The sequence below is a fragment of the Mycetomoellerius zeteki genome, unplaced genomic scaffold (assembly GCF_001594055.1).
Source record: "Mycetomoellerius zeteki isolate Tzet28-1 unplaced genomic scaffold, Tzet1.0 scaffold79, whole genome shotgun sequence".
NCBI lineage: Eukaryota > Metazoa > Arthropoda > Insecta > Hymenoptera > Formicidae > Mycetomoellerius > Mycetomoellerius zeteki.
In genome coordinates this window covers 450,207-522,295 of record NW_017257819.1, presented here as the reverse complement: position 1 = coordinate 522,295, position 72,089 = coordinate 450,207, and the positions used below count along the sequence as shown (strand labels likewise).

The window sequence follows — 72,089 nt, the reverse complement described above, 5'->3', positions numbered from 1 at the left end:
GACTGCTATTTAGACGTTCAGGCCGCTACTTCATTTATGCGTTTTTGTCATACGACAAATTTTTCAAGCCTGTCGATTGGATACAAGATAGAGAGATCCGAGGATCTGTCTGTCCTGTACATATTTGTCGTATGACAGAAACGCACAAATGAAATAGCACCCTCAGGGAGCGGGTGTTGTATTGGTTGTATCTATAAATTTGTTCGCATTGCACTTAAGATAAAATAAGTATGTAGGCTGTGTCTAAAATTCACTGTTAGTGCTTAAAATCTATAGTGTACATGACATAAACTTCATATTTTTAAATTATTCGTTGTTTTTAAGACTCTTATTGACATCAAATTATTAATTTTCCTATAAGATGCTTATTAGTATCAGTATTGTAGAAATTGTAATTATATTGCCAGCGTAATGAGTGATGTGAGTGAAGCGTGTGTAATTTATGAGAGACAAAAAAGAAAAGGAGGACAGTTAAGCGATAATTAATCCACGGTGGAATTAGAATTTTCTAATTCCATCATGAATTAATCAATGAGATTTGAGTTATGGAGATACGTTCTTGTAATAAATAAATACCTAAGAAATACTCTTTTCTTGACTACAAATACTTCAGAAGTATAAAGACAGAAATTTAGTTGATGAAAATTGAAGAGATTTCGATTTCTTACGATTTCGAGAAAATTATATATCATTTTTACATTTGTTTATTACGATTTTTCACAAGAAGGAACGAAATTTAAAGACAGAATGTCAGGTGTTACGGAGTGAATTCACGATCTCTCAATTAAAAGAGATGAGTTTACCCATCTCTGGAAATGAAAATGAATTAATAATTAAATTGTTGGAGGTAGATCCTCGAGATAGTAGATTAGAAGTCGATGCTTGAAGACGTTGATCCGCAGGATAATTCAAGAGCTCAAAAGAAAAGCATCAACTAACTACAAATTAATAACCGGATTGACAGAAGGGGATTTTCAAGGAGACACACCGATTGAAAGTCACATGTGTGAAGACATTATTCTACAAGAAGACCTCAGGAGCTTTAAAAAGTAATGCAAATAAACAACTTTCGAATCGAGGTAAGCGCTTCAAATTCTATGTCGGAGATAGATTTATGCGATGTTTTTTAAAGAAAGAGATAGAATTATTAAAACGTGGAAATGAAATTATATGAGCATCTCCATCCATTGTGAGTGAACACAATGTAAAGAAGATAAATATAAAATCGATTGGAGAATTACTCAATAATTTTAATGGAATCAATTAATCATTTACTAAATGGAAAAAGCAGATACAATTATTACGAACCATTTACGAATTAGATGATAAAATGATCAAAATTTTAATAGTTTCACATTTGAAAGAAAAAGTACAAAGTTGGTTTTACATAAAATCAACGAATTTTTAAAAAGTAGTAGCGAGGAACTTTTGTGTAAACTTAAAGAAATGTTCGATTTACTATCTAATAAGCTAGAACTGAGAAAATAGTTTGAAACAAGAGCGTATGAATGAGAATTTTTCAGAATATTGCCATAATATAATTATTAAAGCAAGCGAAATAGGAATTCCTGAGGATAAAATTAGTGGATATATTATTGATGGCGTTACTGATTTTCAGTTACAAAATGCGAGAATGCAGAATTTTCCTTCAACATCAGCGTTACTGCAAGCTTTCAAAAAGATTTCATTCTGTTCGGAAGCTAAACATTTCAAGAAACAGGACGACAAGATGGGATTAGAAACAAAGACATCACGAGTAAAGGAAGAAGATCGAAATGATTATGTTCCAGGAAATATGCTCGTTATTTTAATTGCAATAAGTTTGGGCATTTAAAGATTGCAACTCCCTAAACGAGAGCGAGGATCCTGTTATGAATGTGAAGAGTTAGGACGTCAGGTGAAGTAGTGCCATAAAATAGAAGATTATAAGGATGGAAAACGAGCTTTCACTATATCGAACATGTAGTGGAAGAAGAAGATTTTAGAAGAGACGTCTCATTGAAGATAAGCGACAATAATTTATGTTATGATTTAGGACGTGACGTACTTAAATCATTTAATTTAATCTTAACTAAGGAAAAGAAAGAAGAATACGACACCATTGATATTATAAATATTGATATTTGTTTGCAGGAACAAAATATTACAGAAACTTTACAAATTAATAATGAGATTTCAAATTGTGACAAGACAAAATTGAATCAGATGTTTTATGAAAATTATTGTCTGAATGATCAGAAGTTAAGACCGAATTAGAATTAATAGTTAAAGATTCATAATCTTTTTATTTTCAACTCAGAAGAGTTCTTATGTGAAATACTGTGAAAAAGAGAAATTATAGGTTATTTTGAATAATGGAGAACAGAAAAAAATTATAAGGATTATTAGTAATTCAGAATATGCGTCCCCAATAGTTTTGATAAAAAAGAAAAATAATTAGTTATGATTGTGCGTTGATTATCGTATTTTAAATAAGAAGTTATCACGGGACAGTTACCTGATAATTGAAGATCAGTTGGCACTTTTAAATAATAATATTGCACGTGATGCGCGATCAACAAGTATACAGCTTTTCTAAACAATCTATACGCTCATTGGATATCTCCCATCATGCGGTAACTGTAGGGTCGTAAGAATAAGCCCATATCCGTATTAATCATGTCTGCGTTGTGTGGTACCAGCTTTATATCTTTTTAGAGATACTATAATCAGTACCTATCTCTAACCTTTTTAAAAAATGCCATCTGGCATTATTGTTTGGTTTTCGCGGTTACCATGTCCGGATCATAGAAGAGACACAATTCTTTCAATGTTAGTATCTTATCCAACAATAAAAATTTTTCTTAGATATATGCTTTCCAAGCTTAGCTCCAGGTAGAATGTTTTTTTTCGTTTGGTGGGTTAATTATAAGATCTCATATAAGAAAAACGACTGATTTCCTCTTTGAAAAATTTGTTCTTTAAAGCATCACATTCAACTGCTAGATAAATCTTTTTTGTAAAAGTTTATATTATATAAAGTTTATAATAATAAATAAAAAAGATTAAGAATAAGATACAATAAAATACAAGAATTTAAATAAGAAATAAACATTTTAAATAATATAAGAATATAAATATTTAAAAAATTTTATTTTATAACTATTTTTATTTAAAAAAACCGTTTAAAAAATGCCCATTTTCTATTTCAAATGGGTGTCTAAAAAGCATTTTGTATTTTATATTTTCAAATAGAAAAATTACAACTATTTTGCATTTCTTACTTTAAATAGATTTGGACAGTTGTGAGTAAAGTGTGTGTAATTTATGAGATGAGAGATAAAAGAAAAGGAGGATAGTTGAGCGATAATTAATCAATAAGATTTTAATTATGGAGATAACGTTCTTGTAATAAATCTCTCTCTATCTCTCTCTCGCTCTCTAAGAAATATTCTATTTCTAACTACAATATTATATTAATATTATTGCTTGTTGCTCAATTTAATGTATGACATTTCTCTTGTTCTGTTCATGATTGTGAACAAGATTTCGATATGTAATTTGCTGAATTGGATATTAAAATTTACACCGAAATATTTAAGCACTAAAGTCTGCTTCGACCGAAAATGAAAAATTAGTCTCGGTCCACAACCTTGTTTCAAGAGGCCTTAAGTCGAAAGAGATTAAGTGACAATAATTTCTGTCTTTAAACTGTTTTTGCGTAGTCTTTAGGCTTTAACCGTTAGACTTAAGCAAAACCCAATTCTTATGACTTAAAAGCATAAGTTCTGTGACCGATATATCGTCACTTACAACTTATAGCTTACGGCTTACGGCCTCTTAAAGCAAGGACTTAGTTTAAAACAAGGTTGTGGACTAAAGGCCATGGCACACACTTTCCGTAACAGTAACCATAAGACGTACCGTAAGAATCAGCTAATCACAGGCGAGAATTCTTTTGAACTCTTAATTCTAATTGGCTGATTTTTACGGTACGTCTTATGATTACTGTTACGGAAGGTGTGTGCCGTGGCCTTTAGCCTGATTGGTCGCTTACTGCTTACGTTTTACTGCTTAAGTTTTTTTGTGTGCCATGGCCTTAAGAGAGTAAGAGAGTGACAGGTGAGTTGAAGTTTACCGAAAGATGGAACAATTCAGCCTGAATTAGATATTTATTCTCATTGATGTTCAATTTCGATTTATAATAGATTTTTAGCGCTGATAGTGAATTTTGGAATATAGCCATATTCGGGTATTGAAGAGAGAAAAAGATAAGGAGCTAAAGGTAGCTACGAAATTCTTGAAGATACGGTGTTTATTAGGAAGCACTCGAAGTCATCTGAACTTGAGTCACTTAAAAAAAATGATGATAAGAAATCGAATCATGTTAATAACTAGCTTTTTTGTAAAGCCAAATTTAATGATTTAAAGAAAAAAGAAAATAATGATAACTCAAGGACATAATGTTCAAAAAGTAAAGAACTCTGTGTGTGCGCGTGCGTGATTTAATTTAGAAAAGTTAACTAACTAGTTCATACTATTTTAACGGAAAAATTCATAATTTATTGGTTTTATTTCTAAAATTTATTTTTTTGAGACGATATCTGAGATCTCAGTATTCTTGAAATACATATAGTGCAATAATAGCTGAGGTGAACTCAAGTATTGCTTTCTTTTTGTTTTCTTAAATGCGTTTGAAAAACCATCTAATTTCGGTGTTTTGTACTTTAATATGTATTATACTTAAAACTTAGTTTTAAATAAATTTAATAATAAATAAGTTTTAAAATAAATTTTAAGTTCCATATGTATCTTTTTTTGTATCGAAATACAAATTTTGCTCTTTACTGGATTTTATTCTCTCTCTCTCTCTCTCTCTCTTTCTCTCTCTCTCTCTCTCTCTCTCTCTCTCTCTCATTATTTTTGATAGTTAAGCTACTCCCATGTAATTATATTTATACATGTGACATATTTTTTCCATTTGCTTCTGTAAATTCCTATAGAGCAAATTTATTTTATCTCAGAATACTCTGCAACTAATAAAGAATTCTCTAACGCTTTGCACTGATGAGCATTAGATACTATACATAAAGTTACAATATTGTAAAAACATAACATTTAACATTAGTTTTATCTTAATTAGTAAAATATTTGTTAATAATATTATCATATTTTTGATGATATATATAGGATATTTTATTAATCAAAATACTAAAATTATATTTTTGTACTTGAATATTTTTGTGTATAATAGCTTTTTAAAACGCATCAACGTGAAATAGCGTAACGAAATTTGGTGTAAGAGTAAAAACATCACTGTTTTATGTTGCAGATACAATTCGTATGTGTCACAGCCAGATTAAAATTAGGTCCCAGAGGGCCTAGCATGGGCCACTATGAATCCGCCCGCTGCCAGCAAATCGAGCACTCGTGGCTCTGGATACCACCAAAAGGCTTTAGCTGAGATTCGCAACTCCTTACTACCATTTGCGAATATTGGCGGGGCTGGTGAGGTAGGTTCCAGCGCCGCTAGCACTATCTCTACCGTATCCACGACCAGTGGTATTAGCTCCGCCTCAGGTCTCAGTGGGCTCTCTGGCGCCTCCGGTTCTACGGCTGACAAAGCGGATCAACGACAAGCGTTAGGACAACTATTAGCTATGGGATATTCGGAGGTAAAACGAGTGACAGCTTTGTTTTTACAGAGATCAATTGATTATCGAATATATCATTTATTTTATTTGCGTTTAGTGCATTCAGAGTTTTTGCTCTTTCTTCAACTCTGAAATAACATTCATTTCTCGTTTCAGAAAAATGCTATGAATTGCAAATTAAAACGAATGGATATATTAACAACAAAAAGATAAAGATTTAGATATCAATGACTTATCGCCGCAATTGCTCTTGTAGGAAATAGGATTGCGTGCCTTGAAATTCGCGGGATGGCGATTGGATGCAGCAATAGAGTATTTGAAGCAGGCTCAAGGAGAATCTCTAAATGGCCTTGGCAAACTCAATACCAAACTTATCAGGAAGCCGAGTCTCGAAAGGGAATTGAACCTGCAACGTGGCAGTCCTGCATTGGACAGTGGAGCAGGCAGCTCGCGATCCGACAGTCCACGTCTCACGGAACTCGGCACGCATCCACAGTTGAGTCGCCAATACTCGCCCAGTAACTTCGTGGATCGCGAACCGCCGCCGCCGCCGCCACCTCGGTGTAGTTCCACGCCACCACCACCACCGCCACCTCACGCACCGTACAATCAGTCCAATGTGCCTTCCAACATGCAGCAGATGCTCAAGCGAATGTCACCTGCGCCGGTCGTGCCGACGAGATCGACAACAACGGCATCCGGCACGGCCGGCGCCACATCAACGTCAGTAAATCCACCGCAACGCGGCACTAGTCCGGTGGCGAACGCCAACAATTCGAGCAGTCGTCAGCCGATGATTGTACAAAACGGTCCGCAGGTGCAGCAGCAACTGACACAACAAATACAAGCTCTCAGTATTTATCAGACGAGCAATAGCAATGCAAATACCCAGGTCGAACCTCCGCCGCCATATCCTATAGTTCCGTCCTCATCCTCCGGTCAGTCTGTACAGCCGCCTTCTTACAGCGTTTCTATGCAAAATCGGCAAAGCCCTACACAGTCACAGCAGGATTATCGTAAAAGTCCATCATCGGGCATCTATTCAGGTCCGACATCTACTGGTACACCCAGTCCTATCACCGTATCTACGATATCACCTAGTACTACGCAAACGTCAATGGCACGGCCGACGCCATTACAAGCATGGGGTGCGCGACAGGCGAAGACGCAGCCACCAATTATCATGCAATCGGTGAAAAGTACACAAGTGCAAAAACCAGTGCTGCAGACTGCTATCGCTCCCACGGCACCGCAGTCAATTTCCACCACTAGTAACACACCACCTCCGCCTCCCTCTTATGCGTCATCCATTCAGCAGAAGCAACAACAACCACCGCCCGCTTATCCGCCGGTGAATAACTCGTCACCCGTCGGTATACCGACGACAGAACCACCGAGTTACGCCACGACAATGCAAGCATTAGCGGCGCAGCGCGGTATGCATCATCCGTTGCCGCCACCACCTTACAGCACCCCTACTGAAGACACTGCAATTATTTCCTCCACGATGGAGAGTGGTAGCACATCGCGAACTTCTCCCGTTGCCCATCATCCGCCACTTCAGAGAAAATATTCGCCGGCTGATAACTGTCAACACACGATGGATGCGCCACCGTTACCACCGGTTGCCTCGACTTCCGTATCCGCAAGAAACAACAATAACAATCATTCGTCCTTGCTCGAGGGTACTGTTGTTGGTACCAAGAGTGGTAATGGCACCAAAGGTGACGGCAGTGGTGGTACACCCTCGTCCTATAAAATTAAGCATCAATCTCCTATACCCGAGCGCAAGACCATGAGTATAGAGAAAGAAGAGGAGCGCAGGGATTGTAAGGTGAGAAATTATTCTCCCCAGGCTTTTAAATTCTTCATGGAGCAGCACGTGGAGAACATACTCAAGTCGCACAAGCAGCGATTGTATCGGCGTATGCAATTGGAAACAGAGATGGCGAAGATAGGTCTAAGTGCAGAAGCGCAATGCATGATGAGGAAGATGTTGTCACAAAAGGAATCCAACTACATTAGACTAAAACGGGCGAAAATGGACAAATCGATGTTCACGAAGATCAAGCCGATCGGCGTTGGTGCATTCGGCGAGGTCACGCTCGTGAGAAAGCTCGACACTAATCAGTTTTATGCGATGAAAACTTTGAGAAAGGCCGACGTACTAAATCGCAATCAAGTTGCTCATGTGAAGGCCGAGCGTGATATATTGGCGGAAGCCGATAATGAGTGGGTCGTCAAGCTCTATTACTCATTTCAGGATAAGGATAATCTGTATTTTGTAATGGATTACATACCTGGCGGAGACTTGATGTCACTACTTATTAAACTTGGCATCTTCAAGGAGTCATTGGCGAGATTCTATATCGCCGAGCTCACATGCGCAGTTGAAAGTGTTCACAAGATGGGATTCATTCATAGGGACATTAAACCGGATAACATTTTAATTGATCGCGATGGACATATCAAATTGACTGACTTTGGCCTCTGCACAGGATTCCGTTGGACTCACAATTCTAAATATTACCAACAAAACGGTAAAAAATTTTCAACCATTTCTATATAATTTAGATGTTGCATTTGAAGTAGACTCAAAGCTAGGTGATATTTATTATCTAGCAAAATTTGTAATTTTATCGGTACTCACAAGTAACGTTTCTCCTTGGCCTCATTGGGCCGCCTCCGATGTGGCTCATGTAGTGTTTTTTATTTAGTATTTACAATGTAGAATTATATATACATAAAAAGGAATTTTGTGCTGAATGGATTTCAAGTTATGAATCGTTTTTTTGCCGTTCCAAGTGTGACGTTTACATTATAAAAGGGGTTAAAGTGTTTTTAAGGGTTAATAAGATTTTAGTTAGCGCTTTAAAAGTATATGTTAAGATATATAAAATAAAGTAATATGTCTTTTTGCGATTCAAGGCCATGGTAAACAAGATTCAATGGATCCAGCTGATGATTGGAACAACGAATGTCAATGCATGCAGTTAAAGCCATTAGAACGTAGAAGACACAGGGAACATCAGAGGTGCTTAGCACATTCTCTGGTTGGAACACCGAATTATATCGCGCCGGAGGTCCTACAACGTACAGGATATACACAGTTATGTGATTGGTGGAGTGTAGGAGTAATCTTATATGAAATGTTAGTTGGTTCTCCACCATTTCTTGCCAATATCTGCTGAAACTCAATTCAAGGTACATGTCACATTAGTCTATTATAATATTTAATATCTATACTAATAATAATAAAGACATTAGATGATTATTCATTTTAAACATCTTTAAAAAATTTAATATTTAAATTTTGAAATGTTTAAAACATATTAAGAAATTTTTTTTATTTTTGGAAACCTAATAAAGAAAGACATTTTTAGGAATCTCTTTTGAAAAATCTGCGGATCTTCATAGACTCTCTTTTTTTAGATTTATTATATAACATACATATTAAATTATCTTCAGTAAAAGCTTGGTTTATATATGTTCATTTTTTCATAGTTATTAACTTTAAATGAGACACTATAAAATCGCGATGTGCATGAAACTTCAATTCTGAATGATCTGAAACAAATGGGAAATGGATTTCGGTCAAATTGTTTCAAATTTTAATACTTTTAGTAGCTCATGTCAAGCTAATTAAAAGTCCTCATAGTTACAAACCTCCAGTTGCTTTAGTTTTTGCTCCAGGACCTTCGGAAGATTATAACATCTGGAGACACGATAGTATCTCGATGCTAATATTTTATACGGAAAAATAGTCCAAATAAATTTTTGTTATCAACATTAGTTATGAATACTATATAATACATCATGGATATATGCTGTATACATATATGTCACGGAAAAAATTGTCGGACATGATATCATGGAAAAAGTATAGTTTTCAGTATTTCGAAAAATATTATTACGATATAAAACAGCCTAGAAAAAAAGCTTTATCTTATTTTATAATTTTCAAGAAACATTAGGATTTCCAAAAAAGATAAGGAGACTCATGTAAATCAAGCATCTCAAAGGAATGAGATGCTCGTCACATCCACGTCGTTCGTTCCGGATAATTCTGAAAATGGGCGCAAAACTAAAATCATATCATCGAACATGTACAAGTGTAATAAAAAAGATTTATTTCGATTTTTGTACTTTTTCATATAAAATATAAAGATTTTTCGAAGGATCTAGAGCAAAAACTAAGACATTTGGAGGTTTGTGCCTATGAAGAATTTTAATCAGACATAAGCCACAAAATATTAAAATTTAAAGCAATTTGATCGAAACCCATTTTCCATAAGATTTGTGCGGGATTCTTTTAAAAAAATTTTATTTATGAAAAGAGACATAAAAATATAGGCATAATATAATATTATAGAAATTTAATTTCTTGAAATTTCAAATATTAAAATTTTTTGCTCTATTAAAAATCAATTTTTATGCGAAAAGCCGATTTTTTTACTTTAAACTGATGTCATTTTATTACTTTTTACTTTCTCTTCTTTTCTGAGGCTTATACTGTATTTTATAAGTTAGCCGAACAAAATGAATAGAATTAATTCTAACTGATATTTTTATTTGTTGCTTATTTGTTGCTAGAAGGTACTAAAGAAAAAAAAATTATTGCTCTGTAAGTTTCCTTAAGAAATGATGTTCCGCTAAAGGAAAATGAAGTTAGCGGAACGATATACAGGGTATCCCATAAAAATCATAACAACGCTTAAGATTTCTGAGATAATTTTGAGATGAAAAACCTAATGCGAAGATGAAATTGATATTTCTCATTAATTATTAATATTCATTATATTAAAAAATTATTATAGCCTCAACATTTTGGTATTAGAATTTTCGTCCTAAAATAATCTCAGGCATCCCTTAAGTATTGTTACGATCTTTACGCGACACCTTGTCGCTATATATAACTCCTTGTTCCTTTTTTGTTTGATCATATCGATATCATTTACAAACTGAACTTGTCTGGTCACGTGCGAAATCGGATTCAGTAGATTCAAAACTTATATCTTCGCATTTAGTGCCAAAACATTCGACCATTTGTCACCATTGTTTCAGGTTTTCAGATGGTTGAATATCACCGTTTTATTCTGGATCTGTATTGTCTAATTCAACGTTTTGCGCTTCGACACTCCATCTTCGTAATTGTTTATATTTAAATCAAGAATTCCATATCAGCAATCACACATTTTCATTCTTCTCTATTATATTCTATTCATTGTACTTCTAAATATCGAGCTGGTTTTTCTTATGCAAAAGTAAAATATTTTAATCTTCTACTTCTAACGATATTAATTCCACTTCTTCTATTTTCTTCTTTAGAATAGCTATATTGCTTCACACTTCTAGCTTACTGCATTTATTGAGTAATAAATACATTATTATTGTATTGGATAATAAGTACAGTTTTGTGCCGAAACGTCTGATTAATTTTTTTATATGTGAATATTTTAAATATAGGTAATGACTGTATATTAATTTTTACCAAAAATAATTCAATATGTGTATTAAACTTATAAAATTATGAAAATCTGTTGCATAGGTTTTAAAAAAAATTATCCTTTATTAGACTACTAAAGGATCTCTTAAAGGAATACTTCTTATATATTATAAAAATTTTTTTCTTTATTTCTATGCAGGTCATTAACTGGGAGACAACGCTTCATATACCGAAACAGGCAAATCTTTCACCGGAAAGTATGGATTTAATCTTGAAACTTTGTGTTGGCGCTGATCGTCGCTTAGGTAAAAACGCGAATGAGGTGAAAAATCATCCATTCTTCGCGAATATCGACTTTGAGAAGGGACTACGGCGCCAAATGGCCCCGCATATACCTCGTATAGAATATCCAACTGATACGAGCAATTTTGATCCTGTGGATCCCGATAAATTACGCAATTCTGAATCGTCAGACTCGAACAAATCGGACGAATTGCTGGATAACGGGAAGCCGTTTCACGGTTTCTTTGAATTTACATTCAGGCGTTTTTTTGACGACGGCGGTGGTCCCGCGTATCCTAGTCGTATCAGTTTGGACGACAATGACAATCAAGGTCCCGTCTATGTATGACATTAGGTTAAATTTGCGATTTACGAACACTTCGTCGTCTGCCATTTCCCTGTTTCGACACTTGTCCGTCGACGGTTTTATCATTTCATCATCAAGATTTGATTAGATTTCGTCTTACGTGATGATTCTCTCCGTCAAATATCTGTTTCTTGAACTATAAACTTATGAATCTGAATAATAACGAAATGTTCTTTTTCTTTAATGGATTATAATGGTCACAATACTAATTAAGAATCCAAAGAGGTTTTAGTGTCTTTCTATAATTTTTTAATTTTTCTTCATAAAAGATTTATTAGTGAAGTAGTTTATGATAAGCATGTTCATAAGAAATGTAACATTATTTCTTTCTTCTTTTTACTTTGTTAGATACTAGATTCTTAAAAGGATAAAGAATGACGAATCAAGTAATTTTGAATTTATTTGTTTTTGAAATTTGTTTATTTTATTAAAATAATATTTTTTTTTTCACTTAAAGTAACTGTTTCAGCAAATTAATTATTTATAAAATTGTTAAAATTTTAATTATAAGTTAATCAAAGTGCTAAATTGTGTAATTAAAAGTAATTGACTATTTAAAAGCTAAAATAATTTCAATTAAAATGACTTAACGCATGTATATATTTGTACATACCAAACTGAGATTAACGTTTTTATCTGTATTGTATTTTCAAGATTTTTATTAAAAATTACCTAAATTTTGAAAGACCGATATACGGATATATTAAAAACGAATTTCAAATTCATTGACATTTAGCTTTAAAAATATAACTGAAAAAGAAATATGTAACATATATCATGATGAAGCTCAACACATAAATAATTCGAACTATAAAGATCTGATAAGCATGTATATTCTCCATGCAGACATGTGCAGATGACAATCGTTGTAGCGACAATATACATTAGCATATGATGATGGATGTCTCTTTTGAAAATCTAATGGATTATACTACTAAAACGGCTATGAAAGAAAAGATAAAATTAAATGGTTTTAGCTACCTTAACTTTGTACGTCACTATTATTCTTTAATGTGCACGCATACATGCATGTAGCTGCAAAATGCAATTACGTCTTTTTTCTTAAATAAAACTTCGCGTTTTAAAACATTACGCGACGCAATTTCATATTTTTTTTTATAAAAAAAAGATTATATAGTGTTTTTAGAAAAAAGTATAGTTTATTATAAGTTATCTTAATTTGAAATTTATTATTTGTATATTTTAACTTTTCATGTTAACACTTTCATGTATTACTTGTTTTACTTAAGTTGTAAGAGATATCATAATGTAAGAATACAAGATGTTTCGTTCCAGAGATGCGTAATCGATGATCAATCAGAAAATGAGCTCAAAATGTTATATGCTAATATAGAATCACTATTAAAAATTTATTACCAATAAGAAATTTGCTTCAAAATTATATTATGCGTAACAAAATATCTTGTTTTCTTACCAGGAACTCAGACCGAAATTATATTATGGATACATTATGGATACATTAAAATTTCAGCTGGTTACGATTATGGTCCGAGGATACCCAACTTTTAATTTCGGTGTCGGTTTCAGTTTTTTTAGTCTTTTGGTGACCGTTATGGGTATATAATTATCGAAAACCGAAATCGAAAAGGATCGAAATCCAAACGAACCCGATAACCGTTATGGTAAAAGAAATGGAACCAAAAGTTGGAGTTAGCTTCGGACCGTTATCTGAATTTTTTCAGTCCGAGTCAATGATTCTTATATTATGAGAAATACTTGTATGGATCATATTAATAATTTCTCGTCTTTGTTTATAAATATGATAAAAGTAGAACGTGCATGAAAAATATACAAATAGTATTATACATCAATAATGTTTTATCAAGCCGTATAAAAGCATGTTTTTCACAAATATCGAGAAAGTGGATTTGTTATTTACATTTATTATGCAATCAAAATTTTGACGATGTAATAAGACTATATTATCATCTCTGGTAGAAAACAACAAATACGAAGTACGTTTTCATATGTAGGAAAATATTCCATTGTGATAGAGACAAAGTAACCTGAATTTTTAATCTCAAGGGGGGATGTGTGAATAAATCGTGGTATTGCATCGTTCTCAGAAGGACAGAAATCTCTAACGATAAAGAAACAATAAATAAGCCTAAAACTGTCTGCTAGAGTCCGACCGAAACTTTTGCCGAAATTGAACCAAAACACTCGGCTACATATTAATTTCAACCGAAACCAAAATTAAAAAATAGAAATCCTATAAAGGCCATATATATACAATAGACATGCCTATATATCATATACTTTTTCTTCATAAATGTCATAATTTATTGAAACAATAATTAAATTTCGGCCGAAATCGAAAACTGAAATTTCGGTTGTGTGTCGATTTTGACCAAAGAATATGCGTATTTCTTCATAAACATCATAATTTAATTATTGAAACAATAATTACACATATTAAAATTAATATTTATGAAGAAGAGCTATGTGATTTCAGTCAAAATTGACACGTAATGAGTGTTCGTTTTCACAATTTTGGTAAAAGTTTCAGTCGGACTCTACTTTCTGCCGATAGAAATAAAACAGTATATATTACAGATAAACAAATAGTCATTGAGCACAGTTGATATTTTACGTATGCATAATGACATAATGACACTTTTATTCTATACATATATGATGAAGCAGCCATGAAATAAGTGATGTAATGGAAGAGCAAAAGAAAACGTTAAAAATAGAGAAAATTTAAGATTGAATATTAAAAATGTGTTATAAGAATAGAAAAAATATAGACTGCACACATTTGGAGAATATAACAAAGATTACTGTGTTAGGTGGATGGTTAAATATGATATATCAAACAAAGAAATGTTGATAGACAAATGTTAATGGGGAAACAGCAGATGACAATGGTCAAACTTAAAGACTTCGTCAGCCTTGTCCATATAAAAATAATCGATCTTTATCATTTTTCTATTTGAGAGATGCACACAAAAAAAGAAATCTGTTTTTAAATGCGTGTTGTAACTTATTTTTGTGTTACTAAAAGTCATCTATCAAATTTATGGAAAAATCTATGGAGAAATTAAAATTGCAAGAAAGTTAAAGATGAAATTTCCGTCTGTTGTAATACGTACGGAAAGGTATTAAACACATAACTAATTTTTATATTTTGTAAATATTATTGACAAGCGTTTTGCCTTTGACATATTATTTATAATTATATACTGATCACTCAGACTAAAATTTAGATAATAAATTTTTTATATATTTAATTTTTAATTTCTTCAGTAGTATATTTTTTTAGTTTTTAAATAAATATTAGAGATAGGAGATGTACTTTTACATCTTCGATATATGAAGGTAAATTAATCAAATTTGGAAAAGAACTATTTATACAGAAAATGAAATATATTGTAATTAGTAACAAAATTTTAATATAAAATATAAATGAATGAAGAGGGCCATATTCAGTCAAGGGTCTTGCCTAATAATATTTTTGTGTGAAGTTTTACAAAATTCAGTAATCTTTAAATATACATTTCTAGTATCATTTTGGAACATATAAAAACGTGAAAGAATATCACACACACACACACAATAAGGAACACTATTCAACATTTACACACCAATTTTGATAAAATTTTTATTACTACAGGTACTTGCAAAATGATGATCAATAACAATATTTATTTTATTGGCAATCGTTAATGTTAAATAAGAAAAATTGGAATGTTTATGAAAAAATGATGAAAGTTGAGAAAATATGAGAAACAATAAGAATATTGGACCGTGAAAACAACCAATAGAAAATAGGAAATGAAGACCCTTAACGGTCAAAGCTAGATTTTTACTGCTTAAATAATTCTATGTAAATTTGTATATACTATATATGTACATGCATATATACTATATTTGTAGTCATTTGAACTGTGTGCCGAATTAATTTTATCGGACTTAAAAATGCAGCTAAACTATTGAAATAATATCGCAATTAAATTTTGATGCTCAATAGGCATCTGTTAAAGAGATCTTCGTATGTTGGAAATCTGTAAATAAATTTATTTATTGCGAAAAATATCTTCAAAATATGGAAAAATTATATTTTCTAACATCATTTCGCAAATGTGATTGGGATTTCCGATGTATTTTAGCCTGCTAGGCATCCGTTGTCTGGTTATCACGTCATAATTTAAAGAAATACGTTAAAAAGATAAAAACAATGATTTTTGAGAGATTTTATGATGTTATAGCATCAGCAGCAAATTTTTTTTCTCCAAATTTTATTAATACGCGAATGTTAGTAATTTTTCGTTTTCGAGATATCGCAATTTCAACAATAGCTCTTTTCCTAAGTAATATACATGGAAAAGACATTTTATTCCATCTTAACATTGCGTTATGTGGAAAATAAATACTTTTGTACTTATGTAATATAATCAGATTATAAAATAAAAAAATAATCTTGAATAATATTGCATTTTATCTATTTCAAATTCCTTTTTAATTTTGTATGATTCGATTACATTATTGTAAGTACAAAAATATTTATTTCCTACGTCCTACGTAATGCAATATTAAGATGGAATAAAACGTTTTTTTCATATAATATATATAAGAAAAGAGCTTTTTAAACTACTGTATCTTGAACACAAAAAATCGAAACGAAACAAAATGCATTTTACAAAGTTAATATTTTTGCATAACATTAACGAAATTTTAAAAACATTATTACTAATGAAACAACGCCTTAAAAATCTTCAAAATCATTCTTGTATCTTTGACCAAATTTTGACAATAGAATCGTGTTTAACAGGCAAAGACTATTTGTACTTATGTTTGCAAAATGATGTTGGATAGTAATCTTTCAATATTTTTCGTATATTATATATTATACTTTTTATATGTATGTTATATATATGTATATATTATTTTAAGCTGGAAACGCAATGGATACAGGCAATAGGCATAAAGAACAGGGAATAACAAATCGTCCAATCAGACCTCTGGGATATAATAACAAATTTATACCTCAGAGCTCTGATTGGATGGCTCGTTATTCCCTGTTGCCTGTGACTATTGCCTGTGCCCATTGCGTTTCCAACTATACTTTCATCAGTTTTCTATAAACATTCCAATTTTTCCTATTAAATATTAATAATTGCCAATAAAATGAGTATTGTTGTTTATTATTTTACAAATACTTGTAATGAAAATCGAAATTGGCGCGTACAGAAGCGTATTCTTGATAGTATTGTAAGTAATGCAGTTTTCTTATTTTAATTTATATCTAACGAGTAATTTAATTACTCGTTAATACACTTGTAATGACTAGTCACTATAATTGCTATACATTTTTACATTATTAAAAAGTTAAGAAATGAAATAAAATATTAATAAGCTTAAGTACAAAACAAGAAAGTAGACTATATAAATTTTAAAGTTACTGTCTATTAAATCAAATAAACATATAATGATTAATCAGTCATACACGAACATATTTTGTTTTCCTTCGTTAGAAAAATTTTAAATAACCGTCTGCAAAAAGTATAGGCCACTGTATCGATATAAAGACTTATACTTTTTTTTAGATGTGTATATACATTTAAAAAAAATAAATTTGAAGGAACAATCTCGAAATGCATCAGAATTCGTTAGATTATGAAATAATAAATCAATGAATAAATGATAAAAAAATAAGATACATAAATGAAAAAATAAAATGAATAAGCTAAATAATTATATTATAAATGTTATATTATCAAGAAAAATCAATATCAGAAGGTGAAATGGAAAACATATGTTAATAATTATACTGTGTTCGATCAGTTAAAGCTGCAATGTACATTCACAATGTTTACTAATGATCAGAAATATAATGGAAATTAAAATTTTATATTGTGATATATCATAATTTTTATAGATTTTAGAGATTTATCAATTCCCATTTCATACACATTTTCAAATGCATATTTGATGATTCTATATGTTAAGGCTCCTGAGTAGTGATCAAGTAAAAAGTGATAAAAGGCACGTATAGTGAAAGCTACACTTGCGCATTGAATGAAAGCACTTTATGTATCTTTTATCACTCTCTTTACGATTATTTACTGACTGTCAGGGGGGATAAGCATAGTTTTCATCCATTTTTACAAATGTTTTAAAGCAATCTCATCATTTTTTTTTATCCAAATTGTCTTTATTTATAAATGGCACGTAATAAAAATTAATGTATCATTTCTCGCTTCTGACGTCACGATTCAATATTGCTGTGGTGACCATAGATATTTAGATTGCTGATACGCGAAAAAAATGTATCAACAAATCGCCATCTTAACTGTGAGCAAGTTCCGACGCATGTGCATTGCAACAGATATAGGGTGAGTTTTTTAATTCATGGATTGATCAATCGCATAAAGAGCAAAAAAGTTAAAAAATTTTTTAATATTCTTTCGATTTTAGTATAAAATCCACTGCACCACCTCCTAATTTTGCGTCTACTTTAATCCTATAAAAGAATTTTTTATTCCGTTCAGTCAATTCGAAGATTTTTATATGACTAATGTGATGATTTGGTCACTCCAGTATCCCCTTAAGACGGTCTTGAATAAGATCTGATTATGAATACCAGTCTATGAATATCGGCCTATGGCTCTCCGGCAACCTTCATGCGGCAATCGGAACGCGAACAAACCTCTAAATATCTATGGTGATGACTACTCAGGAGCCTTAAATCACATTTTTTAAATTATATATAATAGTTTCAAACATTTTAAAAAGGCACGAAGTGATTAAAAGTACAGCGTACATATATTACAGAAATAAATCAAAAGTATACTACCTTCTCCCCCCTAAGATATATTCTTTTTAAAAAATGCGCATATTGAGTACGAATACAGTAGTGTTTTTACGAGGAAATTATGATCTTCATATCACGGAAAGATTCGCGAAAAAAAATTATGTGCGCAAACGTAAAGTCAAATTAAGTAAAACAAACATTTACAGGATGACCATTAGGATTGTGTTGAAATTAAACTCTTATATTTACTTCTCCATTTTGACAATTTTTTTCTAATTCGGATATTTGAATCATCAATTTTATTTGAACCGTTGTTCACTGCTTTAAAAACAAATTCTCTGCTTCACAAACACAAATTCACTGCTTTAAAAACACAAATTCACTGCTTTAAGCACACAAATTCTTTGCATTAACAGTGAATTTGTGTTTTTAAAGCAGTGAATTTGTATTTGTGTGAAGCAGAGAATTTGTTTTTAAAGAAGTGAATTTGTGTAATTAAAGCAGAACGTATACATAGCGTTATATCGAGGCTGTGTTCGTTTTGGTGCCCACGACGCTTTAAGCATCATTTCATCTTTGTTATTTTTAAGTTAAACAAGGACAATTGATGCTTACAAGCGCTGTGAGCGCTAAAGCGAACGTAGCCCGAGTCAGGATGACAGATATCTTAAATCTCGAACTTTAACGCTTGATATCTCGGTTCACGAGGCCGACCACCACATTTTTTTGGCCAGATTTCTTTCATTTTAAGTAAAAACGCGTCGAATGAGTCAAATTTCATCAACATCGGAGATGAGGCTCGTATTCTAAATAATTACCAAAGTTATTATACAAGATAATGTTGCGTTCAACAAAAAAGCAACTTTGGAACTTTTGTAAAATTCTTTAATATGATTGGTCTTGCCCTTAGTTCCTCACTGGATCTAAATGTATAAACCAGTTATATTCAAGAATTTTACAACAGTTGCAAAGCTGCTTTTTTTGCTGAACGCAGCTAATTATAATTTATAATAAAATTACTTCTATTCACCTATATATTAATATTTTTTAAATAATTTTTTCCAAAAATTTGTTTTTTATTTTTTAATCTCTTTTCTGTTTAATTCGTTCATGCTGACACTCAAAAACTGGCTTGTATGTACACATGGCGTCCCAAATGCCTTAACATTTCTTTTCACGCCTGTTCATTTTTTTTATATTTTTTTCTTATTTCTTTATCGATACTCGTGCAACTTCGTGTGTTAAGGCATTTATGACGCCTGTACACAATAGCTCAGATGAAATTAATAAGTCTTAAATATCCGACCCTAATTAGAAAAACAATCGTTGAAATGGAAAAGAAAAAATGTAATGCTTTAAATTAAGAAGCGCCATAACAGTCAGAACGTTAAGATGTTGAACTATTGTAAATTTATTTAAATGAATTAATTTCAGAAATGATAATTGCGTGCCGATATGGTTGTCGGACTTTCAACGCAATCAAATCTGAAAATATTAATAATCCCCCCAAATTTCCCAACTTAAAAACTGTAATAAACTTGTACTAAAAAAATGTAATGATTTACATACTTTTAATATAATCCTAATCATCACCCCGCATAGTGATAACTCACTTACGACACTAATAATTTTATAATTTTTTTGCAATTTTAATAAAATATAATATTCAATATGGATGTATAATCTGTTACAATGTTACGATTTTCATAGCAAACTGAATTGCAGATATATTTTCGTACACGCAATGATTTCACATATTCTACAAGACATGATTAGAGTATACAGTGTTTCGGGACTTTAGGAACAAACTTCAGGGAATGGTAGATCTCATTAAAAAAATCAACTTTTGTTAAGAAAACAGTGTCCACTGATGCATTTTTAAGAAATTATTTGTTCGGTCGCGTGTGACATCTCATAATAGTAGTTCACGTTTTTTTATTTTGTAGAATAAGTACGACCGTGTAAATGATATATATAAATATAATAGAGAACGTTAATAATCGGTCAAAGTTAGATCTTATGAATACAATATATTCTTAATTTTAAATTTAATTATCTCAGATGTGACTGTTCGGACATTAACCACAATCGATCTGAGACGCTAATAATATAAATATGATAAGGCGCCGAAACATTCGGACATTCGGACATATATATGAAATAATCCCCCCTAAATTAATTCGGTAAAGAACTTATTGCGAAAAATATTACCTCAGCCAGGATTCAAACCTGGGACCTCTCGACTTTCCGGGGCAAGTGTCTTAGTCAACTCGACTTTTTATTTTGTTTTTGCGAAAGAGGCAACGAAAAGAGTAGTATTGTCGATCGGTTGCGTACTTCATAGCCGATTTGAACAAGGACATACAGCTCCTTAAAAATGCGTCAGAGAACATAAGTTTCTTAACAAAAACTGTTTCTTTAGATGAGATGTACCATTCTCTAAAGTTAGTCTGTAGTCTTGAAACATCCTAAATAGCTAGGTGAAAAAAAAATGAGATTATTTTCTCTTCTTTTTTTAATGATGTATAATTATTATTTAATTTGGAATAACATATTAATATGGACGAGAGAGATGGAGAGAAACGAAACGATTTATGGGTAGGCATCATTTCGAAATATATGTATATTGGATTGTGTACAATGTATTATCATAGAGCACATTTATAGAAAACAAATATTTTACTTGCCATTTTCATTCGTTTGTATTAGTTATCTCATGTAAAAGTATCCGGTCTAATACATTGCTATAAATACTGTGATATTGAAGATAATTAGAAATATATGTGGTTTTTAAATGTATCGGTCTTATTTAACATTGTCTCATTTCAAATATTTTACGAATTATTATTATAAATAATTATTAAAAAATATATGTACATATATATATACACACACATACACTTATATATGTATATTTTTTAAAGTTATATATATATATATAATTTTATGTACAGACTTTCGAATGAATGTAATGTGTTCATCGCATATTTTAATGCATCTTTTAATCGTCTTAAACGGTTTTTAATATTATCTAATTTTAAGGCTCGGTTTCATCGAAGATTTTTAAGATTAACTTTATAATCTCGGTTCAATTTACTCTTTATCTTTTTTTAATTCTTAGAATTGTTAGGAGCTTTTCTAATTCTCTAAGAACTAGAAAAATAAATCAATTTAACCGAGATTAAAATTAGTCTCACATTGATGGAAACGGGCATAGATAGAAGAGACGAATTTATATAGCACACTGTATACATTAAATGCATTATATACATTTTGAAGATGTTAATAGTTTCGTTTAATAGTTCTGATTTATCATATCGTTTATGAACATATCATGAAAACCGTGTTAGCGGTGAACAGTTTACATTGAATCTAAAATTTTGTTGCACAATAAGATTGCCGAGACAAAATCAATCTAACAAAGTATAAAACGACACTTGACACGATTACGTTTTTGTAATCTGATACGTCGTAATTAAGTTGCCATCTCTTGTAATTAATGTCCTTATTATAAGAGCGTTAACAATAGCAAAAGAGGAACTAATGTATATATATCGCTGCACGAACGAGTTTAATCGTTAGCTATATCTATGTCGAAAGTGAGTTTGTAATCATAAACGCAGCCCTACTGAAAAAAATCACGTCACAAAGTTACATAACGAAATCATGTAATTAAAATAAGTAAATCACATAACGGATTGTTCCAAATCAGTACATGAATTCTTTAAATCACTTAATTTGAAAAAAATCTCATGATATAGAAATAATTTCATCTATCATATGACTTTATTGTCGAATTTTAAATTAAATGATAGAAATAGAAGAAAAAAACAAATCATCGTGTAATTTTTCAAATTAATTTCAAATTAAATTTTAAAAGATCACGTACTGATTTGGAACAATTCGTTACTTGATTTACATATTTTAATTACATAATTTCGTTATGTAACTTTGTGACGTGATTTTTTCCAGTAGGGAGTAACGTAAAAACGCAATAATTTTTGTCTATATTTCTCATTGCGAAAATTGTGACAGATTAATTTTACGTAGTAACGATGGCATAATTGAGTATCTATTAATTGAGTAATCTCTTCATGCGTCATTTTCAAAATGCATCTTGATTTGAACCGCAGTTTTCCAAAACGTCTTCCAACGTTGAAATTAAACTCAGATGTGTCGGAATTCTCACAATGAGTGCCTTATTAATTTGTGTCCTTAATGTATACTAAAGTACAATTGGCGTTATAGTACCCGAGAAATTTCTATGTAAAAATACATATAAATGTATATAATTATATATAAAATATGTGTTCATGTATATGTATATACAGGGTGGCCCATCCCAAATATTTTTTTCTACGCTTTAAAAAAAAAAACGTTTCAGATAAAAGTAGAACGATTTCGAGGGGGACGTATTTTGGTTATGTTGTTTTTCTTCTAGGTGGATGCGCCAAGAGATATGAGGGTCACTTCCATTTTTTTAAATGGAATTATATGATTTTTTTTACATAGTATGATTCCTTTAATTATTCTGCATATGAAAATAGGTATTAAGATAGAGATATAAAAACCAATAGTATATAAGTACACGAGATATTTTATACTTCATTCTGGCACATATTGATATAAAATATTAAATATCTCGTAAACTATTAATTTTTTGATAATCGTATTTTAATATTTTTATGAACAGAATAATGAGATGAATCAGTTGGTGTAAAGAAAATACGTAGTTGCTTTAAAAAAATATATAGGCAAAATGAATACTTTTATAAATAAGTAATGTGCTTTTTTTACTGCATCAATTGATTCGTCTCATTATTTTGTCATAAAATTAGTATTAGTATAATTATAAAAAAAATTAATAATTTACGAGATATTTATGTGCTCCGGATATAATATATGTATATGCTCTATATGTGGACATGAGCTCTGGATTTATATGAAAAAATTTTTTATATATGAACATACATATATTAATATATGTATAGTATGTATATATAATTATATATGAAATATATCCATATATGTTCATACATTCTTCTTTCTTTTGTGAGTATAAGAATACCGTTTAGTATAAGAAAAAAAAATAATGAGAAAACATAAAAAAATTATCAAAAGGATAATGTTCACATTGTTGTTTTTAGCAAAATCAAGTTTGGAAAATGTAAAAAAATTGCTCATATATAATTATATCTAATGATTTATATATAATTATATGTATATGAAAAATGTTTTCACGAATATATATATATTACATAATATACATATACAAACTATGTATACATATAAATATATATGCGTATATATATGTATGTATACATATATGTCATATAATGAAATTAAATAAATGGCGTGCACCTGTAATTGTTCTAGTATTTTAAATTGGCCAATTAGCGATGTGCGATATCCGAACTCTCCCGAGAAAAACAACATGATCAAAATATGTTCCTCTCAAAACCGTTTTACTTTTGTCCGAAACATTTTTTTGTAAAAAGCGTAGGAAAAAAGATATTTTCCCATGATATGGGACGTTAAAATGGCCCACTCTGTATATTTTTTTCTTTCTTCTGTATACTCTATATACATAGAAAAATTAAGTAGAATTGAAAAATAATTAATTAGGACACTTTTTTATAATTTTTTTTAAAATAAAAAGTGAAGTTTGAGAAAGTAAAAAATTGTCTGTATAAAAATGTATTAATCATGTACAATATTTTTATGATTAATACTTATATAATTATATATAGAATATTCATAATTCTTTTTTTGTAAAAACAATATAAAAATTATTAAATTAAAATTTAATTATTCATATTTTTCCAATATATATGGACAGATACACGAAAAAGAAAAAAAAATTATAAATATATTTTATATATAATTATATATATAATTGCGTAGATGTTTATAACGTTTTTTCCAGATGTGCAAACAACTACCAGTGTCTAATTGAATTGTAGAATATATTATTTAATAATTATTATGATAAAGTAGAAAGAGCGCGCGCAGAGAGAGAGAGAGAAAGAGAGAGAGAGAGAGAGAGAGAAAGAGAGAGAATAATGTACCATTTAAATTAATCATTTGTATGTATTATATATTTGAAAGTAAATGCTACATATTTATCGTTAGCTCTAATGATGCGTTGTCAATAAAGATAGAATATTTAATAAGTGTACTTTTCAACGTAAGAAAAACAAGAACGTATTCATTTAAGTGGTTGTTCTATATGCACACTATACTTTCATATCTATTCCTATAACATATATTAATAGCGACAGTGATAATCGCGCAACATGATTCTTGCATTGTAACTAATTAGATACTTTATGGCGACTAGTCTTGCTACAATTAAAATAATACATGTACACATACACTACATATACACATTTCTCAATGTGTATATGTATGTGTATGAGTGTCCATTACACATACTATATACATACTCGCATATACATAATACATACACGTATACTGGATATCTAATTTCAACAAATGACTCGAAACAAACATAGTAACGTTCTAATAAAAAAAGAAGTCATTATTGCAGCTATTTAATAATTATTGTATGCAATGCATGATGAGTAAGAAGTGACTCTTTATTTTTTTTTCTATTTGCAATTAAAATATGTTACATATCTGATATTCTGATTACAATTTTATCACTAAAATTACACTGAAATATGTGACTCTAACGTATGTAAAGATAATTGTAAGTAGTGACACAAAAACCTAGTAATCTTCTTTGTGTGTTATTGTAAAAAATAAATATAAAAGTTGTAAGATATTAGAGATAATCATATATATATATTTGTTATTATATATGAAATATTTCAAACATAATTATACAGATACCTGACCAGAGTATGGTATTAATAAATTATGGACTTTTTAGCACATCTTTCTTTTACGTAATTCACGTTGCGTGTAGACAATATTTAATCGATTGAAGGAAAATCATCGATTGAAATTGTAGATAATATGTTTAGATTGTCTTATAAAAATCGTATAATAATATTTACGGGGTATGCATTTCTAAGATTATTCTGAAATGAAAATTTTAGTACCAGTTATAATGTTGAAACTATAACAGTTTTTGAGTTATAAGTATTATATTTAAAATTATAACGAATCAGGTCTGCTAAAATTCGCGCGATCAGTAGGGTCATGCGCGCGATTATAACTTTTTCTAGAATGGAAATGTGAAAAATGAAAATTTTTCAAAATCATGACAAAAGAGCTGTTAAGCCTCGCTGGATGTTAATTGTTAAATATAATCTTTACTTTTTGAAATTTACAAATTAATTTAATTTAGACTAACGTCAAGTGTAAATTACAGATATAGATCTTATATACATGGATGCGCCTTTCTTGTTAGATAGAAAGAGACAAAGATGCGTTATATCTTCTATCCTTTGTTGTACCAAATATACGACACGCATGCTCAAAATAAGAGGTGGAGAAATGATTCAGTGATGCACATTTGGCCCCTGGTGTCACAGAAAATCATCTCCACTTTTACCCCATCAATTGACATCACGCGCTCGGTTAGTTTTGGCGTGGAACGAGCAAAACAGCGATAGAGGCTATCCTTTTCGTCTTCGACAATTTTCGGCGCGCCAAGAGCAAACGAGACAGCGAGTGAGCCCGTCCTTCTCGCTCGATTCTGATTGCTTGTTTTCGGTAAAACTCCCGAGGAGACCTCCCTCCGACAACCTTGATCTTGACATATTGTCAAGGTTATGACCCTGAGTGACCTCCAAGAGTTTTTAGCCGTCGCTCGTTACTCGTTAAAAAGTTATTAACAAATAAAGTTTTGCTACATAAAGCAAAAATTCTTTGCTTTAAAATAAATTTCTTACTTCAAAAACAAAAATTTTTTTTTAAAACACCTATATAATTTTTATTTTTAGGATAGCCGAAAAAATCTTGATTCATCATACTAATTACAATAGTTTATTAGAAAAAAAAACAAGAAAATGTAATTTAAGCATTCTGTAAAGTTTATAACTATAAAAGGTAATAATTTTTTTAAAGTAATGATCTATCACACAAGTAATAATTGTAATAGGGTTCGTTTCGAGTTATGTATGAAGTGCATGATGTATCATTTTATCCTTTTTTTATTATTCGGTGAATAACAAAGACAAATGATGCTTTATGCATAACTCGGAACACATCCAGTTACTAAGCAATAACATGAAAAATATAACAAGTATTATAGTTACAAATATATTATATATTTTTTTTTTCTAATGCTGATTCTACAATGAGTGGGTAGTCAGTAATCTTAAATTTTATCGGTGAAGTTGACAAATAATCAACTTGTATGACTAATGTCTGTATTAGACTACGAATTGATGATTTTAACGGTTACCCGGTTCTACTTCAACCAATCATAATGTAGCGAGTCCATCGTAATTGACTAAAATAGAAACGAGCAATCATCAATCGTAATCATCAATCCGTAGCCTGATACTCCTCTAACGCTGATTGGCCAACTTCACTGATTAAAACTAAGACTTCGATCGTTGTAGACTCAGCATAATATCTGTACTCAGGATTTGTGTGATTGTTTAAAATAGATTATATCAAGAAAGTTAAATCTAATAAAATATAATAAATTGAACTGTGTCTAATTTAGACTCGTCAACAGTTTACTGACCGAAATATAATAGATTTCAGAGTATGATGTACAGAAATGACTATGACCAGAGGTGTATCTAAGGTATGGCAGGCATGGCACGTGCCCTGGGCGTCACTTGAAGGGGGGTGTAAATCTTTGTGCAAATTTTCTCATAAAAATACATTTTCTTTTCGCCTTTTCATATTTCTTTTTTTTTTTTCTTAATATAACGATAAACTTTTGTCTGAAAAAATTAACTTTGAACAGATCATAGATCAATTTGCAACGGTGAAAGCGGGAAAGGTGCATTTATAATTTTTAGTCATAATGCAAGTAGCCACAATGTAAGTAAATGTAATGTAATGCAAATAAATGAAAAATAAACGTGCTTGACTTTTTGAGCCGATATTATGTAAAATTATCTAATGGATTTCAGATATTTGGACAGGGGCGTAATTTCAGTGTTTGCCATAGGAGCTATTTTCCATAGATACGCCTCTGACTGTGACAGAAATAAAGCAGGATGTCATTCCAATATATTTAAATAGAACATATTGCAAATTCCGTTCATTTCTTGCCGTCAATTTTCTGCTATTGAAGTCTGTCATCAGATTTGATTGATAGAACACAAATCAAATGCAGATAGATATCTATAGATCTGTCAAAATATATCCTGCTCGAATCTCATTAATTTGTCGGAAAACTGTTAATAATTAAGTTATACTGGATATAAAATATATTTTATCTTTTAAATACTATTTTGTATTATATATTAGCAAATAACAAGCATTATTTTTTAATAGATCCTTGCGACCTTGAGCTTTTTGGCTTTAGGATTTTATCAACGTCGCATCGGGCAAAATTTTTTAACTTGCATGTGCCAAGCATCAATATCTCCAGCAATGTCATGTTGTTGTGTAGGCACTTAATAAAATAATGAGACAATGGATTAAATTTCCACAACTGCATCATGATCTTCAACACGTTAAAGAGTAGTAGGTTAGTTAATATTATATATGAACATAATATTTAAAAATAAAAATAAATTGGTATCACTATTATTTCTTCAGATTTTGAATCCACTGTAGATTCCAGGTGTAATTGGTGATGTTGATGGAACTCACGTCGCTATTTGTCCTTCAGAAAAAGAACGAGAACATTTATATATTAACAGAAAGTTATACTATTCATTAAATATTTTGATAGTAAGTATAATAAATTAAGCAATAAATTATTATTATATATATATATATAGTAATAATAACTAAATTATTATTTTACTATTATACTTATGATTATCATATTAATGTGCTTAAATGTTTGTATTTTAAGGTTTCTCTATTATGGAAAAATATTAATTGTAAATAGTGGACATGGGGGAAGAACGCATGATGCACACATCTAGAACACTTCAATTGTCTCAGTATATTTGGAACAGCAATATAATAATGAACGAAGAAATTATTGGTTGTTAGGCATGTTACTCATATTGTTTATTTATTTTAAAAATATTTATTTTGTAATATATACATATACATTTTATAATTAATGAAAATATTATATAAATATATTTATATACACACATATGAAAAGCTTATCGTATGATAGGAGACTCAGCACACCTTTTATTACCTTATTTAATGACCAAAATTGTGCCAACCTAAAGGATTACTTTCTTTTCGTTACACCAATGCTCACGTAAAAGCACTCTCAAGTATAGAGCAAACTATCGGAGTTTGGAAGGGATGATGGAGATGCCTAAGGAAGGAAAGAGGATGCATTATTCATCAGAATTTTCTGGTAAGAATTATATAATTATATTTATTTGTAAATATTCGAAAATGTATGCATAATGCATGTATGATTATGTATAAATTCATATATTCAAAGATTTAAGAATAGATATAATTTTAGTACTTATTGCCAATGCTTGTTGCGTTCTTCACAATGTGGCTAAATTCTACAATGTACCTGAAGTATATTAATTATGATGACTTGGACTTAGCAAAAAACTCGTAAACTAGTAAACTTAGATAAAGAAACGGCTGCTACCTAGTGAAAATTGTAACTTTTTTTTCAAAAGTCGCATAAAATTTTAATTTATATATATTTAAAAAAATTTTTTAAGTTCATTTAGGATGATAAACTATACAAATTTTGGGGGGGGGGAGTGCTATAAAAAATTCTAAAGTTGAAAATAAGAGCCACTTTATATATAGGTATATATGTATATAAGGTAACTACACTCAAAGGATGGAAAATCGGGATGGAGATTACGAAATAAAGTACAGCAATTATTTAAGAAAGGTAATTCACATACAACTGTTTATTGAGACATGTAGAATACATCTGGTCATACACAAAAATCTTTGACACTTTAAATCAAGCTCCTAGCCCGAAAAAAGGAACCATGTTATAACATTCGTCTTTAAGTTCATTATTAATCATTATGTTTAACTACGTTTTACACTAAAATTAGGGGCAACTTGGAGAAATAAAAATTGCGGGAATTAAAAAGCGAACGATTGCTAGAGGAGGTGAATAATTACAGAATCCGATAAAAAACACAAAATACAATTAGCAATGATATGAATTTGGCAAAATTTGATAAAAAGTTTACATCTGTTTACAGCCGCGGAGCTGACATGTAGCGCAAAAAAGTAATAACATATATATATGTATATATATATATCTTTTTTTCTTTCCTTTTTGGGGATTTGGAGGCGATGTTTGCTTATTGAATCTTTCGTTTATTATACGATTTCCTTCTTTCTCGTTAATTAGTGCTAAATAACATCACGTCACAAAAATGCATATTCGTAGGAATATAATATATAATATATTTATATATATAATTAAAAAAACACGTGGTTCTTGGGCCACTTTGAACTAACGTTCGCAACATTTCGGCCCATGGATCACACAATATCCGCCTGACACGTGAGAGGTGGCTAATCACGATATAAACCCCGAATGATGTAAATGATTTTCTCAAAGAAAGGACATGATGTGCTGCGAATCCTCCCTCCGACAACCTTGATCTTGACATATTGTCAAGGTTATGACCCTGAGTGACCTCCAAGAGTTTTTAGCCGTCGCTCGTTACTCGTTAAAAAGTTATTAACAAATAAAGTTTTGCTACATAAAGCAAAAATTCTTTGCTTTAAAATAAATTTCTTACTTCAAAAACAAAAATTTTTTTTTAAAACACCTATATAATTTTTATTTTTAGGATAGCCGAAAAAATCTTGATTCATCATACTAATTACAATAGTTTATTAGAAAAAAAAACAAGAAAATGTAATTTAAGCATTCTGTAAAGTTTATAACTATAAAAGGTAATAATTTTTTTAAAGTAATGATCTATCACACAAGTAATAATTGTAATAGGGTTCGTTTCGAGTTATGTATGAAGTGCATGATGTATCATTTTATCCTTTTTTTATTATTCGGTGAATAACAAAGACAAATGATGCTTTATGCATAACTCGGAACACATCCAGTTACTAAGCAATAACATGAAAAATATAACAAGTATTATAGTTACAAATATATTATATATTTTTTTTTTCTAATGCTGATTCTACAATGAGTGGGTAGTCAGTAATCTTAAATTTTATCGGTGAAGTTGACAAATAATCAACTTGTATGACTAATGTCTGTATTAGACTACGAATTGATGATTTTAACGGTTACCCGGTTCTACTTCAACCAATCATAATGTAGCGAGTCCATCGTAATTGACTAAAATAGAAACGAGCAATCATCAATCGTAATCATCAATCCGTAGCCTGATACTCCTCTAACGCTGATTGGCCAACTTCACTGATTAAAACTAAGACTTCGATCGTTGTAGACTCAGCATAATATCTGTACTCAGGATTTGTGTGATTGTTTAAAATAGATTATATCAAGAAAGTTAAATCTAATAAAATATAATAAATTGAACTGTGTCTAATTTAGACTCGTCAACAGTTTACTGACCGAAATATAATAGATTTCAGAGTATGATGTACAGAAATGACTATGACCAGAGGTGTATCTAAGGTATGGCAGGCATGGCACGTGCCCTGGGCGTCACTTGAAGGGGGGTGTAAATCTTTGTGCAAATTTTCTCATAAAAATACATTTTCTTTTCGCCTTTTCATATTTCTTTTTTTTTTTTCTTAATATAACGATAAACTTTTGTCTGAAAAAATTAACTTTGAACAGATCATAGATCAATTTGCAACGGTGAAAGCGGGAAAGGTGCATTTATAATTTTTAGTCATAATGCAAGTAGCCACAATGTAAGTAAATGTAATGTAATGCAAATAAATGAAAAATAAACGTGCTTGACTTTTTGAGCCGATATTATGTAAAATTATCTAATGGATTTCAGATATTTGGACAGGGGCGTAATTTCAGTGTTTGCCATAGGAGCTATTTTCCATAGATACGCCTCTGACTGTGACAGAAATAAAGCAGGATGTCATTCCAATATATTTAAATAGAACATATTGCAAATTCCGTTCATTTCTTGCCGTCAATTTTCTGCTATTGAAGTCTGTCATCAGATTTGATTGATAGAACACAAATCAAATGCAGATAGATATCTATAGATCTGTCAAAATATATCCTGCTCGAATCTCATTAATTTGTCGGAAAACTGTTAATAATTAAGTTATACTGGATATAAAATATATTTTATCTTTTAAATACTATTTTGTATTATATATTAGCAAATAACAAGCATTATTTTTTAATAGATCCTTGCGACCTTGAGCTTTTTGGCTTTAGGATTTTATCAACGTCGCATCGGGCAAAATTTTTTAACTTGCATGTGCCAAGCATCAATATCTCCAGCAATGTCATGTTGTTGTGTAGGCACTTAATAAAATAATGAGACAATGGATTAAATTTCCACAACTGCATCATGATCTTCAACACGTTAAAGAGTAGTAGGTTAGTTAATATTATATATGAACATAATATTTAAAAATAAAAATAAATTGGTATCACTATTATTTCTTCAGATTTTGAATCCACTGTAGATTCCAGGTGTAATTGGTGATGTTGATGGAACTCACGTCGCTATTTGTCCTTCAGAAAAAGAACGAGAACATTTATATATTAACAGAAAGTTATACTATTCATTAAATATTTTGATAGTAAGTATAATAAATTAAGCAATAAATTATTATTATATATATATATATAGTAATAATAACTAAATTATTATTTTACTATTATACTTATGATTATCATATTAATGTGCTTAAATGTTTGTATTTTAAGGTTTCTCTATTATGGAAAAATATTAATTGTAAATAGTGGACATGGGGGAAGAACGCATGATGCACACATCTAGAACACTTCAATTGTCTCAGTATATTTGGAACAGCAATATAATAATGAACGAAGAAATTATTGGTTGTTAGGCATGTTACTCATATTGTTTATTTATTTTAAAAATATTTATTTTGTAATATATACATATACATTTTATAATTAATGAAAATATTATATAAATATATTTATATACACACATATGAAAAGCTTATCGTATGATAGGAGACTCAGCACACCTTTTATTACCTTATTTAATGACCAAAATTGTGCCAACCTAAAGGATTACTTTCTTTTCGTTACACCAATGCTCACGTAAAAGCACTCTCAAGTATAGAGCAAACTATCGGAGTTTGGAAGGGATGATGGAGATGCCTAAGGAAGGAAAGAGGATGCATTATTCATCAGAATTTTCTGGTAAGAATTATATAATTATATTTATTTGTAAATATTCGAAAATGTATGCATAATGCATGTATGATTATGTATAAATTCATATATTCAAAGATTTAAGAATAGATATAATTTTAGTACTTATTGCCAATGCTTGTTGCGTTCTTCACAATGTGGCTAAATTCTACAATGTACCTGAAGTATATTAATTATGATGACTTGGACTTAGCAAAAAACTCGTAAACTAGTAAACTTAGATAAAGAAACGGCTGCTACCTAGTGAAAATTGTAACTTTTTTTTCAAAAGTCGCATAAAATTTTAATTTATATATATTTAAAAAAATTTTTTAAGTTCATTTAGGATGATAAACTATACAAATTTTGGGGGGGGGGAGTGCTATAAAAAATTCTAAAGTTGAAAATAAGAGCCACTTTATATATAGGTATATATGTATATAAGGTAACTACACTCAAAGGATGGAAAATCGGGATGGAGATTACGAAATAAAGTACAGCAATTATTTAAGAAAGGTAATTCACATACAACTGTTTATTGAGACATGTAGAATACATCTGGTCATACACAAAAATCTTTGACACTTTAAATCAAGCTCCTAGCCCGAAAAAAGGAACCATGTTATAACATTCGTCTTTAAGTTCATTATTAATCATTATGTTTAACTACGTTTTACACTAAAATTAGGGGCAACTTGGAGAAATAAAAATTGCGGGAATTAAAAAGCGAACGATTGCTAGAGGAGGTGAATAATTACAGAATCCGATAAAAAACACAAAATACAATTAGCAATGATATGAATTTGGCAAAATTTGATAAAAAGTTTACATCTGTTTACAGCCGCGGAGCTGACATGTAGCGCAAAAAAGTAATAACATATATATATGTATATATATATATCTTTTTTTCTTTCCTTTTTGGGGATTTGGAGGCGATGTTTGCTTATTGAATCTTTCGTTTATTATACGATTTCCTTCTTTCTCGTTAATTAGTGCTAAATAACATCACGTCACAAAAATGCATATTCGTAGGAATATAATATATAATATATTTATATATATAATTAAAAAAACACGTGGTTCTTGGGCCACTTTGAACTAACGTTCGCAACATTTCGGCCCATGGATCACACAATATCCGCCTGACACGTGAGAGGTGGCTAATCACGATATAAACCCCGAATGATGTAAATGATTTTCTCAAAGAAAGGACATGATGTGCTGCGAATATTCTCATCATTATTTAATCGGGGCATTGGCCGGGCAAAAAAAAGAAAAGCGCGCAGGCGCGCGGCTACGGCATCGCCAGCCACAGTGTGTGTGTATGTGTGGTGCATTATCCTAAAATGCAACCGATAACCACCCCAGGCACCCCAGCTGCCACACCGATTATCAGAGTACAAAAGAGGAATAGGGAAATCAGGGAGAGACAGAGCGGAAACGAGATAGGAAGGATAGGAAGAGGGTAGAAAGATGAGAGTAAAAATGGGAAAGGAATACGATAGTGATACTTTTGGGGCGCCTTTTTAACCGGGGCGGAGCCGGTGGTATTATCGATAAACGCTAGTACCTAGATCAGTCTAAGAATCTCGTCACCGTGAACTGTCTCCGCTTTAGCCAAGTTATGCTTCCTTGCCCCCGCAAGCCGAACTCTCTCTTTAATCGTATCTCTGCATCTATGCATGTGTGTGTGTGTATACATGTGTAATATATATAACATATCCTCTTGCTTTTTTCATTATCTTTTTTTGCCTTTATTCCTTTATCATACTCTTATTATTTCCTTTTATTAATTACATTTTTTGCACGGAAAAAACCAGAATTTTTTCTTTTATATTGGAATATTATCATGTGTCACAAAAACCCACTCAATTATGATTAGCAATATCATCCTTATCATATTGTTAATATTAATATTATTATATCCTCGATATTATGCTTTTATAAATAGGATGTGTAGGTAAGAGTAGGTAGATAGATATAAAATATGGTAGGCGAATAATCAGGGATAGTGGAAAAGGGAGAAGGGGACACGAAAGGAATGAAAAATAGATAGATAGCGAATGCAAACCGTGATTTCGCAATTCACTCGAATTTTCCTTTCCTTTTCTTTGTTTTAGTTTTTAGAAACAATGATCGCAATTACTGGGGACAAAGACATGTGTATAAGGGGAATTTTTCCTTTCGTCTAATCGCGTGTTATTACTAGATGTGGTTAATTCATCGTTATCAGTAAAACAGTATCGATGACGAAGAAGAATTAGACTTAAGTAAAAACATGAATAAAAATTAACAAAATGCTCGTAAAACACGAGATCGGGCGAATAATCTATCGTCATTCAAACATTTCGTCCATTGGTGCGTCTATCGTTTCGCATTTTTCACATTGTGTGTGTGTGTGTGTGTGTGTGTGTGTGTGTGTGTGTGTGTGTGTGTGTGTGTGTGTGTATGTGTACGCGTGAGAAAAGAAGGAGTGCAATGTGAATCTATAAAATTATACACGGTAATATCATATTATGATAGGATGTATATGCGATCTTTTGTATATCTGGTTGGTCAATCTGTGGTATACTCGTTCAGTGTTAAACACTCAATATCTTATTACATATATCATCCGTCAATCCTATTATTGTACCAAATCCAATCCGAGAGGCTAACATATATAACCATTATTATATGTTAAGTGTCATACGTATCCATGTGCATGCGAGCGTACGTATGCGTGCATGTATACGTATATGCGCGTGTATATGTATGTAGTAATGGAATTAGTGTAGTGTGCGCGCGCATGCGTAGGTATATGAACGGGTAAGTGTGTACATGTGTGTATATGTATGTGTGTAGTTGTGTCGTCTCATTTGGTATGTTATAACAAACAGAAGTCTGATATGCTATTCCGTTATTACAATATCCGTTTTCTCTTTTTTTTTTATTTTTATACCGTATTTGTCTTCATATTCCGGGGGTGCGTGTAAAATACAAATGATTTGCATGTTTTCTTTTTTTTCTCCCCTTTTTCAAATAATCATCCAGAACAGGGGGTGTCTGGGCTCCAGGGACAGGGACCAACTACAGCCCGCACTTACAACTCTTACTAATTAACTAACAGACTAACAATAACAACAAGTCAACACTCAAAATGTGTGCTGTATGTGTTTCATGCATTTGTAAACATTACATTCTACTTCAATCTGTGACTATCATTATCAAATTCATAGTCAGTCATCTTTAAAAACTTCTCTTTCTTTCTTTCTTTTTGTAAAAGAATACAAGAAACAAATTTACTTTTTACATAAAATTTAGAAGAAACAATACACTCTTTTTTATTTCCCTTTCAAAGGGCATAGATTCACTTTAGATATTTGTTTTCAACGATCGATTTTTTTTAAATATAAAAAAGAAACACATTAACAAATAAATATATTATAATTTAGATCCGAGTTTGCTTGGATACTGTCATTGAAAAATTTACTGTACAAGTGGGTTTTCTCTCGATTGTGAGCAATACTCTTTTTTTCCATTTTCCTTTTTCTTATCCAATAGAACCCTGGCATGACTGTAACCAAAACCTAATTTAGGAGACATTCGCAGAACCGTTGCAACTCGTTTCATACTCTCTACTTTCACAAAACTTTGCCTGTGTGACTCTTAATAATAATAGTTTCACTGTACACATTTATAGACCAACAATAGAAGGTCTTGTGGCACGCTTGGCGCGCTCCACGCACAAATACACACACACAGACACATTCCGTCTAAAAACAATTTCTCTCTCTCTTCCTCTCTCTCTCTTTCTTTCTCTCTTTCTTTCTCTCTCTCACACACATTTACTAAATATCGCATTCTCGCCCTGCGCCTTCTGCTTGTCTACACGACCACTACATTTTCTATCTCTTCAAAGTTGAACTTCCGTCTTTTCAATTTCTATCTTTCGTTTATAACTTCTCCGTTTTTCTCCCTCATGCTATTTATTTCGTCCTATCTAACACACATGCTTCGTCACATAGATTCAAAACATCTAGTCATCGCGTAATAAACCGCAGGCTTCCATGAGTTCTCTTAACTAATACAAGCCATCACAATCCCTATGTCAACATCGCTGATCTTCATCACTTGGCAGTAAACAATGTGACAATGCAGTAGTGGTACTTAGATTAGTATTAGTATCATAATAATAATAATAGTACGGGGTGGGTGGGTGGTCACACTCCGATATAATAATTAGTCTCAGTGGCACATCACTGTACATAATCACAATAACAGTGGGCGATGGTGGTGGCGCAGAATATAGTTGCTGCGTATCATTAATATGAAAAAACATTTACAATTATTTGAATTCGATTAAGAGCGATAATAATACAAATGGATGATTTCTTTCCTTCCCTTCATCTCGAGTTCCCCCTCCCCCCCCTCTCTCTCTACGTGTTTCGTCAGTCTGATTTTATTTTAATTTTTTCCCTTATATTTTATGTTTTTTGTTTCTCACTTCGTTTATCATGCATTTGTTCGTGCATATTTTTTTATCACTCACAGGATTGCAGAAGTTAGCTCCACGACTGGTAAGAGTCTTGATACCATTCGTGATCGTCGCCGGAAACACCGCCGAGTGTGCCGGCTCTACCTCCGAAAGCTATGTCACCGCCACCACCACCACTGCCACCATTTACACTCGCCAATCCATATGCATTGCCCAGTGGTTGTTGGGCAAGGGGCTGGTTTCCCCAATTGCTCTGGAAGCGACGCTTAGATTCCCCCTGGTTCTGGTGACCCCCGTCAAATTTTCGTTTACCTGCTGTAAGATATTAAGATGATAAGATCGATAATTATGTGAAAGAAAATCTAAAGCATTAATATTAAATTAAGAAGCACTCCTTTTTACCATTGTACATGACGCTTGTAAAATGTTACATAAAGGAAGATGAAGAAAATTTCGAGAGTTCTTGTGTTAATACATGTGATGTGTTCGTAAAATGTCAATATATACGGACATACTGTGATAATCGCATGAAGTAGTAAAATTAATCTATTAATTCTATTGACTTTACAAAATTGCAAGAATTATAAGTCTTTCAATTAATATGTGATATAAGCATAAAGAGATTCACTAACCTACAGTTTTATTATTATCAAATGGATGGGACTTGGATACCTTGGTGAGAAGGATTGGATGGTTTACTGTAAGATGAATATTACATGAACAATTCATGACATGCATGCGATTATTTGGCAAACTAACTATTATGTATGCACTTTAAAAATCTCAAATGACTAAAAATATCTGTCATTAGCAAATTTGTAAAAACAAAATTGTAACTAAATATCTCCTCAAATAAAATAATTACAAGTATAAGTTTGTTATATAAATAAAAGATTATTCTAGATTCAATATACAAATTGTCTTTTCAAAATAATTAATTGTACCTAATGGTTGTATATGCATTTTGGAAGTGAGGAGATAAACGTTATATAAACATGTCAACGTTACATATATTTCAACATCAGAATATGTTTTTGTATACAAATACAGGAAAGAAATCGATGTATATTGGAAGAAATTTCTATCTTCGATAAAAAAAAATTATCCAGAAAATTATTTTGTTCGAATATTTTTTTATGCATATCGAAACAGTATATCGAAGAAGAGCAAAAATTTACTAAAAAGCAAAAGCAAATATCTAATAAGAGCTTTCTAGCGATGAAAATACTATTTATAGCAATTAGGATGATTTACATGGAATATTATATGCAAAAAAACTGTATAAAATTGTAATTATTACTATTACAACAATATAGTTGTATAAATATATATAAGTAAAAACTTTATGTACATTTGTGAGAACTATCGCGGCGAGATATAATAACAACACTGTTCGACAAGAAAAAACACCAAAACGAAACTGATCATTTTCTATAGGTTTTTGAATGTTGAATCAAAACTGTTTTCTAAATTGCTCCATCATGTTATAATTTTGAGAAATTTGCAATTAAAATTATAAAAAGAACTATTTTTACATATTTTGTCACATTGCAGCTACGACATGTGATATGTTGAAGAAATTTGATTACAAAATTAAATATCTTGTTAGAACTTTCAATTCTCAACAGGAATTTTTAATCGATGATTAAAATGATATGATTAATATGATATTCATTAAACATAGGATCTATTATAGAAAAGTTGTAAGTCACTGATGATTTACCAAATAATTTTCAATTATGTTCATTTAAACTTAGGCCCGGTTTTTCATTTGCTGATTAACTTGCAATTTGGAAGGAGTCGGACAATGTGGTTTTAAGCAGTCGTTTTAACTTGGTTTTAATCATCCCGGTCAAAATTGAATAATGGTATTATTTTACTTTGTATTACCGTTATTAACACAGTTTTTAAGCTAATTATTATATATACATCCAATAAAAAATTTTCATACATAATCATATATCATTGTATAAAATTATGCAAAAATATATAAATATAATTATGCCTAATCCAGTATATAATTATGAGCTTATATAGTACTAACTCATATATAATTATACATAGGTTATATTTTGCAATTGCTTAATACAACTTAACACTAACGTATATATCAGGAATGCATAAAGTGTAGCATTGTACACGATTCAATTAGAACAGAATGTGTACGCCGTGTATGGTTTCGCTTCGTTTAAAAATGTAACTTTTTCTGTCTGTATTGAATGAAAAAAAAAGTAAAAATGCCAGTCACTCACTGTCCTCTAATCTTATTTATAGCCGCCGCGGTTAGTAACACGTAATTATCACTAGAAAACACAAACTTACACAATCGATTAATAGCCTTCGGGCTGAATATGGATGTGTAGTATTATGTCGAGGATTATGGCAATTAGAACGCAACTAGTGTCGCTGTGTACACGAAAGTGTCTAATGGTTTTACAATTGGAAAGCACTCATAAATTCCTCATGATGTATATTTAAATGAATATACATACGTAACAATATATATTTTCATACATATTTTTATGTGACCCATTATAATTTATATATAAATTTATATAATTATAAGATATCCGTTCATCTTGTTATACATGTATAATTGTAAGAGATAAGTACACAGCTTTACCAAGGGATAGCGCGCTTTTCGTTAGAAGAAAACGCCCTATAAAAAGGTATATGTAATCGGATCCCGGAGATTCCTAAACTCTTTCGAAATGTGTTTTCTGGGCCTCAAATGTTTTTTGATTATTTTTTCGTGTATATTTTGAAATGTGATGCTAACCAATAATATTTAACAATAAAACTAGATTAATTATTATTTTTAACTTTCAGACCAGTATATATAATTATACAGGGTGTTCGAAAAGTGTCGGGCTTCTTCAATATTTCGAAAACTAATCATTTTAGAAAGAAATGTTTCAGACAAAAGTTGTAAGGTTTACAAAGATCTATTTACTGGTTTTATCAGTTTAACCTTGGGTGGTGTCGTCAAGATTAGAGATCAAAGTCATATTGATTATTTTAAATGGAAACTCTCATTTTTCATTGCATTTTTGTAGCTCAAAAGCTCTTCAAAACACTACGACAAAATATTTTTTCATTAAGTACTTTTCGCGTTTGAAAGTTACAGTACCATTGGCATTACCCAAGATGTCCGACCGACGGCTAAAACCTTTTGAAATGTCATTCAGGATCATGATTTGGATAAAATTTGTCAAGATCAAGGCCATTGAAAGTTTTTCCTCTTATTTTCATTTTTACGTAAAAATGAATGTTTAGTTCTTAAAAATAAGAACAATTTCCAATGGCTTTGATTTTGACAAATGTCCAGGTCATGATTCTGAACAATATTCAAGAGGTTTTAGTCGTCAATCGGATGCCTTGGGTAATGCTAACGTCGGCGTCAAAGATACTATAACTTTCAAACCTCGTAATTCGAAAAGGACTTCACGAAAAAATATTTTGTTATAGTACTTACAGTGTTTTGAAGAGCTCTTGAGATAAGCTACAAGAATATACGAAAAATGGGGGTTTCCATTTTAAAAAATCGATGTGACCTTGGCCTGACCTTGGTGATGTCACCCAAGGTCAAACTGATAAGACCAGTAAATAGATCTTTTTAAATCTTACAAATTTTGTCTGAAACTTTTCTTTCTAAAATGATTAGTTCTGAAATATTGGAGGGTCTCAACACCCTCTTTAAATTTTCGAACATCCTGTATATAATTATCGAGACACTACCGTGTCTCCAGATATATGTGGATAGACATACATCATATATAGTTCTGTATAATTACATATATAATAGTTTGTATATAATTATGTATGAAACATTTTTTATCAGGCAGCTAATCTTCGCAACTCTGTCATGCATGCGCAAAAAACCTTTGACGGGCAACGGCGCGCTTCCCCTCTTGCCTCTTCAAAACGCTGCCGGCAGCCAATACTTGATAAACTGGGCCGGGCTGTACCTCGAGCGGTCGAAGAGTTTCTCTCGACGTGCTCTTATTTGTACAATTACAAAATTTAATATCTCGACTATTATTGCGAATATCGCTAAACGGTATGGGACTTTTGTGTTCATCTCGATCTCATCTACCTTCCTGTGAGTTATGGCAAAAGTCTCGCTAGATACCCTGTATATACAGGATGTCTTACAATTCATGACCAAAATTGTAATAACATATTCCTAACTTAAAAATAAGATAAAAATCCTAATACCAAAATGTGTGTATGTGTGTATATATGGGGTGCTTCATGAGGAAGGATAAATATCTTGAGAGGTGATAGCATCAATCGTTTTAACAAAAATGTTCATATGAACATGTGTCCTATTTTGAACGGTTTCCGAGATAGGGCGAATTTGGCATGCAATTGCCTCTGTGCCTGCTGCGCAAAATTGTTGGTAAAAAAAAACACTACATAACTTTTTTTAATAATTTATTGTTTAACTAATACATTTTTAAAGTTCTAACAGCAGCAGAGGCAGTACCATCGTAAAAGTCGTAAACATACAGCATATGTGCATATTCGGCATGTGTGAATATGTGTGGCATTTTTGACAACGCTTCTACAACGTTACAAACAACACTAACTGTCGTGTTGATTGTAACATTGAAAATGCTTAACAGGTCACAGCGAAAACAGAAAATAAACAGCGACGCCAAAAGAAGTAAGTGAACTAAAAGAAGTGGCAATATTGCATGCCAAATTCGTTCTATCTCGGAAACCGTTCGAAATAGGACACATGTTCATATGAATATTTTTGCTTAAAATGATCGATACTATCACCTCCCAAGATATTGACCCTACCTCGTGAAACACCCTGTAAATATGTATGGACACCTTCGGTAATGTTAATGCCGACGATACTGTAACTTTCAAGCATTATTACTCGAAAAGTACTTCATGAAAATATATTTTATTATAGTGTTTTGGAAAGCTCTCGAGGTGTGCTACAAGAATATGTAATAAAAAATGGGGGATTCCATTAAAAAAATTTATGTTGACCTTGACTTGACCTTGGTGGTGCCCCCTATCCAAAATTCGTTATTTCCACTTTTTTTCCCCCCCAAAAACCTATAACTTTCATTGTTTGTGCAAACGAGCTTAAATGCTTTAACTTATTGCCATAAAAGTTACCACATTTGTTTGAAAATCGTTTTTGTAAAATATTTCGTCCCTATTTCTATCAATTTAACGAAAATAGAATTGTCGAGCAGTACGTGGCATCACCATTAGACGAAGCGAGTTAAATTTTTCTTAAATTTAAAAAACCACATAGAAGACATAGAATTAAAAGATTTTTCAGTTATATCTAAGGAAATAATTTTTTTAAGCGAGCTAAAGATTCCAAAATAAAAGTATAATACGTTTTTGTGAGATGTTTATCTCCGAATAAATAAAACATATAACTTATCTATCGCTGTAGGACCGTACCGAATATGCCTTTTTTTTGCGGCAATAATTTAAAATGCCGCTAGATTAGCAATTTATCGGATTAAAATGTCGCTAGATTATTAGCAATTTATCGGATTAAGATTTTAGGCAGAAACTGTTTTTATCATGCCCTGTAATTTCCGACAACAATCTATATAATCAATTTGTAAAAAAGCAATTGTTGCTATCAAATTGCTCAACTGTTAGTGGCAATAAAAATCGGTAATCCAATAGGCAAAATCAAGTGTCGTTTTCTACAAAACTGAAGGCAACTTAAAGGAAGCAGTTTCAAGAGAACTGACAACAACTTGCAGGCAACTTGTTATCCGGATATTTATATGAAATCATCAATAACCTAATTCACAACTTTTCCGCAATAGATCCCATATTCTACGAATATTTTATTATTCATAGCTGACATTAAAAAATCCTTTTGAAGACTAAAAGTTCCAATAACATATTTAATTTTGATTGCAATAAAACTTTTCCAACACGCCAGATATCATAGTTATAATATAACAAAATACGTGAAAATAGCTTTTCTGCAACTTTAATTGCAGATTTCTCAAAATTGTGGCGTGATGAACCAATTCGGAAAACAGATTCAATTTCAGTAAAAATTCAATTTCCAAAAAACTATTTTAAAATAACTAATCTTGTTCCGATATTCGAGAAAGTAATTTTTTGTTAAATAGTATAGCGCTACAATAATCAAGCAATACTATCAGCTTATGCTGTAATATTAAAAGTAAATTACGTCTAAAACTATACGTCATGTTTCAACACGTTATAAATAACTTATATTATTTTTAATTAAAAGTTTATTGCTTATATTAATCCGCAAAATCAAATTAAAATAATAAAATAATGTAAAGTTCTGAATCTCTCTCTTTCTCTATCTCTCTCTCTTTCGCTCTCTTCCTAATATTTAAGCGATTAATTATTTTCTACTAAATTATTAATATCATGTATTTTTTTAAAAATCTTTAAAAATAATGTCTTAGTAACTTCATCATTAGAATTTTCACACAATGAGAACAACAATACAACGATATTGGTACGAACTCTCACACAGATCGTAATAATTAACGATGGTAAAATGTGCGCGTGCTTGTGTATGTATGTATATGGCATATGTGGTGAATGTGATTTGTGTAATTAAGAATTAAATGTAAACAGTGTAAAAGACGATTTATTGTGGAGATACAGACCATCCTCACCTGGTAAACTTCCCTTGGCGCGGACCCCCCCACGAGCGGCCAGCCGCTGGACCCCACGGGCCCCTGAAGCTGCGGGGTTGCGTCCCCCCCTGACTGGCCCACGGGCTTGCGGGCCACCGATTCGGCCACGTGGCACTACTCCACGGCCACGACCAGCCTACCCAAATAACATACCCAAATTGTTACCCCATAATTGTACAATAATTTGCATTACATTTAATTTTCTTTTTTTTTCTTAATATTTTTATGTCTCTTCTGCTTTATATCTAATTTAGTTATGTACAGTATATCACGCAGTAGACCCTTAAAAATGTAGCAGTAATAAAAAACAATAGAATTAGTCTATATATCGCTGAATGATCAAGAGTTTTTCCAATACATATATGTGCATTTTATTCGTAATGCTCATATTTGGAGCGTAGACGTACATACAAGGCTTTTATATATACGTATACATCCATGACGACATAGCATGAAAAAGAGACGAATAAATAACAGAGAGAAGGGAAACAAGAAAGTTATGGAGAAGGAGAGACAGTGACAGAATGAGAAAGGAAGAAAAAAGAAAAACGAGAGAACGTGGCAGAAGATGTTAATCACCTATAACCAAATTTTTACTAACCACGTTTTTACATACAGCAGTAGGAGTTAGCAGAGTTATCCAATGTAGTAAAGCGAAAAGCGAACTGATTGGTTGGCGTAGGAACTTTTAAGCGACACAAGCTATTGAACTGGCAGCTAAAACAAAATTCAACCAAAAGGCGTATTATATAAATAAGCAGCGCAGCATTGTTAAGCGTTAAAACAAATGTGATTTAAGCGTAAGCTATGGTTTTATATACATGGATATAAGGACGGTGGGAGGCTAAAGCGAGAACTGCAAAACATGTTCACTGGTGCTATATACGGGGGACGAATCCTCTCTATTCCGTCATCTATCTCCGTGGTCTTTATCATACCTACGCATAATTCAGTGTACAAGTAATAAAATATTATTAATAAAGTATTACTAATCGTCACGTGACACATATACGATAAATCATTTGTAAATATATTACTGATTTGAAAAGTTTGAATGACGTTTATCATTCCTTAGTTCCAATACTGCTGTTTATAATTTGCGACGAACTTTTCCTCCTGCTTAATAAAAATAAAATTGGCATATTGAATTGATTTATTTTTTTGAAGTCAAAGCGATGTATGTATATGTTACATAGTTACATATATCGGATATACAGAGTGACAATAACTATATACCTCTCGTAAAAAAATTTGAAGAAATATTTGTGAATATTTGTGAAGAAACTACCAGTCAACAAACTATATATGCGCTATATACAGCATCTGGTAATAATTGAATTATCTCTTGCAAGCAGTAGAGCGAATTAAATTAAATAGAAAAATCTTCTATCATTTTGCAAGTTTGACAATAATTAATTTTTTAATAATTATTCCAGGTAGGTAGAGGATTTTTCTATCCAATTTAACCCTTTACTGTCCACAAGAAGTAATTCAGTTATTACCAGACACTCTGTATATAGCGCATAACATAGTTTGATTGATTGTTTCTTCAAATACAGGAGTTTCTTCAAATACATCATAGGAATACGAAAATTAATCTAAATTTTTTCCTGGAAGAAATTCAATTAAAGAATCCGATGCATGCAACGTTATTATTTACACAAATAGTTACGTTTAATAGTACAGAATACAGAAAAAAAAATTCAATCACAAGTTACAAAAGAATAAACTCCATTTTGTTCTGTATTCTCATCTGTATTTGTAATTTAAATTAACTTTTTTTTACTTCAAAGAAATTTATAAAATGAATATTTGTGTCTTTTTTTTTTAAATAAGAGATTCGATAATTCTACTTAAAGCGAAGATGTCTACAATGACAATCTGATGGTAAAAATTTGTGAAAGAAAAAGTGGAAATTGAAGTGTAAAAGAAACATGATATGTGAATATTGAATCGTGCGGATGCAGCAAAATAAAAATAATAAATTGTAATTTATAGGTACCGAAAAATTGGAACAGACTAAAACACTTCCTCAGGAGGCAAACGGAATCATCGAATATAATCGAGATTACGTCCAAAATAAATAATAAAGCAAAATTAATGTTAGAAAAAGGCTCAAGTTAATGCGAAAACAATTCGAAAAAGATTCTCGTTTGTCTATCTCTCCTCGAAAGCAACGGGGCTAACTACATCGTGCTATATGATGACATCATATAGCACGGGGAATATAGTAACATCAAATAATACATATAAGAAACCTGAGTGCGCATGTCATGTGTTATCGCAATAGCAAGGCACTGCCAAGAGAAAAAGTTGATCGCAATATAAAAATATAATAAAAATGAAACAATAAAGTAAATTTTTTTCGCGCAGGGTGCCCATACGCTCCCTTTTGTCATGTTTGGATAACCCTGTAACTTGACATAAAAAAAGTGTAACATCATATCCGAGCCACGAGACGCAACGTTGCTCTAAGAAAAAAAAAAAAACAAATTACTCGTACATGGAGACTGTAATATACAAAGAACGACGATGAGATATATAAAAAGTCCTGTACACTGCTTTCTGCCTACATCTGGAATTCTCCTGAAGCTGCGCTAGAATAATAATGAAGGTGGAATAGTGTTAAGTGATCCTGCAACACTGTAAAATGTGCGATCTTCTTCCTTGAGAGGACTTATATAAATATGTGGATATTTATCTTCAAGTTTCTATTTTTTAATCCGCATGTTTTTCCCTTTTCTCTTTATTCTCTTTATGTTTTTTAATTTAAATTGCTTTTCCCGGCTATATCTTGGTTGAAAATTTGGAATGGGTCTACCATGGCTCAGATATGATTTGCAAGCAATTTGAAAGTGGCAATGTGTTCGGATTACAAGGTCTAATCTTAGTAATATCGAAGCTTTGATGTTAGTACAGTATAGATTCATAGGGTCTATATAAATATAATACCATTCATAGTACGCTCTTAACTGCATTCTTTCCTGCTCTCTTTACCTTTCTCCCCTTCCCCCTTTTCTCACACACACATCTTGGATTTATTAAAATTTTATAGTTCAGATAAATACTATACTGTGCATTTAAAATTATAAAATCAGGATTATATTAAGATGTCTTCCTGCGAGTTAATAATGATTATAGTAAAAAATAGCGCATACCTAATTAGCCAGCGTTAATTTACACGCTCAGAGAAGACAGAGAAAATATATGACAGATGTTGATCTGGATGAAAAATTGGAGAGAAGTACGAAATATATTAGGAGAATCCGTGAACACTGTGCCACAGTCAAACTACTGCTAGTATAAAAACAAGTAATAATGATTTCAGGAACGAAAACGACTTTTTAGAACCATTAAAAAGGCGACCCACCGGTTGAGGCTGCCTGCCTCTCCCTCTGGCAGGCGGCGGAGGCGGCGCATAATCGAAATAGTAATCTTCATATCGATAATAGTCATCGTAATAGGGATCACTGTAGCCACCTCGATAATCCCCATAACCGTAATAGTCGTAATCATAATCTATAAAAACACACATTACAAATAGACCCAAATTTAGCCACGATATCCAATTGACAACTTACTGAGATATAATATAATACTATTTCAATATTATAAGAAAGGCATGCCGGGAAAAGATAATTTGGAAAATGCCAATATACAATAGAAATAAAAGAGAAAGAAAAACAAAAATAAATTTAATCGTATATCGAGAATAAAATATTTGTGTGGAAAATATGATTTCGATAAAAAAAAAGAAAATTGTAAAAACACTCAGTATATACAAATATCATACAAAACTGCGTAATGATTACCCTACCACCATCACATTTCCTGAGATAAAAAATTGTAAGGCCATTCAAAAATTTCACATTTATCCCAGATAAAAAATGTTACTGAAATGTAAAATAATTCTATGAAAAAAATAAATACAAAATATCTAAAATATTAATTAACAAATATAAAAAAATAACTTAATTCTCTCAACAATAAAATGTAATTTATATGCGCATAATCTTATCATTTCTAATTTTTTAAATTCTATAAAGTCATTTAGATTAGACGTTTTTAAAAACAAAGGAAAAATATGAATATCTACAATTTAGAAAATATTTGAAACAGTACATTATAAAGAAAAAAGTTTCTATAAATTTCATTAGAAAAGATTAATTTTCGATGACCTCACAATGTGTACTTAAATTGGGCATTAACATAAAAAGGAAGAAAATACACAGGACTACGTATGATACTTTACAACTGTTGCATTCATCATTCATCACGGCTTACCTATTTCCTGGAGAGCTGTAAACAGATTTTGAACTGATGATGCATTGTACTAGGTATACGAGGTTCACATACGCTCACATATATACAAATGAATGAAAAAAAAAATTATATAAAAATTATCCTTGGCGATGCATATGATATTCTATGTACTACCAGAAAATAATTCTCACTGAGGCACCAAACAAAAGTACAAAACAAATGAGAAAATATACATGCAATTATTTTTTTGTTAAAAAAAGAAACAGATATCACAGGAAGTGGCAGTGGTAAGGCAACAAGGTGTTCATATTACACAAAATGCTAAGCACACATCTAACATACATATATGTATTCATATACATATGTGTGTGCGTGTGTAATAATATAGTACAGATTAACAATATATACTCGTGAAAAACATAATTCATTGTTTTTACGTAATTAAATAAAATTGTTCAAGAAAATTAAAGAATGCCTTTATTATCTCAAAACTAGACACAGATCAGACATAATAAATAAATTACAAGTAAATAAATTTATACTTTTCATTTTATGATTTAATAATATATCTGAATAAAATCTCTAATTATAATCTTATTAAACAATTTGCATTTAAGTATTCTTAAAAAGCAAAAACAATTTATATCGTAATATAATACGTTTCACATAATTTTTATATAAAAATAATTTATCAATATATGTGTATATATATTATAATATTTACATACACATATAAAAAGATTAGTATTCTCAAAAAATATATAAAAAAGTTAAATCAAATAATATATAATTATGCCTAGATTTTTTACGTCGATTTATCAGTCTTATATCGGATTTATAGCAATAAATAATATAAACTGTAATAAACTGTAATAAAAGAATCAAAAATGATTTTGATTAAGAAAAAGATTCCGATCGAAAAACTATAATGTAATATGGAAATCAGAAAGTATTTTTTATTCACACGTTCAAAATAACTTATCATGCGCGTAAGCCAAGGTATATGTAATGAGATAGTAAAAAATTCCCAAAAGCATGCAAATGTTTATGTAATTATTTTGAAAAAAAAAATATATATATATATATTTTTAGTGTCCGTCAAAAATCTCGGGGCACCTAAATAATTTTTGAATGGTTCAAGAATTTAAAATTTATAGAGATACAATGGGATCATAAAATCTATTATTTAACTTCGAAAATATCCACCTTATCGCTTATTTCTATGCTATTCCTATCGCTGTTCTTGTCGCTGTTGTCTTACATTGGGAGCTTTCCAGCAAGACACAAATTGACAGAAGAGTCATTCTGTCCTTGTTCGATAATCAGTAAGAAATAAAGAATGACTCTTGTGTCAATTTGTACTTCTGCTGGAAAACTTCCATAGTATCTAGGGCTTAACACCCCCGAGAGGAAGCGTTGGAAGAGAGGGGTTAGAAAATCTTAAATGGAATGTGGGGTCGAATGAGGACTCGTTTGAAAGTGCTTTCCAGGACGAATACAACGCGGAATGACCGAGGTCTCTACGATTTTTTTCGTAGAATTATAACAATTTAAACATTGTTATGGAGATTTTGCGGTAGCGAGGACCCACGGTGAGGACGTGAGGAAGATAAGACTTCGCGCGGACACGCGTTCCTGAGTGGATGGAAGTGCATGACGGAGAGTGCGCAGTGTGTGAATGCGTGCGTGTGCGTGCGCGTGCGAGACACAGGCAAAGGTCAGGACCCCACGGTTTAACACTTCTGCGGTATTTAATGACCAAGTGAGCCAAATGATCATAATTATGCGAAAAAAATCATAAAGACCTCGATCACCCCACGTTGTTTTCGTCTCGCAAGTCCTTTCAAACGAGACCATATGCCATTTAAGATTTTCCGGCATCCTTCTTCCGGGCCCCATCTCCCGGTGTTTTCGAGGTTAAATAATGGATTTTATGATCGTATTGTATCCCTATAAATTTCAATCTTATATATCGAACCATTTAGAAGTTACTTAGGTGTCCCGGAACTTTTGGCAGACACTATACGTATACAGGATCACAAAAAGATCAAGCCATTGGATTATCTCGAAAACATGACGTTTTCGAAAAAATTTTCAAGCAAAAATAGAATATCAAATTAATAACATGTGGTGATATTATAAATCCGACTATGCGACCTCTGTGTGATGCACCTTGGATAACGCTAACGCCTGTGATGGTATTTAAACTTTAGCAGCAGATATGTCGAAGTTTTTAGCCAAATGAAATCTAATTATACTGTTTTGAAAAAGTCGATGTTGACTACAAGAATTCAATAAGATGTTTCAATAAGATGAATTTAATAAGAATTTAAACAATAAAAATTAGGGGTTCCCATTTAAAAAATTTGAATGTGACGTATATTTCAAGCTGATATTGGTCAAATTAATATCATCATATAATGGGTAACTTGGTATCCTACTTTTGTATGAAAATTTTTTTCTGAAAACATCTTTCTGAGATAATTTACTGTCCCGACCTTTTTGCGATATCTCATATATATATGTATGTATATACATATATATATGTGTATATACAATATATAACCATTTAATATACTAAATATTTTTAATCTGAAATAAATTAAACAAAAAGTTATAAAAATAAAAAAAAAATTTATGCATAACATAAAAATTATATGTATATATAAGTATATCTTCTCATAAATTTATGTACACTTAGCAAATGAACTATGAACATACGTATTAATTCATATGTGATATTTTACAATTTTTAACAGCAAAACTTCTATAGTCTCAATAAAATTATAATTATTAATGTTTTTTATAATTATTAATTTGTTAATGCTTTCTTCACATGTAAAATATTAATCACAATCTTAATATATTACATAGCTTTAATAACTATAATTTTAGTACATGATATACTAAATATGTGGTGCCAGCATAATAATTCAATAGTGATACTAAGAGAAATAATTAACATTTAAATGAAAATTATTATCTGAGAACAATAAAATTATATAAGCATATATATCAATATATATTAATGTGATATAAATTATTGAAATTTTTATTAGCACGAAAATCAAAGTTGCTGTTCTGTTAGGGCGCTGTCGAAAAATACATGAACCAACGCAGCAAAAAGTAAAAAAAAGAACTCAAATTGGTACTAACCATAATCGCCTCGTCCCATCTGTCCACGCATACTTGCACCAGTACCCCGAGGTCCCTGTGAGGGCCCACGAACTGGCATTGGACCTCCCATCATGCTCGGATGAGACGGAGATCCACTGTAAAAGGGAAAATTATATAACGTCTTTAATTTATAAATAAATGAAATAAAATAATTTAAAGTAATTTAAAGTGAAATATAATGACACACAAATGATACGGATTAATTAAAAATAAAATATCAATAACTTACCCGCCTCTGCCTTGTAACATTTGCATCATTCGTCTTTCCCTGGCACGCAGCATCTCTTCCTTCTTCTTTTTATCGGATGGTGGTTTTGCCAATGAAACTTCTATGTGCGATCCACCCATTTCTTTACCATTTAATTCGTTCATTGCCTTAAGAAAATACATTACATATATTTAAAATAAATTTTTATTAGAGATTATTAAACGGAATATAATTTGATACATTTTTTACCTTAACAGCATTATCTCTATCTTCAAAGTGTATAAATGCATAATCCTTGATTTTTTTCACTCGTTCAATTTTGCCATATTGTTCAAAGCTTTCCTTCAGTTTTTCTTCAGAACAATCTTGCGTCAAATTTCGTACGTAAAGCACACGTACCTAAAACAAAACAATTTTATCATTTTTTTTAACACGCAAGAATCGAAGACAATGATAAAAATAATTAAATTTGATTGTATTACGAGTCATTTACTTTGGACATGGTTTGTTCGTCTGGCTCTTCTTGAGGGTCGGCCCAATCAACAATAATATCACATCCCCAAACTTTAATACGTCCAGTGCTTAACCTTCGCTTGGCTAAGGAAGCTGCTTTGTGAGATTCGTATTCCAAAAAGCAAAAACCTCTATTCTTCTTTTTGTCATCTGGTGAACTGTAGATAATCACCTCTGTCAGGCCAGCTATATGTCAAAAAAAATCATACAAAAAAGCAGATAAGATTTATTCGAACTTTATACGATACTCGTAAAAATGATCAGAATTGTTACTATATAATAAAAAATAGAAATAATATTCAAAATAAAATATAAATTCAAGCAGCTATTATAATTTTATATGCGATATTTGCCGTGAGCGAGAGATTTGCACTCTATGTTTCAAATAATTATAATAATTATTTTGCCTATCTGGAACGTTTTTAAATTTACAATATTCATATTAAATTATACATTATAATAATCATTTTATCATACAGAAAATAATTATCATAGATCATTTATATTAATTATTAACAACATTACATATTCGCATACGTAAAAATATCGTTACAAAAATTGGTTATCGTATATAATTTTTTATTTTTTCAGATTATAATTCCATATCTATATTGCGCTTTATATGCAGCGTAAGAATACCATTTAAGAATAAAAAATTAAATAAAGACAAAATTGAAGAGAAAAAATATATTACAATTACATTAATGTGTCTCCGACATTAATTAATCTGTACGATTCCTAAAACATTTATACGTATCTTCATATAACAAAAAATTACATTATATCATTTATTAAGTCTTTTCTAGACATTGTTAATGTTTCTATTTCATAAATTATGAATTTTGTTTATTTATATTTGCACGTTTAAAAACAAACACACTTAACATTTAAAAAAAGAAGAAAACAAGCTTAAAAAATGAATTTATTAAGTAAAATATCTTTGATAAAAAAATTATTCGAGGATTAAATATAAAAGAAATAAAAGAAACATTACTTCAACAAATGCTCACAATCTATGTCAAAATAAAATTTCAAATAAAAAAACTACAGAAAATCAGGATTAAAAGAACAGAAAAAATAGACACTATTAATAGCTACAAAGAGAGAGACTGCAAGCTCTAAATTCTGTAAAACACTCTTTATCAGAATAGTTATATGTATATTAATACATATACATATGTTCTTTAGCATTTCTTTACTGAATCTGTATATTTTTGGAGAATTTGAGAGGATTATTTAATTCAAAAGCATATAAATATTATTAAGAAGAATAATTCTCATGCTATTAGAATTCCCATGCATTATAATTATTCAATTACATGTACATAAAGAAATCGATATTTTAATATTATATGTATATAAGTATTATATCCTTCATCTCTCTGTCTTCTAATCTCAAGATGTGAGAATATCATTTGTATTTCCCGATTTGATTTCACTCCGATCTAACTTGACAGAGCTTTTCTGGAAATAGCAGCAAAAGTACTGAAAGATTGCCAAACAAGAAGCAATTTAACAATTATCACTAGGCAACTTAATTAATCTGACATCATTCCTCTGAACTTTTATTTTTCAGAGATAGTCTCTTTCTCTCCTTCCTCTCAGTTTAGAAGTTACACTCTGGACAACAAGGCATCTTGTACGTATATTTTTTAAATAATAAATCTAAGCAGCAAACCATTGATTTTGTATGCACTAAATCCATAAAATTTCATCATAATAGAGTAATTTTATAATTACTTACTAATGTTATTGACTAATATCCATAAAATATAATTTACTTGTACTAATTTATTCATTATTCATAGTAAATGCATCAATTCTCTTAGTTTCTTGTCTGTCAGTTATATTACATTATATAAGACATGCGGAAATCAAATGCTCGTTGTTAGATGCCTTGTATCATTATATCGATCGTATTGACTGCTCTTCTAAAATTTTTCGATCATTTCTATGTAAATTTTATTATTCAAGGCGTTTGCCTTTATCATCACTTTTATATATTGATCTCCTCTCTGTGTCCATATATTAATGTTACATGCAAGAATCTTATGCACATACATACGAAATATAGTGATGATGATCACAAACACATTCATTCGATCACACTGATCATTCTCTTTTGCCATATTTACATTTATACTATACAAAAATAATATATCTTTCATATTAAATTTAACGTCTGAAATTAAAAAGATATCACAATAAACACACAATTATTCATTCGTGAAATACGATTGCGTCTCTATCTTAATTCATATATTTAATTTTGTGTACAAAAGAAATATATATTTTCCATTTCAAAACATAAATAAATAAAATAAAACTGTTACCATTTCTTAATTATGCATAAATAAAAATATCAATAAACAATACTGGCTGTAAAATTTGCATTCCAACTTTGAATTTTGTGTCCCAAAACCAAATACTCGTAATAATTTCTCAAAATTGTATAAAGTATAAAAACTCATATACACTTTTTCTGTCTTTCCCTCTCCTTCCTTTCTTCTTTCCCTTCCTTCCTTCTTCCCTCCCTCCCTCCCTACCGTCCCTTCACATTGTCATTCTCTCTTTCTTGTCTGCCTGCGCACGCGCGCGTTTTTATGATTGTATGTGCGTGCGTGTATGTGCGTGTATGTGTGTGTGCGCGCGCGTATGCGCGCGCGCGCCTGTGTGTAAGGAGGAAAAAAATTAAATGAGCATATAAATGTATATATGGATGGATAGATGGATGGGTAGGTGAATGGATGGATAAAATGGTCAGTCGTGCACGCGCGTACATGTGTGTATGTATGTTTCAAATAAAATAAACTCAGTTGGTTGTAGGACACAATTACGATTGTCTACTCATTGCAACTATGCACGTTTTGCAAACGAAAAGTTATTAGAAATGAAAGGAATTATATGATAAGAAGAGTTCACATTTGGCTTATAAATAAATTGGTCAGCATTACCAAACATCAATAATATTTTCGAAAATGAATAATGAAAATTTCGTTTCTCCGAGTACCAATTCACAACAAGATTTTTGTTTCACATTTATGCAAGAGGGCTGGATTTAACCCACCTGGCACCTCTGCTACTGACTAGAGAAAAACACCTGATTTGTTATAAGATGATAAATTTTTTGTCCCATTATATCTCCCAGAGAACTTCCATTTGGTTACTGCTTGCTGATTTAAGGACAATTGTCAACTTACGTGCGTGCTTTGTAAACTCTTCGAACAAGTCATCTCGGTCTCGATTCTTTGGAATATTTCCCACAAACAAGCGGTGATTGTTATAAGATACGGTAACACCAATCTTTTTCCCTTTCCGAATCTCATAATCATTCAGCTGTAAGAATAATGTGGAAGGAGAGTGCCAATTAAGCTTGCCATTTATGATTTCACCTGCTTATTGGCTGTCTGAACGTAGGATTTCATGAAATGTCCTTGAGGAAAGAGGGTTGGTTGTGGGGGGATGGAGAGATTTCATTTTAAATATAGGACCAATTATTCAAAGGATCATGGACATTTTGATAGTTGAGAGGATCAATATCATACAGGGTGGGTGGGAGTGCCTGTCCGTTTGTTAGCGAGCCAAACGCCCCAGCGGTCCACGCAAATCTCCCATACCCCCAAAGCTTAAGACTTAGTGATGAATTACATTTGCATATTGCAAAATTGCAATGGTGCAAGACAGCGTATATTTTTGTCACAGTACATAAAATAATTCTTAATCTAAAAGTATCATACGGCTTCCACATTTTCTCTTTCATTATATCTCGCTTCTTTTTTACCGTTCTAAAAAAAGAAGACGAAGAAGATATCAGTAATAAAGATTGATGAATTGATCAGTTGCATAAATTCGAGGACGGGGAAATCAAGAGGATAATAAGGTATTCGCATGTATAGAATAGGAAGCAAACTCATAAGTCAACCTAAATATGCGAGGAAAAGAAGACTTGGACCAGAGAGGTGTTACTGTTCACTAATAAACCGAGAGGCAAGGAGACTGACCAGAACTAAAGGTGCCATAAGGTATGTTCGTAGATCATAAAATCAATGTGATCCTTGGATGCTCCATAGTTCCATACCATCTACAACCACTACTTAAAAGCTAGCACTCTTAAATTATACAATACAGGTAGACAGGTAGGTAATAGGTAGGTAGGTAGGTACACACGCCTCGAATTCACTTTACCTGTTAATTTACCAAATTCCTCCAAGATCTCCTCTTTGCCTTTTGACTTTGGTATGTTCCCCACGAAAAGACGTAGATTAGGAACGCTAATGTTTACTTTCAGACTCTTGCCGGGTTTTATTTCGTGATTATCGAGCTGTGGGATGCAGAAAACAGACACATGCCTAATTTTGTTCCAATGAGGCGGTTTCATGGTTTTTAAGTTAAGATAATTACGGCAGATATGACGGAATTTGGGAAAAAAATTTCTAAATATGCAATTTAATACGAATATTAATTATTAACAATGGCGTAGATTCACGAAAGCGAGAAAGTGGCATGCGCTTTGTCGCTCGAGTCTTCACAATATAGCAAACCGGCCTTTCATGTACTCCTGTAAACAAATTTTAAGCCTACCAATTTTCAGAATTTTGTTACAAAAATTGTCACTGTCCAATGAGAATCAACCAATTAGATAAATATACCCCTAACCAATTAGACCACATAATCATCATGATTTTCAGAAAGGTTCTCCACTCCCAATTTTGCCCTCTGAGCAAAGAGGAGAGCTGGAAAAGAAACTCATCCATAGGACATCATTAATATATATTTTTCAGTGTTATTAAATATATAGGATCAGTGGATGTAATTGCGTATTTAAACACGAATAAATGGTCAGGGACATATACATAAAACATATAATATGTGGATTGTTCCTATGTATGTGTGTATGTGTATAATAAAATTAAGTATAGATGTGTTTTCATTTATGTCAAAATATCTCACCTAACTCTCGAGCACCTTAAGTATCTTTGCTATTCTAAGTAATAAAAAAAATTCACACACAAGTTACAAGATTTAATAAATTCAAAAAATACATAATGTAGTAGCAATGCTTTCGTTATGCAGAAACATGAAACATTTTGAGAACACATCTCTTTTTTTAAATAAAATGTGATTTTTCTTACATCTTTAATACAAATCTTCTAATTATGTTCCATATAAAAGTAAAGCTTGCGGTACACGATGTACGTTTTCCTGCTATGGATTGCTTGCGTTTTAGTAAATTATTAGAATTGCACCACACAGAATGCAAAATTTCTAGTAATTTATCAATCAAAACATGAGTAATCCAGTAGGAAAACTAGCATCGTATCCTGTAGGCTTAATATAAAAATATAGAGGTGAGATTTGAAAAAATTAATTTTTTTTCGAGATAATTATATTTTATGCCAAATTATGCCACATTAAAACATTAGATATTTTATAAATTATTGATTTTTTAACTTTATATTAACAGTTTTATAAAAGATAATTAGAAAAATCAAACCCTCTTGAGAAGATGAAGTCTTATTTGTAATTAATCTAATTAATCTAATTAATTAAACTTATTGTTTTTTCTGAAGAGGGTTTGAACAGGTAGCCAAAACATGTCAAGAGTTGAAATTTATGAAATTAGATTTGAATAATAATTCAATGTGATTATCGATTGAATATATAAATTGTTTTATGCAATAAGTTCTGCGGCTCTTCAACCCTGTCATTTTATATATTTTTAATTTATATCATTTAGAACCCTTTATTATTATCATTTTACTTTTATTTTAGAAAAATCATATTTGATTTACAAAAATCAAATTGCCTCTAAAATCTCCTTCACATCTTCACATATAACGAAATATTGCCACTATACAGGGTAACAAAAAAATCCCTCTGAGATATTTTATCAATTTCAGATTTTTTTTGTATGATGTGTCATTCACAAAAGTAGAACCATGTAATTTCAACTTTTTCTTATTATTCAGAAGAGCAAAGATTTAAAATTCTCGATATCAATGAGAAAACCTATACATATATGAATCACATACTCATGTACATATGCACATGCCCTCCCCTTTCTTTCTCTCTTCTTTTCTTTTACTCTTTTCTTTCTGTTTTCTTTTTTACTTTTCTCTCTCTCTCTCTCATTCTCTTACATTCTCACTCTCTTTGCTTGCTTTTTCATTCATTCCCTTTCTTTCTTCCTTGTTTCTTCATTCTTTCTTGCACACAATGCATATGTACATATGTATGCAAAATTTCTATTTTTTCTAAAAATTGTGTATATATTTTTAAAAAATGTGTAAATTCAAAAAATTATAAAAATACGTGAACTTAATAAATTAATATATCTGCGTTAAATCTACTGGGAAACAACGAAATATAAAAAAGATAATATAGAACAAGCCACATAGGAATATAGTAATACTCATTCGAAATGTTCAACAGAACACAAACGCGTATGTGTATATATATATATATATGTATATATATGTGTATATACACACACATATATATATAGTTTTCATTATCAATAATGTGGATAATTCAACCGCAGCTCATATTAAAGTATTATTTAAAATAAAAACTAAAATATATTAGTATTTTAAATTTAATTAAATATGAAACTTGTGTGACGAAGTTAAACTTCTCTATTTAATTTATAAACATTTCGAAAAAGCACTATTATGTTGGTAGCAATAACAATTTTGTAACATTTCTAAAAATTTTGAAAATAAAAAGATAAAAGGATCCTAATCTATGTGTGTGTATGATAATACGTTAATAACTAAGAAAGAAAAAACTATATATTGTACGAAAATATACACAATAATTATATTACGAAAAGATCTAAGGAAAAATATTAACATACCTCTCGAACAGCTTGCTGCGCAGCTTCCCTATTAGTGAATGTGATAAATGCGTATCCTCTGTTGGAACCTGACATGGGATCCATCATCAGTCTCAAGTCCCAAATTTTTCCACATTTCTCAAATAATGGAATTAATTCATCTTCATACATATCTTTTGGGATTTTGCCACAAAATACCTTTTTATAAAAATATTTGACATAATCAGTTTAAAAATAAACATAACTTATATATCATATTTAATATATTTCCTTTAATAACTGCATTATATACACATTATGTTGTTAATAATGCAATTCATGATTGCAAGAGAGATTTTTGGTAAATTTTTATGTAAAAAAAAAAATAATTTAAAAATATTAGTAAAACATATAACATATCGCACTTGTAATACATAAAACTAAATATATACATATGTAATAGTATTGTGTACGCGCGCGCGCATGTGTGTGTGTATGTAAGCAGGGGAAGGGGGAGGAAATGCGCGCGTACAATTTATATAGAGATAAATTTACCTCGCAACCAGTGCCAGGAGTTGGACCCTCCCAATTTGGTGGAGGACCACCATATTTTCTTTGTCCAGTAGTTACATCCAAAGGATATCCCGTTCTTTCCAGAATTAACTAAAATATGATTATTTATATTATAAAATAGAGTATTTAGGTATCTAAGTAAATTAAAGTATGTCCGTGTCACATTATACATTGGAGATTGAGGATTACAAATTAAAGATTAGAATTTGACCAATCAGATAATATTTTAATCAGTTTCGTTCTAATTGGCTGAATTCTAATCCTCTATTCGCAATTCTCACTCTCCAATATGTAGTGTGCCATAGACATTAGAGAAATTTACATATACAAAGATATGAATATAAATTGACATATATAAAAGCATATCTTCAATTTACTTTGATTTTATCTTCATCTGGGGCCTTAGGTGTCGTGCTGGTGCCTGTACCTTGACCAGCACGACTCTTTTGTCTGTACGTCTTCATTACTCCACAAAGGTATGCCGATTTATTGGATACATGTTCCAGGTTGGATTCCAGAAATTGTGTAAGCACGTTTAGTGCACCGTCAACTGGAAATTCCTTCAAGGCATCAAGAGCTCTTTCATCCAGATCGATATGAGCTAATTTTCCCGTCTTATAAATTTCATCCAATTTGGCAGCCACTTTCTCGTCTAGCCCGTATTGCATGAGTTTGTTAAAATCTTCTGTCCGTTCTACATTTTCCATTTCTTGTTTTTCTTCCATTTTTATCTCTCCATTCCCTTCTGCCATAGCTGAAACAATATGTTAATAAAAATGTTTATCTTTTGTCATTACATTAATTAAATTCGTAATGAATTATTTGGTTATATAATATATATCACAAAATGTGTGATACTTGTACAAATTTTTTGATACGTTGAATAATACAATTTTATTAAATAAAATATTCTTTTCACAACAAAAATATTATAACATTTAATATATAAATTCAAACATATATTATGCAACAATAAGGTAATATTTTCTAATATATTTCTATAACAATGCATGATATTACAACTTACTCCTTTTACTTTCACTGAGATAAAAAAGAAGCAAAAAAAAACTTTAGAACAGATTTCTTATTAGTAAGTAAGATTGTATATAATAAGTATAGAAAATAATTATTAGCAACAAACTTTAAACATACGCAGAGAGAGCACTAGCTATTAATTACAAAATACATAATTTAGAATTTAAGTAATATTCTTAATACAACTCGCGCAATCACTATTTCGAGCAAATCTAAATTGTCAATCAAACTTCGATTATTTTCATTTTTCCAAGAAATACATTTATACATAAAAATTTATTTCAAGTGAAAAAGAACGTTGTCTCGAGATGTAGGACAATAAAGTGTCCAGGAGCAAAGTCGAAAAATGAGCCAGTGTGTGAAGAAAGAATCACAAATGCTCCGATCACATACTTGACAATGCACTCCATAATGCAAAGGTGCGAAATGTGTGAAAGAAAACTGAAAGAGCCTCTCTCATATACACGCACGCACGCACGCACTCACTCATCCACACACGCGCGCGCGCGCGCGCGCATATAAAAAACACAAATATATACATATATATATATATATATACGTCGGAGTGCACAAATCGGAGCAAGAACCGTCCGCGATCGGATCTCCCTGGCGCACCAAACTTGAAAATAAATAACTAAAAATATCAAAGCAACCGACTATAGACATTACATTTCCGTTTGATACGAGAAACGAGAAGAGCAGGAACCGAGGAGGAAAATTCGTAATGCCCAATGTAATGCCGTACGTTATCGATGACACTCGCAGTTCAGCGCAACGATTAGGCAGCAGGACGATTGAACGCGGTCGCCGATCGGTTGGCGTAGACCACAGACGGCAATGGTGACGGCAACAGCGCGGCAACAGCGCAGCGTAGCGTGGAGCGGAGCGGAGCAGAGAGGAGAGGAGAGGAACGGAGCGGCGCAATCGCCGCTGTAGCAAAGGATTCGCGCGGCAAGAATTGTCGCGATGATATTATTCTTCTATCCTCTCCAACGTCGCCGTTATTCTCACGACGAGACTCGCGGTTCCACTTTTACCACGCGCTAATTCGCCGGCCGGCGAAATGCAATTGCATCCCGCACAGCGGCGGTGGCCGTCGCCGTGATGCACTTGTATGCACTCCAGGCATATGCACTTCGCAACGCATTTATCTCGGTATTTTTCACTCGCGCTCGCGGAAACGTAGCGATAAACAACACCGTGGCTCAAATGCAGAAAATTAACCGTGTCGATAATGTAAAACGAACGGCGATCGTTACCTTGCAAAATAAACGAACGGGCTCCTCCGCGCGAGGAAATGGCGACAGACGTCAACGTGATTGCGGACTACGGGGTTCACAAAACGACGCGCAAAGATACGCTCGAACCCAGCGATACGACGTTGGCCATTTTCTCGCCGCGGCCGTCCTCGCGCGAATTCTGATTGGCGCCTGCGAAACTGCTCGACGGGGAAAAAAGTCGACTGTTCCGCGGGTCAAATCGGAGTACCGCGCTCGCAAAATTCGGAGCGAAGCTCGCTCGGTCATGTGCGCGCGCTTACGCGCGCACACCTATGTACGTACGCGACGAATGTCACATGAAATCGAATATTCATGGTGATTCGCGAAAACACAACGAAATTAGTCACTCAAAATCGAAAATATGATAGGACTCAACACGAATTTTGCTACAATTGCCGCTCGCAACGCGTTGTGCCGGTTGTAGACCAGCGCGATGTTTGTCGCGCGCGACACGCGATATCCAATGAGCGTACAGCTTTACTGAAGTTCTCATTCTAAAGCTATATGCTCATTGGTTATCACGTGTCGCGCGCGACAAACATCGCGCTGGTCTGTAACCGGCATATAATACCGGTTTACATAAGACGGAACATCTGCAACCGCGCGAAAATCTATCATGAAATCTAAAAATCATAAACGCTATTAGCTCCTGTCTGATTGGCATATTCTGTTAGATTTAAAAATCTAGACTAATTAGATGCAAGAGCTCCCTGAGCGCTCAGTGAGCGGTTGTAGTAAATGCACCCAATGGCTACGATCGCTTTGTCGCTTACAGCGCTTGTGAGCATGAATTGTCCTTGTTTAATATTTAGGGTGCATTCAGTTTCACGCGTGTGTAATGTGCAAGACTTTGAGCGACCAATCAGAACAAAGAATTTTACAAATTGACTAATCAAAGAATGCTTCGAAGCGTTTGTAGCGTCAAATAGACCACAGTCTATGTCCACAACCTTGCTTTAATGATCCGTCTACAATACACGTAGTAAGCTTGGTTTAAGAAGTGATAATAAGAAATTGACCAATCACCAACCTTGCTTTAAGAGGCCGTAAGCCGTAAGCCTTAAGAAATTGATCAATCACAGTTGAATGTAAGAAAAATAATCGACTGTAATTGGTCAATTTCTTACTCTTACAGCCTCATCCATTACTGATACTGCCATTGTAGACCACGCATTAGGAGTTGTCTACAATATATGAAGTAAGCTTGGTTTAAAAAGTAAGAGTAAAAAATTGACCAATTACAGTCGAATGTGAGAAGAATAATCGACTATGATTGGTCAGTCCCTAAGGCTTATTACTACTAAGTGCATCCAGAAGCACGACCACTCACTGAACGCTCAGTGATCTCTTGCATCTGATTGGCATATTCCATTAGATCTAAGAATATAGACCAAACAGGTACACGAGCTCACTGAGCACTCAGTGAGCGAGCGTGCTTCTAGATGCACCTATTGTGTTTGCGTGGTAATATTGCGTAGTAAACAACAAGCTATAAGAAATTGACCAATCATAATCGATTATTTTTTTGACATTTGATTGACCAATTTCTTATGGCTTCTGCACACTAGACGCGGAAACGCTTGCCGCGTGGCAAAATGTGACGCGATAACTAATGAATATAATGGCCAATCAGAAAAAAGAATTTCACTAATTGAGCAATAAAAAAATGCTTCAAAACGTTTGCTATATCAAGTGGACTATATATCTATTAGTTTATATATCTATTAGCCTAAGTAGCCTATATATCTATTACTCCGAGCAAGCGAGATGTTGATTGGCTATCACGTCAACTTCCGCCGCGCGGCAAGCGTTAAGGTGCAATTTCATGGACGCGTCATTTGTCGCGCGCGTCACGCGTCGCTTCAGAAATAACTAGATTCTAGTGACTTCTAGCATTGTCGCGTTTGACGCGTATACAGTTGAATTTATCCAACTGCAAAAGCGTCTTGTGTTTTGTCGCATGTTTTGAAAAATCGCGGAAAATGCTAAGAAGTGAATTGCTTTATATGGGAATATAATATATATATATATACATTGATAATGGAAAACTATGAGGAAATCGACATACTCCAAGTTAGTAAAAGAAATAAATGTTTATGGTGAAAAGATAATGTTGAGAATTTTAAGGTTTATCCCATACTAAATCATAGTGAAAATACTATTTGATATGGGACTTAGAATATATGATGATTTATTAGTGAGCTTTATATAAAATACTCAATATGAATAAGCTGCATATTTTATTACTGTTATTTACATCGCTTTTAATAGCGACAGATATCTTTTGTAAGTAATTTTCAAGTTATGTTTATCAAATTTCACGCACGCGACAAATCTAGTTACTCCTAGGGTGCATTCGGGGAGACACTATTAGTGCTACTTATATCATTCTATCTTCATTGTTTATTAAACGTAAAACAATGATAGATGACACAAATAGCGCTAACAGCGCGCTCCCCGAATGCAACCCTAGAATAACGCGTGACGCGCGCGACAAATGACGCGCCCATGAAATTACATCTTTACCATGTTCTGCGCAGGAGCTATTAGGAGCTGTAAATTTATTGGCTACCGCATCACATTTTACCGCGCGGCAAGCATATTCGTGTCCAGTGTGTAGGAACCTTACACTTTATTATATCATATTACAGAAAGGTAGTAAGGGATAAATGTTCTCAATGCGCCGGCGTCTGTTCCGGTGTTCCTTATTCAAGTACCGCGTGTGGGAGGTCGGGAAGCAGCGATTGTGAAGTTTATCTCTCTCACTTGTAACAAGAAGGCCTATACAAAACACATGGCATACATTGAACGTGCACGCGAGTAACGTTAATAAATTAATACCAATTAATACACAAAACGTATAAGAACATAACCTACACATCCCAAAATTCAGCGCTACATTTCTTTGCTTACGTGAAATATGAAGTCAATTTATCACGGTTACCACAGAGTACGCAATACACACGGCATATTTATTTGCTTCACTTTTGAATTCGATTTTGTTGAATTAACTCCTTATTTCTTCTTCAATTGGCAGATCCAGGCAGATCGCGGAAGATGAAAAAACATGCTCTAAGGTTCTACAAATTCAATCACGGGGCGATGATGGACAGCAGAAACGAGGAACAGACGCATGCGCTTTACCAACATTTATCCGTTACTACCTTTCTCTCTCGCACAGATGTTGGCTTCACATTCAGTGCCCTATTCCTCTTCCATTAGTATATATTCTAAGAATGGAATCCATAGTCCGGTCTTGATCTCAAACAATGTCTTAAGATGCTAATATGGCTCTCTGATTGATTCATGCACTAGCTTAAGACCATATCGAATCTTGAGCACCGTCTATGGATTCCGCCCTATGTACATATATACACGTACATAGGCCATGTTTGTATATTACTGCCAGTTTTGACTGCCAGTACTGAAAATCTATAATTCCCATGACGTATACTATACTCATAACTGGCAGTAATATACAAACACGGTGGAGAAAAGGAGGCAAACTGGAGCGCGCCATCGAGGAGTGAGGATGTCTCAATTCCTAAATAACGACACTCTAATGTAAAGTTGGTAATGTCTTCTTTGTCAGAGATTCGCTGATTGGCTAAAGCTGTTTTACTATCACAAATAGAAAAGAGTCAGAAAGACCAATATTGTTTGCCTTCCTTTTCTCCGTCGGGCTGCGATTTTCTATAGTTTAGTATAAGGAAAGCGCGCGCTCTAGTATGTTATAGAGCTCACTGCTAAAATGGCATTAGCAATATTTTTAAATTAGCAATGGTGAGACTGTAAAAGAAAGAAATTGACCAATCACAGTCGAATGTGAGAAGAATGTTCATGTAAACTATTAGTTTATGAATCATAATTTCGTAAGTACAAATTGCGAAGCTTTTATATAAAGCAAATGTTACGATATTGATAGATATCTGTCGCTATATTAGAGTAAGAAATGGTAAAGAAAATCTCAATTTAAATAATTTTTTTTCGTTCTTGGCATAAAATCCACCTCACAGACACATATTAATGCATATATTTTAATCTTGGAAAAAAAATCCTTAAAAATTTTCAAATTATCTATAAAACAGAAAAAAGTAATTGTTATACAAAAGGCGCTTATTGCGCTTAGTCGGTAATACAGACGACTTTAGGATCCCCTTAAGTAAAAGACGTATTTTATAATTCGAAATATTTGCATTTCACTTTTACTCATATTAAATCAGTGTACAATGGCTTTAAAATGCACCATTGTGCACTTACGCATCCAACCGAATTCGCTATTAGGTAATACAGTTTATTGTCGAAAGCCTATTGCGGTTACAGAAAGTGTGCGAAACACATAAAAGCCAGAAACACATAAAAAAACAAGGTAGTAAAATGTAAGCAGTAAGCGAATCAATTAATCACAGTAGAAAATGTAAAGTAATAACCTTTTCTACTGTGAATGGCCGATTCGCTTATTGCTTATTGTCGTATACATTTTTGTATGTGCTTAAGGATCTGAGCACAAGAATTATCGTAACACTTACTTAGACTTAGGACTATGGCACAAAAAGACTTAAGGCCTTGGTACATAAAAGATTCAAAATGTAATACTTATGCGTGGTCTACAATGGGCAGTAGCAGTAGTGGATTAAGGTCTTACGGACTCTATTGTGATTGGTCAATTCGCTTACTACTTAAGTCTTACGTCTTAAGTTTTTTTATGTGCCATGGTCTTTAAGCAGTAAAATGTAAGCAGTAAGCGAATTGACTAATCACAATAGAGTTCGTAAGGCCATAATGTAAACAGTAGCCAATCCAACGTGTTGATTTCCTTACTGCTTACGTTTTATTGCCTTAAGGTTTTTGTGTGCCATGGCCCCTCCCCCCTTAAGTTGTAGTAGATGTAAGCAACGTACAAACTTTATTGGCTGCAAGACAGATAGATCTGCGAAATTCTATCCTGCAGTCAATTAACAGGCTTGAAAAATTTGTTGTACGACAAAAACGCACAAATGTAATCTCACCTTATATCTGCTGTGATTGGCCAAATTGCTTAAACTCTTTTGTGTGCCATGGGCCTTAAGATATGGGATTTGATTATGTATCACACAACTTGATGAAAATTATAAAAATAAACGGATTTATTAGAATATTTATAATTTCATCAGAGTCAACACTTTTGCTAACTTTTATAATTTTCACCTTGTTGATATACAATTACCACCTTCTGACGAACGCGTTCACCTACCGACGCGGTAAATATCGCTACGTATTTGCTATCGCTTTCGCGCGCGTGCTCGTGCCTTTACATTCCGCGAACACACTATTATAATTTACGAACGTACTCATAAACGTGTGAATATTCGCGAAAAGAATGCAATTTCGCCGCGTATTTCCACTCATGAAGACAAAATTCGTTTTAAATACGATTTTATCGCGTGCTTCTCTCATTGTCGCGGTGTGCCATTACTGATGGCGCGAACCCGCCAAACGCATTATACGAGCTGCGAAGAGAAGCCATAACGACCGCACGAAAATCTCGCTCACGCGGTGCATGCGAATAATATCGAATATACAATTCAGAATCATCAAGCGTTAAGATATCATCTCATGGTGACACTCGACGCTTATTTTCAGCGTCAAAATAAGTCACGTGATCAAAATTGACGCTTGATATTCGTCGATTTTTATCACGTAATCTATTTTGACGCTAAAAATGAGCATCAAGCGTCAGCATGAAAAGGGACTTTTATACATTTTCCATTTCGCCGTTTAGAAACGAAATTGAAATTCAGTAGTTAAGAAAAAAACAGGAAATACGCGATTGTCGAAGACGAAGAAAAATTCTTTCGAACTACTTGTTAATTTATTTATTATTACGCCGCGCGTATAAGGGTACAGGAACAATAGAAGGATTAACGATTTCAACCTATCAGAAACTGAATATTCCGATGTTCCCGATTTCTGATAGGTTGAAATTCCTTATTCCTTCCATTATGTCTCCACCCTAACTTTGCACGCATTAAATTATTACATAAGAAAAAAAGAATGCATTTATGTGTGACTTTTTTTAAATAATTTTAAAAAACCGTTGCCAGATTGCGCGGGATTTTTCTCTACATTTGAAGATTTTTTCTTTCCATCGATATTTTTTGGGGGTATAAAAAGTTTAGAAGATTTTTTGAAGAACTTTTTTGGAGGAAAATACAAAGAAATATCCAAATTATAGCTAAGATATTCAGAAAAACGTAATATATGAGGATAACTTTCGAACAGACCTGGCAACATGTGCGTCAATGCCGGTTTTGTCCAATTATCTTACGCGAACGGAAAACGACGGTCTTTGCGTGTACTGCCAAAAGAAAGATGGAGATAAAACGAAAGGAAGAGAGAGAGAGATAGAGGGATGTATCCATGATAAAAGATATGCGTGTGTACCTGTGCCGAATTCGTGCTCCTCACACCGGTATCAATTTAGCAAATTTATTGCTTTGGATGAAGAAATATCAGTTGCAACGGCAACACAGGAAAACAGTCAGGATCTCCCACTGAATGTCGTAAAACTCATAATTGGCACGTCACAGTTTCTTCGCGAAGTGTGTGTTTCGTACTTCAGGTTGATGACAACGATGGCAACGGCGGCTGCTGCTGCGGCGGCAGCGACAGCGACAGGCGATGGCAACAGCGACGGCGGTGACGAAGCGGTGGTAACGGTGGTGGTGGTGGCGACGACTGCAGCGGCAATGGTTGCACTCGCGATTATGATCACGCCGTTGCACGTAATTACACTGAGCGATGTGCGAGTGCAGCGCGTGAAGGAGAATCAGTTACGAAAGAAATGTCCGTTTTATCTCGTACAGCCAATGTGCATTACTTTAAACGATTAAATTTAGTTTTGTGCAGGCACTTGTGTGTAAGATCAAAACCAAAATTCGAAACAGATCAAACAGATGACACACAAATCCCATAGATTATTTTATTGGCGACGGCGGTGGCGGTGGCGATGATGACGACGGCGACGGTGATACTGACGACGATGATGATGATAATAGTGGTGGTGGTAGTATGGTGGTAGTGGTGATAATGATGGTGGTGGTGGTGGTAGTGGCAGTGGTGGTGGTGTGGTAGCGGTGGAGGTGATGGTGATGGTGGTGGTGGTGACGATGATGATGGTGGTGGTGGTGGCGGCGACGGTGGTGGTGGTGGTAGTGGTAGTGGTAGCAGTAGTGATGGTGGTGGTAGATGATTATAATGAGGACTACGAGACAACGGTGGAGTTTAAGGCCCAGGCGCAACGTTTTGATCGTATAGTGCCTACATAGTCGTGATGCATAAATTGGACTGTCTCGCTGAAAGAGCGATGCAATGGTGCAAGCTCCACATAACTGAAACCAGTTTGTTCGCTACCAGAAACGCACCTCAGTCCAATCCGATTCAACCGCTTACCTCTCTTCGTGGCATACGTAGACCCCGCCTTGTTCAGGATTGTCGCAAGAAACTCAGATTGCCCCAAGACGAGAACTTTGAGTTTTAATATTTTCAAATGCTGTACATTTTCGCCTTTTACGCGTTACAGAGATACGTGTACTTTGCATTAGAATTTAAAAAATTATTCTTTACATTCAAATCTATGTATATATGTTTTATATGTTTGAATCACATATTATATAAGAATACTGTTAATTAATGTAATTATTGAATATTGCTTCTCTTGTATAATTATATTACTTCCCATGTTTTGATATAGATCATCGTTATATTATATTTAAAAAAAATATATTTTTATATTTAAAAAAAAATTTTTTTCTTAAGGTGTAATAATTATAATAATATATATATGAAGCTGTGATAAGTTCATCATTTTATGATATTTGTATGAAAAGACTAGTGAAAATATTCCGAAAAATTTGTTCAGACGATACATAAGGATATAAAAAAAAATTTAGTGAAACATGAAAATTTAATAAATCTCTTAACACTTTTTCCATATTTGTAATATTGAAATTATTATTATATTATCAAAATACTATGAGTTACATATTCTCTATATTTTAACAAAATATAAGAGAGAAAGAGATGAAAAATAGAAAAATAAATAAAAGAAACACATATTTATATATTTTGTACGACGGAACAATATTAAGGAATTTTCCGTTTCATAGAAAAACGAGAAATCGAAGTTTTTTTAACAAAACTACAACGAATCGTGGATCTCTCAAAAGAAGCAGTCGTAAATACCTTCTTCCCTACCTCCTTTCTTCCTCCCTTCTCTTTTTTTTTCTCTAATAGCACAAATTTCGTGCGGTTAATTGTGACGGGCATGCCTACGAATGACGTGTGTCTGTGACCTCGACGCGTCTTCGCACGTTCGCGTCTCGCTGAAAGAAAAATGGTCAGCGATCTTAGCGAGCGTAAAGGACGGGATTTACCGACGATATACACGGCCCTGCGCGCTAACTGTAAGCTATCCGTCTGGTCGGAGCATGCACTCGCGTCCCGCATCCTTCCGACGTGGCGACGGTACGGCGTGGCGCGGCCCAACGAAAACGCAAGCGAGAGCGAAGATACGTCGGCTGACCGACTCGCTCACTCTCGCCTTGCAGAAACCTGTTCGGAACTTTTCTACTTTCTTGACGATTATTTTTATCTGCTGAGAATCGCACACAGCAGGCAAGCAAGCAGGCAGGCAGGCGGGTAGACAGGCTAGCCGGGTGCCGTACCATGCCGCATTACGTTACGTCGCGCTCTGTGCCGCGCCGGCTCTGCCGGAAGCGGGCCATCCTAAAAACTATCAACGGTTGGACTCGGCAGACTGCATTCTCGCCACAAAAATTTAATTCTCCTCAAGTACCTCATCGCATACTGTATGCGATTTCCTTTCCCTATTTCTCGTTTCGTTTCATTCTTTGCTTCCTTTCCCTCTCGCCTCTCCTTTTCTTCTCTCTGTTCCCTTTGTCTTTTTCCCACATTCCCTCTCACGTCGCCCTATTCCTGTTGTTCCCTCACTATCTTTCTTTGTTTTTTCCTTTTTCTCTTTCGAGAATATTCTTCGCGTTATGTTATCCTCATCGCACCAATCGACCGTCTGCACCGTGCAGACAATGCACTTTTTTTGCACAGTCTTCGCATGGCATTGTCGTGGGAGGTTAAAATTTAAGTGATGCACCAGTTTTCTATTTGCGTTTTCGGAGATTCACATCGCGCAAATCTACGTTATATGATCAATTTTATATTGATTAGACAAAATATTTCGGCCCGATTGCACCACGTTACTTTGATTTTAAGCGAGGCTTAAAACTCTTTTTGTTTCTGTCTCTTTTTCGGTTTTAAAACGAGACAGAGTTTTAAGTCTCGCTTAAAATCGAAATAACGTTGGTGCAACCGGGCCTTAGACATATAATACGATCAGTAGAATTAAATTTTCCCCTCACGTGAAACATCAGGAGACATAGTAATGTCTCGGCGCTAGTCATACTTTAAAAACTGACGTGTTAGCAGTTTTAATCTGCATTCTCGAAAAATAAGTTTCTCTTTAAATTTGTGTATATATGTGTATTTTACTATTATATTTCAATATAATTATTCTCATGTATAATTAAATACATTTTCAAAGTGCAAAACATTATTTATCGCATGAATATTCATTAACTTTTTTTTTATTAATCTCGGAATAATTTTCATTATTTAAATAGTTTGAATATGACCGCAAAACTATCGGCAACTTTATCGGAAACTGAATTTCAATCACATATTACATTTATATAAAAATGTATGTATACGTATGTGTGTGTGTGTGTGTGTACGCGCGCGCGCGCGTACACACACACACACATACACACATATATATATAAATATATATATATGTGTGTGTGTGTTTGTGTGTGTGTGTCTGTGTCTGTGTGTGTGTGTGTACACGCGCGCGCGCGTGTGTATGCGTACAGGGTGTCCGGTAAAGATCATAACTAATGTTTCGGTTTCGTCGAGACGAGATTGGACGAGACCGATACTAGTTGTTATGGTCTTTACCGGACACCTTGTACACACACACACAGATCTTGGTCTCGGACTCGGTCGAAATTCTCGATATCGGTTCGGTTTCGCCTGATTAAAAGTCTGTTTTTTGTGGCTGAACTAGTGTACACTTTTGGAACTTAATATGAGATATCAAGATAGGTATTTGTTTGATATTTGTCGAAAGTGAGAAAGAGAGTTCTAGTGC

At 32.4% G+C, this 72,089-nt stretch overlaps 2 protein-coding genes across 12 annotated transcripts in view; one reads left to right on the top strand and one right to left on the bottom strand.

Moving 5' to 3' along the window:
* wts (serine/threonine-protein kinase warts) overlaps nt 1-11,778 on the top strand; it is a 13,359-nt gene extending 1,581 nt beyond the window's left edge. Inside the window, 5 exon segments of the mRNA XM_018458948.1 lie at nt 5,312-5,654; nt 5,890-8,173; nt 8,562-8,815; nt 8,817-8,837; nt 11,279-11,778. Coding sequence (XP_018314450.1) covers nt 5,376-5,654; nt 5,890-8,173; nt 8,562-8,815; nt 8,817-8,837; nt 11,279-11,710 — 3,270 coding nt within the window. The 5' untranslated portion in view covers nt 5,312-5,375 and the 3' untranslated portion in view covers nt 11,711-11,778.
* Nucleotides 11,779-36,651: 24,873 nt separating this feature from the next.
* Syp (synaptotagmin binding cytoplasmic RNA interacting protein) lies at nt 36,652-68,406 on the bottom strand. Of its 11 annotated transcripts, none has more exons than XM_018458951.1 (13): nt 68,309-68,406; nt 59,948-60,324; nt 59,553-59,660; nt 59,040-59,216; nt 55,384-55,519; nt 52,164-52,369; nt 51,920-52,069; nt 51,692-51,837; nt 51,442-51,557; nt 48,307-48,321; nt 47,393-47,541; nt 43,993-44,158; nt 36,652-37,660 (listed from the first exon to the last, which is right to left on the bottom strand). In XM_018458951.1, the coding sequence occupies exons 2-13, from the start codon at nt 60,320-60,322 to the stop codon at nt 37,413-37,415; spliced, it is 1,992 nt and encodes a 663-aa protein (XP_018314453.1). In that variant the 5' UTR covers nt 60,323-60,324; nt 68,309-68,406; the 3' UTR covers nt 36,652-37,412. The 11 variants fall into 11 exon arrangements, with proteins under 11 accessions (XP_018314453.1, XP_018314452.1, XP_018314451.1 ...); XM_018458950.1 differs by lacking the exons at nt 55,384-55,519; nt 68,309-68,406 and adding exons at nt 56,369-56,504; nt 61,865-61,927; XM_018458949.1 differs by lacking the exon at nt 68,309-68,406 and adding an exon at nt 61,865-61,927.
* Between the last annotated feature and the right edge of the window lie 3,683 nt (nt 68,407-72,089).

Coding starts and splice junctions, on each gene's coding strand:
- Syp (XM_018458951.1), bottom strand. CDS start 60,322: ATGGCAGAAGGGAATGGAGAGATAAAAATGGAAGAAAAACAAGAAATG. Junction 59,217..59,552: donor CTCCTGGCACTGGTTGCGAG/GTAAATTTATCT, acceptor TTTTATAAAAAG/GTATTTTGTGGCAAAATCCC. Junction 52,070..52,163: donor ACGAACAAACCATGTCCAAA/GTAAATGACTCG, acceptor GTTTTGTTTTAG/GTACGTGTGCTTTACGTACG.